This window comes from Panulirus ornatus, chromosome 30 (genome assembly GCF_036320965.1).
Source record: "Panulirus ornatus isolate Po-2019 chromosome 30, ASM3632096v1, whole genome shotgun sequence".
In the NCBI taxonomy this organism is placed as follows: Eukaryota; Metazoa; Arthropoda; class Malacostraca; order Decapoda; family Palinuridae; genus Panulirus; species Panulirus ornatus.
In genome coordinates, this window is record NC_092253.1 from 9,054,098 (window position 1) to 9,110,000 (window position 55,903).

Sequence of the window (55,903 nt, forward strand, 5' to 3'; positions counted from 1 at the left end):
GGGTCGTATACCGTCGTGTTCAAGGGTCGTATACCGTCGTGTTCAAGGGTCGTATACCGTCGTGTTCAAGGGTCGTATACCGTCGTGTTCAAGGGTCGTATACCGTCGTGTTCAAGGGTCGTATACCGTCGTGTTCAAGGGTCGTATACCGTCGTGTTCAAGGGTCGTATACCGTCGTGTTCAAGGGTCGTATACCGTCGTGTTCAAGGGTCGTATACCGTCGTGTTCAAGGGTCGTATACCGTCGTGTTCAAGGGTCGTATACCGTCGTGTTCAAGGGTCGTATACCGTCGTGTTCAAGGGTCGTATACCGTCGTGTTCAAGGGTCGTATACCGTCGTGTTCAAGGGTCGTATACCGTCGTGTTCAAGGGTCGTATACCGTCGTGTTCAAGGGTCGTATACCGTCGTGTTCAAGGGTCGTATACCGTCGTGTTCAAGGGTCGTATACCGTCGTGTTCAAGGGTCGTATACCGTCGTGTTCAAGGGTCGTATACCGTCGTGTTCAAGGGTCGTATACCGTCGTGTTCAAGGGTCGTATACCGTCGTGTTCAAGGGTCGTATACCGTCGTGTTCAAGGGTCGTATACCGTCGTGTTCAAGGGTCGTATACCGTCGTGTTCAAGGGTCGTATACCGTCGTGTTCAAGGGTCGTATACCGTCGTGTTCAAGGGTCGTATACCGTCGTGTTCAAGGGTCGTATACCGTCGTGTTCAAGGGTCGTATACCGTCGTGTTCAAGGGTCGTATACCGTCGTGTTCAAGGGTCGTATACCGTCGTGTTCAAGGGTCGTATACCGTCGTGTTCAAGGGTCGTATACCGTCGTGTTCAAGGGTCGTATACCGTCGTGTTCAAGGGTCGTATACCGTCGTGTTCAAGGGTCGTATACCGTCGTGTTCAAGGGTCGTATACCGTCGTGTTCAAGGGTCGTATACCGTCGTGTTCAAGGGTCGTATACCGTCGTGTTCAAGGGTCGTATACCGTCGTGTTCAAGGGTCGTATACCGTCGTGTTCAAGGGTCGTATACCGTCGTGTTCAAGGGTCGTATACCGTCGTGTTCAAGGGTCGTATACCGTCGTGTTCAAGGGTCGTATACCGTCGTGTTCAAGGGTCGTATACCGTCGTGTTCAAGGGTCGTATACCGTCGTGTTCAAGGGTCGTATACCGTCGTGTTCAAGGGTCGTATACCGTCGTGTTCAAGGGTCGTATACCGTCGTGTTCAAGGGTCGTATACCGTCGTGTTCAAGGGTCGTATACCGTCGTGTTCAAGGGTCGTATACCGTCGTGTTCAAGGGTCGTATACCGTCGTGTTCAAGGGTCGTATACCGTCGTGTTCAAGGGTCGTATACCGTCGTGTTCAAGGGTCGTATACCGTCGTGTTCAAGGGTCGTATACCGTCGTGTTCAAGGGTCGTATACCGTCGTGTTCAAGGGTCGTATACCGTCGTGTTCAAGGGTCGTATACCGTCGTGTTCAAGGGTCGTATACCGTCGTGTTCAAGGGTCGTATACCGTCGTGTTCAAGGGTCGTATACCGTCGTGTTCAAGGGTCGTATACCGTCGTGTTCAAGGGTCGTATACCGTCGTGTTCAAGGGTCGTATACCGTCGTGTTCAAGGGTCGTATACCGTCGTGTTCAAGGGTCGTATACCGTCGTGTTCAAGGGTCGTATACCGTCGTGTTCAAGGGTCGTATACCGTCGTGTTCAAGGGTCGTATACCGTCGTGTTCAAGGGTCGTATACCGTCGTGTTCAAGGGTCGTATACCGTCGTGTTCAAGGGTCGTATACCGTCGTGTTCAAGGGTCGTATACCGTCGTGTTCAAGGGTCGTATACCGTCGTGTTCAAGGGTCGTATACCGTCGTGTTCAAGGGTCGTATACCGTCGTGTTCAAGGGTCGTATACCGTCGTGTTCAAGGGTCGTATACCGTCGTGTTCAAGGGTCGTATACCGTCGTGTTCAAGGGTCGTATACCGTCGTGTTCAAGGGTCGTATACCGTCGTGTTCAAGGGTCGTATACCGTCGTGTTCAAGGGTCGTATACCGTCGTGTTCAAGGGTCGTATACCGTCGTGTTCAAGGGTCGTATACCGTCGTGTTCAAGGGTCGTATACCGTCGTGTTCAAGGGTCGTATACCGTCGTGTTCAAGGGTCGTATACCGTCGTGTTCAAGGGTCGTATACCGTCGTGTTCAAGGGTCGTATACCGTCGTGTTCAAGGGTCGTATACCGTCGTGTTCAAGGGTCGTATACCGTCGTGTTCAAGGGTCGTATACCGTCGTGTTCAAGGGTCGTATACCGTCGTGTTCAAGGGTCGTATACCGTCGTGTTCAAGGGTCGTATACCGTCGTGTTCAAGGGTCGTATACCGTCGTGTTCAAGGGTCGTATACCGTCGTGTTCAAGGGTCGTATACCGTCGTGTTCAAGGGTCGTATACCGTCGTGTTCAAGGGTCGTATACCGTCGTGTTCAAGGGTCGTATACCGTCGTGTTCAAGGGTCGTATACCGTCGTGTTCAAGGGTCGTATACCGTCGTGTTCAAGGGTCGTATACCGTCGTGTTCAAGGGTCGTATACCGTCGTGTTCAAGGGTCGTATACCGTCGTGTTCAAGGGTCGTATACCGTCGTGTTCAAGGGTCGTATACCGTCGTGTTCAAGGGTCGTATACCGTCGTGTTCAAGGGTCGTATACCGTCGTGTTCAAGGGTCGTATACCGTCGTGTTCAAGGGTCGTATACCGTCGTGTTCAAGGGTCGTATACCGTCGTGTTCAAGGGTCGTATACCGTCGTGTTCAAGGGTCGTATACCGTCGTGTTCAAGGGTCGTATACCGTCGTGTTCAAGGGTCGTATACCGTCGTGTTCAAGGGTCGTATACCGTCGTGTTCAAGGGTCGTATACCGTCGTGTTCAAGGGTCGTATACCGTCGTGTTCAAGGGTCGTATACCGTCGTGTTCAAGGGTCGTATACCGTCGTGTTCAAGGGTCGTATACCGTCGTGTTCAAGGGTCGTATACCGTCGTGTTCAAGGGTCGTATACCGTCGTGTTCAAGGGTCGTATACCGTCGTGTTCAAGGGTCGTATACCGTCGTGTTCAAGGGTCGTATACCGTCGTGTTCAAGGGTCGTATACCGTCGTGTTCAAGGGTCGTATACCGTCGTGTTCAAGGGTCGTATACCGTCGTGTTCAAGGGTCGTATACCGTCGTGTTCAAGGGTCGTATACCGTCGTGTTCAAGGGTCGTATACCGTCGTGTTCAAGGGTCGTATACCGTCGTGTTCAAGGGTCGTATACCGTCGTGTTCAAGGGTCGTATACCGTCGTGTTCAAGGGTCGTATACCGTCGTGTTCAAGGGTCGTATACCGTCGTGTTCAAGGGTCGTATACCGTCGTGTTCAAGGGTCGTATACCGTCGTGTTCAAGGGTCGTATACCGTCGTGTTCAAGGGTCGTATACCGTCGTGTTCAAGGGTCGTATACCGTCGTGTTCAAGGGTCGTATACCGTCGTGTTCAAGGGTCGTATACCGTCGTGTTCAAGGGTCGTATACCGTCGTGTTCAAGGGTCGTATACCGTCGTGTTCAAGGGTCGTATACCGTCGTGTTCAAGGGTCGTATACCGTCGTGTTCAAGGGTCGTATACCGTCGTGTTCAAGGGTCGTATACCGTCGTGTTCAAGGGTCGTATACCGTCGTGTTCAAGGGTCGTATACCGTCGTGTTCAAGGGTCGTATACCGTCGTGTTCAAGGGTCGTATACCGTCGTGTTCAAGGGTCGTATACCGTCGTGTTCAAGGGTCGTATACCGTCGTGTTCAAGGGTCGTATACCGTCGTGTTCAAGGGTCGTATACCGTCGTGTTCAAGGGTCGTATACCGTCGTGTTCAAGGGTCGTATACCGTCGTGTTCAAGGGTCGTATACCGTCGTGTTCAAGGGTCGTATACCGTCGTGTTCAAGGGTCGTATACCGTCGTGTTCAAGGGTCGTATACCGTCGTGTTCAAGGGTCGTATACCGTCGTGTTCAAGGGTCGTATACCGTCGTGTTCAAGGGTCGTATACCGTCGTGTTCAAGGGTCGTATACCGTCGTGTTCAAGGGTCGTATACCGTCGTGTTCAAGGGTCGTATACCGTCGTGTTCAAGGGTCGTATACCGTCGTGTTCAAGGGTCGTATACCGTCGTGTTCAAGGGTCGTATACCGTCGTGTTCAAGGGTCGTATACCGTCGTGTTCAAGGGTCGTATACCGTCGTGTTCAAGGGTCGTATACCGTCGTGTTCAAGGGTCGTATACCGTCGTGTTCAAGGGTCGTATACCGTCGTGTTCAAGGGTCGTATACCGTCGTGTTCAAGGGTCGTATACCGTCGTGTTCAAGGGTCGTATACCGTCGTGTTCAAGGGTCGTATACCGTCGTGTTCAAGGGTCGTATACCGTCGTGTTCAAGGGTCGTATACCGTCGTGTTCAAGGGTCGTATACCGTCGTGTTCAAGGGTCGTATACCGTCGTGTTCAAGGGTCGTATACCGTCGTGTTCAAGGGTCGTATACCGTCGTGTTCAAGGGTCGTATACCGTCGTGTTCAAGGGTCGTATACCGTCGTGTTCAAGGGTCGTATACCGTCGTGTTCAAGGGTCGTATACCGTCGTGTTCAAGGGTCGTATACCGTCGTGTTCAAGGGTCGTATACCGTCGTGTTCAAGGGTCGTATACCGTCGTGTTCAAGGGTCGTATACCGTCGTGTTCAAGGGTCGTATACCGTCGTGTTCAAGGGTCGTATACCGTCGTGTTCAAGGGTCGTATACCGTCGTGTTCAAGGGTCGTATACCGTCGTGTTCAAGGGTCGTATACCGTCGTGTTCAAGGGTCGTATACCGTCGTGTTCAAGGGTCGTATACCGTCGTGTTCAAGGGTCGTATACCGTCGTGTTCAAGGGTCGTATACCGTCGTGTTCAAGGGTCGTATACCGTCGTGTTCAAGGGTCGTATACCGTCGTGTTCAAGGGTCGTATACCGTCGTGTTCAAGGGTCGTATACCGTCGTGTTCAAGGGTCGTATACCGTCGTGTTCAAGGGTCGTATACCGTCGTGTTCAAGGGTCGTATACCGTCGTGTTCAAGGGTCGTATACCGTCGTGTTCAAGGGTCGTATACCGTCGTGTTCAAGGGTCGTATACCGTCGTGTTCAAGGGTCGTATACCGTCGTGTTCAAGGGTCGTATACCGTCGTGTTCAAGGGTCGTATACCGTCGTGTTCAAGGGTCGTATACCGTCGTGTTCAAGGGTCGTATACCGTCGTGTTCAAGGGTCGTATACCGTCGTGTTCAAGGGTCGTATACCGTCGTGTTCAAGGGTCGTATACCGTCGTGTTCAAGGGTCGTATACCGTCGTGTTCAAGGGTCGTATACCGTCGTGTTCAAGGGTCGTATACCGTCGTGTTCAAGGGTCGTATACCGTCGTGTTCAAGGGTCGTATACCGTCGTGTTCAAGGGTCGTATACCGTCGTGTTCAAGGGTCGTATACCGTCGTGTTCAAGGGTCGTATACCGTCGTGTTCAAGGGTCGTATACCGTCGTGTTCAAGGGTCGTATACCGTCGTGTTCAAGGGTCGTATACCGTCGTGTTCAAGGGTCGTATACCGTCGTGTTCAAGGGTCGTATACCGTCGTGTTCAAGGGTCGTATACCGTCGTGTTCAAGGGTCGTATACCGTCGTGTTCAAGGGTCGTATACCGTCGTGTTCAAGGGTCGTATACCGTCGTGTTCAAGGGTCGTATACCGTCGTGTTCAAGGGTCGTATACCGTCGTGTTCAAGGGTCGTATACCGTCGTGTTCAAGGGTCGTATACCGTCGTGTTCAAGGGTCGTATACCGTCGTGTTCAAGGGTCGTATACCGTCGTGTTCAAGGGTCGTATACCGTCGTGTTCAAGGGTCGTATACCGTCGTGTTCAAGGGTCGTATACCGTCGTGTTCAAGGGTCGTATACCGTCGTGTTCAAGGGTCGTATACCGTCGTGTTCAAGGGTCGTATACCGTCGTGTTCAAGGGTCGTATACCGTCGTGTTCAAGGGTCGTATACCGTCGTGTTCAAGGGTCGTATACCGTCGTGTTCAAGGGTCGTATACCGTCGTGTTCAAGGGTCGTATACCGTCGTGTTCAAGGGTCGTATACCGTCGTGTTCAAGGGTCGTATACCGTCGTGTTCAAGGGTCGTATACCGTCGTGTTCAAGGGTCGTATACCGTCGTGTTCAAGGGTCGTATACCGTCGTGTTCAAGGGTCGTATACCGTCGTGTTCAAGGGTCGTATACCGTCGTGTTCAAGGGTCGTATACCGTCGTGTTCAAGGGTCGTATACCGTCGTGTTCAAGGGTCGTATACCGTCGTGTTCAAGGGTCGTATACCGTCGTGTTCAAGGGTCGTATACCGTCGTGTTCAAGGGTCGTATACCGTCGTGTTCAAGGGTCGTATACCGTCGTGTTCAAGGGTCGTATACCGTCGTGTTCAAGGGTCGTATACCGTCGTGTTCAAGGGTCGTATACCGTCGTGTTCAAGGGTCGTATACCGTCGTGTTCAAGGGTCGTATACCGTCGTGTTCAAGGGTCGTATACCGTCGTGTTCAAGGGTCGTATACCGTCGTGTTCAAGGGTCGTATACCGTCGTGTTCAAGGGTCGTATACCGTCGTGTTCAAGGGTCGTATACCGTCGTGTTCAAGGGTCGTATACCGTCGTGTTCAAGGGTCGTATACCGTCGTGTTCAAGGGTCGTATACCGTCGTGTTCAAGGGTCGTATACCGTCGTGTTCAAGGGTCGTATACCGTCGTGTTCAAGGGTCGTATACCGTCGTGTTCAAGGGTCGTATACCGTCGTGTTCAAGGGTCGTATACCGTCGTGTTCAAGGGTCGTATACCGTCGTGTTCAAGGGTCGTATACCGTCGTGTTCAAGGGTCGTATACCGTCGTGTTCAAGGGTCGTATACCGTCGTGTTCAAGGGTCGTATACCGTCGTGTTCAAGGGTCGTATACCGTCGTGTTCAAGGGTCGTATACCGTCGTGTTCAAGGGTCGTATACCGTCGTGTTCAAGGGTCGTATACCGTCGTGTTCAAGGGTCGTATACCGTCGTGTTCAAGGGTCGTATACCGTCGTGTTCAAGGGTCGTATACCGTCGTGTTCAAGGGTCGTATACCGTCGTGTTCAAGGGTCGTATACCGTCGTGTTCAAGGGTCGTATACCGTCGTGTTCAAGGGTCGTATACCGTCGTGTTCAAGGGTCGTATACCGTCGTGTTCAAGGGTCGTATACCGTCGTGTTCAAGGGTCGTATACCGTCGTGTTCAAGGGTCGTATACCGTCGTGTTCAAGGGTCGTATACCGTCGTGTTCAAGGGTCGTATACCGTCGTGTTCAAGGGTCGTATACCGTCGTGTTCAAGGGTCGTATACCGTCGTGTTCAAGGGTCGTATACCGTCGTGTTCAAGGGTCGTATACCGTCGTGTTCAAGGGTCGTATACCGTCGTGTTCAAGGGTCGTATACCGTCGTGTTCAAGGGTCGTATACCGTCGTGTTCAAGGGTCGTATACCGTCGTGTTCAAGGGTCGTATACCGTCGTGTTCAAGGGTCGTATACCGTCGTGTTCAAGGGTCGTATACCGTCGTGTTCAAGGGTCGTATACCGTCGTGTTCAAGGGTCGTATACCGTCGTGTTCAAGGGTCGTATACCGTCGTGTTCAAGGGTCGTATACCGTCGTGTTCAAGGGTCGTATACCGTCGTGTTCAAGGGTCGTATACCGTCGTGTTCAAGGGTCGTATACCGTCGTGTTCAAGGGTCGTATACCGTCGTGTTCAAGGGTCGTATACCGTCGTGTTCAAGGGTCGTATACCGTCGTGTTCAAGGGTCGTATACCGTCGTGTTCAAGGGTCGTATACCGTCGTGTTCAAGGGTCGTATACCGTCGTGTTCAAGGGTCGTATACCGTCGTGTTCAAGGGTCGTATACCGTCGTGTTCAAGGGTCGTATACCGTCGTGTTCAAGGGTCGTATACCGTCGTGTTCAAGGGTCGTATACCGTCGTGTTCAAGGGTCGTATACCGTCGTGTTCAAGGGTCGTATACCGTCGTGTTCAAGGGTCGTATACCGTCGTGTTCAAGGGTCGTATACCGTCGTGTTCAAGGGTCGTATACCGTCGTGTTCAAGGGTCGTATACCGTCGTGTTCAAGGGTCGTATACCGTCGTGTTCAAGGGTCGTATACCGTCGTGTTCAAGGGTCGTATACCGTCGTGTTCAAGGGTCGTATACCGTCGTGTTCAAGGGTCGTATACCGTCGTGTTCAAGGGTCGTATACCGTCGTGTTCAAGGGTCGTATACCGTCGTGTTCAAGGGTCGTATACCGTCGTGTTCAAGGGTCGTATACCGTCGTGTTCAAGGGTCGTATACCGTCGTGTTCAAGGGTCGTATACCGTCGTGTTCAAGGGTCGTATACCGTCGTGTTCAAGGGTCGTATACCGTCGTGTTCAAGGGTCGTATACCGTCGTGTTCAAGGGTCGTATACCGTCGTGTTCAAGGGTCGTATACCGTCGTGTTCAAGGGTCGTATACCGTCGTGTTCAAGGGTCGTATACCGTCGTGTTCAAGGGTCGTATACCGTCGTGTTCAAGGGTCGTATACCGTCGTGTTCAAGGGTCGTATACCGTCGTGTTCAAGGGTCGTATACCGTCGTGTTCAAGGGTCGTATACCGTCGTGTTCAAGGGTCGTATACCGTCGTGTTCAAGGGTCGTATACCGTCGTGTTCAAGGGTCGTATACCGTCGTGTTCAAGGGTCGTATACCGTCGTGTTCAAGGGTCGTATACCGTCGTGTTCAAGGGTCGTATACCGTCGTGTTCAAGGGTCGTATACCGTCGTGTTCAAGGGTCGTATACCGTCGTGTTCAAGGGTCGTATACCGTCGTGTTCAAGGGTCGTATACCGTCGTGTTCAAGGGTCGTATACCGTCGTGTTCAAGGGTCGTATACCGTCGTGTTCAAGGGTCGTATACCGTCGTGTTCAAGGGTCGTATACCGTCGTGTTCAAGGGTCGTATACCGTCGTGTTCAAGGGTCGTATACCGTCGTGTTCAAGGGTCGTACACCGTCGTGTTCAAGGGTCGTATACCGTCGTGTTAAAGGGTTTTATGCCGTCGTGTTCAAGGGTCGTATACCGTCGTGTTCAAGGGTCGCATACCGTCGTGTTCAGGGGTCGTATACCGTCGTGCTGAAGGGTCGTATACCGTCGTGTTCAAGGGTCGTATACCGTCGTGTTAAAGGGTTTTATACCGTCGTGTTCAAGGGTCGTATACCGTCGTGTTCAAGGGTCGTATACCGTCGTGTTCAAGGGTCGTATACCGTCGTGTTCAAGGGTTGTACGTATACCGTCGATCTCAAGGGTTTTATACCGTCGTGTTGAAGACACACCTACCGATGCCACTGTAATCGCGGGGGGTCTGATTATTACGAAACAACCGTCGACGTGACAAAAGTACTCCCCCCCTCCCCCCATCCCTCCCTTCCCCACGATGACGAAAGTCAAATTGCCAGAATTTTTCTTTTTTTTTTTTTGGTGACGGTAACAATGGCACCGTCGGTGTCCTTACACGGTGACGTGTATATATATATGTTTGAATGCGTACAGTAACGCATACCTACGCACATATATTGTATATTGAAGATAAATCATTTTTTTTTTTTTTTTTTTTTTATACTTTGTCGCTGTCTCCCGCGTTTGCGAGGTAGCGCAAGGAAACAGACGAAAGAAATGGCTATATATTGGAAGATAACTTGTTTCCATATCTGGTTTCAGCTGGATATATAGCCCCTCGCCAAACATTTCTCTGAAATGATCAGTTAATACGAATATACCTTTATGATTACGTAACTTCTAGAAGACTTAGAATAGTTCTAAGTCTTCTATCGCATTCTTGTATCTCCCCTGACGATGTGATCATTACACGAAAGTGCACTTGGGAACTTATCGTGTTTGTTTTCTTCGTGGCTATCAGCAAGTACATCATGCGCACCACTGTAAACTATTGCATATATATATATATATATATATATATATATATATATATATATATATATATATATATATATATATATGTGTGTGTGTGTGTGTGTGTGTGTGTGTCTTTGCGCTACCTCGCTAACGCTTGAGACAGCGACAAAGCAAAATAAATGAATAAATATATGTATAGTGAACTGGAACGATGTTGTATACTGGGGTTGTGCTGTCAATTGACTGAACCTAAGCATGTGGAACGTCCAGGGTAAACCATGGAATAGGCCTTTAGAGCCTGGATTTGGATACGGAGCTGTGGTTTCGGTGAATTACACATGACAGCTAATGAATGAGTGTGAACGGATGTGGCCTTGCTTTCTTCGTCTGTTTCCCAGTGCTACGCTGCTGACGTAGGGGGGTAGCGATGCTGTTTCCTGTGGGGCGGGATGGCGTCGGGAATGGATGAAGGCTAGCAAGTATATCTATCTATCTATATATATATATATATATATATATATATATATATATATATATATATATAAGCATTTGTACAGACTTGTAAGACGCTGTTGCATACCCTTTATTTATTATTATTATTATTATTATTATTATTATTATTATTATTATTATCATTATTATTGTTGTTGTTGTTTACAAGATGGTAATCTTTATCATGACCATTACAACATTTCTCTCTCGTCAGCGGACGGCGGGATCCGGATGGCTGACGTCGGCTGACATCCGCTTGGATGTGGCCCATCCGCTTCACGCTGACGACCCTTACACCCTCCAGCTGGGTGGATGCGGCGACCCCGGGGCCTACATCCACCTGTCACCCGGCTACGCCACCGGCATGTATAGTGAAGACTTCCGCCACACGTACGGGCCGCCTGGTGAGTGTGGCGGCCGCCCTTAGACGAACCGCTGTGGTCGTGCAAGGGCGTGCGTCGGTGTGTGTCCAGGTGATGAGGGAGGAGGAGGAGGAGTGAGTGTGTGTTAGCGTCAGTCATTGATTCATTTCTTCGCTTATCATAGATCGGGAAGGCGAGTTACACGTTGCAGTTAGGTTAGTAATGCCGGGTCAACTTGTGGTGATCTCTTATTTATTTATTTTTTTTTGATCAATAATAACCTATATTGACTTCAGCTATTGGTATGTCGTCCCTGTGGTTATCTAGTATGTATTATCCCTTCGTCATGACACGACTCCCAATTATAATCAGGGGTCACTGATCACCACAGGCATGTGGTTATAATCCCAGTGTATTGATCTTTTAGTGACCCTACTCCCCTCCTCCTTCCCCTTCGTCTCTACTTGAATGTTGCTATGATGTGAAGTTGTATATATATTGACCTCATGATGAGTGATGGGCATCCTCTACCCTGCCCTGCCGTGACCTTTGATGACCTGTCTCTCGTGTCCCCACGTGATGATGACCTGGGTCTCCTCCTGCACCACAGGGAAGGTCCTGGTGCACGAATGGGCTCACTTCCGATGGGGCGTCTTCGACGAGTATGGCGAGCATGGCACGCACGTCCCGCCCTTCTACATCGGCGAGGACCTGCAGGTGAGTTGCCTCCAGCCGCCAGTGAGGTGAATCCCCCCCCCCCCCCACCTGACCTCGAGGGATACGTCTCCTGACCTCCTGAAGGTTCCTTAATCCCTACGTGACATTAATCCCTCTCTTGTAGCTGCTACTACATCCCACATAGACATCATTACAGTTTTAGAACAGCCTCTCATTTATACTCGCTCGCATTATAATGTCCTGAGTGTGGTACTAACGCGTTGATATATCGCTGGCTTTATATCGCCCCTCCAGCGCGCACGCCACACGCCCCCCCCCCCCCCCCACGTGCGCGCCCCCCACGCCCGCGATAGATATAAACGCGGTGTATAGCGTTTGCATCATCATCATATCGTGGCGACGAGACGCGCCACCTCACTATATCATCTGTCCTTCCTCCCTCCTCACTCTCACTTGGCCTTGTGTCTCCTCCCTCAGCTGCACGTGACGGGCTGCACCGCGGACATCAAGGGTTGGCTGAGGACGGAGGAGGGTGAGCTGTGCCACGCAGACGAGTCTGGGATGCCAGACCGGCACTGCTATTTCTTCCCCTCGGACGACAACAAGGCCAACGGCTCCTTCATGAACCTCTACTTCCTCGACTCCGTGAGTCGGGTGGAACGAGACGTGCAAGGGCATGGTCGAGAGAGAGAGAGAGAGAGAGAGAGAGAGAGAGAGAGAGAGAGAGAGAGAGAGAGAGAGATGTATATATATATATATATATATGACCTCATGTGCTCAACCTCATTATAACTTCATGTGCTTATTATAACCTGTGTGTGTGTGTGTGTGTGTGTGTGTGAGAGAGAGAGAGAGAGAGAGAGAGAGAGAGAGAGAGAGAGAGAGAGAGAGAGAGAGAGAGATGTATATATATATATATGACCTCATGTGCTCAACCTCATTATAACCTCATGTGTGTGTGTTATGACCCCCCTCGTCCTCCCACAGGTGAGGATGTTCTGTGATGACGAGGACGTGCCTCACAACGCCCTTGCGCCCAACGTCCACAACCTGCAGTGCAACGGCCGCTCCGTGTGGCAGGTCATCACCCAGCACAAGGACTTCAAGAACAACACGTACGTAGGGGTCCTCCTGATGGTGTAGTCCGTCCGTCCGTCCGTGTGTGTGTGGGTCCTGATGGTGCATTCCGTCCGTTCGTGTCTACGTGGGGGTCCGTCCGTCTGTGTGGGGGTCCTGATGGTGCATTCCGTCCGTCCGTGTGTGTGTGGGTCCTGATGGTGCATTCCGTCTGTCCATGTCCGTGTGTGTGGGTCCTGATGGTGCATTCCGTCCGTCCGTCCGTGTGTGGGTCCTGATGGTGCATTCCGTCCGTCCGTCCGTGTGTGGGTCCTGATGGTGCATTCCGTCAGTCTGTCCGTCCGTCCGTGTGTGGGTCCTGATGGTGCATTCCGTCCGTCCGTGTGTGTGTGGGTCCCGATGGTGCATTCCGTCCGTCCGTCTGTGTGGGGGTCCTGATGGTGCATTCCGTCCGTCCGTGTGTGTGGGGGTCCTGATGGTGCATTCCGTCCGTCCGTGTGTGTGGGGGTCCTGATGGTGCATTCCGTCCGTCCGTGTGTGTGGGGGTCCTGATGGTGCATTCCGTCAGTCTGTCCGTCCGTCTGTGTGTGGGTCCTGATGGTGCATTCCGTCCGTCCGTCCGTGTGTGGGTCCTGATGGTGCATTCCGTCCGTCCGTCTGTGTGGGGGTCCCGATGGTGCATTCCGTCCGTCCGTCTGTGTGGGGGTCCTGATGGTGCATTCCGTCCGTCCGTCCGTGTGTGTGTCCTGATGGTGCATTCCGTCCGTCCGTCTGTCCGTGTCGGTGCATTCCGTCCGTCCGTCCGTGTTGTGACTGGAGGATCCTCTCTGTACTTTCCCTCTCTGGGGATGTGTGGGGGACGACACCACATCGTGGTGTTAATAAGCTTCCAGTGGGACGGACCCCCTTCGTCAGGGGCCATGTTTCGAAGGCGGGGGGGCGGGGTGATGATTTTGGGAGGTGCCATCTGTGGTGCCTCCCTCTGATGTGACCTTTTGGAGGGGTTTAAAGGTCTTTTTTTTGAAGACTTTCTTAAGGGGTATTTTTGGAGGAAGTTCTCCTCCAGGAGGATAATGTCAAATTATACTTTTTCTCCCTTCAAAGTCATGGTTAAGGCATCTTCCCTTGGAGGAATTTTTTTTATTTTTCTATTTTTTTTTTTTTGAGGTCTGAAAAATAAGGGGGGGGGAGGAGGGGACTTTCCGGGAGTATTTTCTTTGGAGGGTTATACTGAAGTGGAACTCTTCTTAAAGACAAGAGATTTTAGTGATCATTTTTTAATAGAATTCAGATAGAATTCAGAACCTTCAGGTCTTCACGTCCCTCTGGAACACACCTCCACATGCTAATCCCCGCGACGGAAAAGTAACATTTCGTTCTGAAATCCCAATATGTTCGACCATACTGGGAATTTCCGTATCCATGCGCCGGGTTCAATTTGCATCATGTCGTGGCTTTGGTTGTAACCGCTCTACTTGTTTTGTTCGCTAGACTTCATCACGTCTCTTGAAGATAACTTCTCTGTTTTTCCCTTTATTGCTTTGCTCTCTCACAATGTCCACACACACACACACACACACACACACACACACACACACACACACACACACGCACGAATGAAAGGTTTCCTTCTGTCGCTTCTGGAGAGATTCGCAAAACGTATGGCTATGGATGTCTCCCTCCTCCCACCACCGCCCTTGGCGAATACTGAGGTGCTTGAACACCCCCACCTGTCCCTCTCCAACAGGAACCCTCCCCGTCAGAAGCGAGAGACTTCGCTAGACCTGAAACCCAAGTTCCAGGTGATTCAGGAAGCTGCGACCGAAAAGCCACGGTTTGTGCTCCTGCTGGACCTGTCGGGTTCCATGGACCAGTTCATGAAGCAGCTCTACCAAGCCGTCGTCAGGTGGGTCCTTCGGGCAGTATGTCAGTCCTTCGTCAGGCAGGTCTTCTTCTCAGAGAGACATTGTCGGGTCGTCGTCAGATGGGTCCTTTGAGAGGCATATTGTAAGGCCTTCGTCAGGTAAGTCCTTAGCGTGACAGAGTGTCTTCAGCTAGGTCCTAAGGCAGACTTAACAGGTCTTCGTCATGTGGGTTCTTTGAGAGGCTTATTGTAAGCCCTTCGTCAGGAAAGTCCTTAGCGTGACTGAGTGTCAGTGTCTCTCGTCAGTTAGGTCCTAAGACAGACAGACAAGTCTTCGTCAGGTGGGTCCTGAGGGAGACGTGGTCAAGTTCGTCTTGAGGTAAGGTTTTTTTTTTTTAATCATCGTCCCGCTGTCTCCTCCCGCAGGTTCGTGAGGGACCTGGTGCCTACGGGCAGCCTGCTGGCGGTGGTGTCCTTCGCCAACCGGTCACGGCAGGACCTGCCCTTCACTGTCGTCGGTGAAGACAGAGAAGACATCGTGAGGAAGCTCCCAGACACCTACACTGTAGGAGGCTACACGGCCATCGGTGGTGCTCTGGAGTTCATCTTACAGGTGGGTGTTGTAACGTATAGGTGGATGTTGTAGTTTACAGGTGGGTGTTGTAGTTTACAGGTGGGTGTTGTAGTTCACAGGTGGGTGTTGTAGCGTATAGGTGGGTGTTGTAGTTTACAGGTGGGTGTTGTAGTTTACAGGTGGGTGTTGTAGCTTAGAAGCTAGGACTTTCGTGTACAGGTGGGGGGATTCAGCTGGGGACTTCAGTATACAGTGGGGACATCAGTATACAGTGGAGACTTCAGTCTACAGTGGGGACATCAGTATACAGTGGAGACTTCAGTCTACAGTGGGGACATCAGTATACAGTGGAGACTTCAGTCTACAGTGGGGACATCAGTATACAGTGGGGACATCAGTATACAGTGGGAACTTCAGTATACAGTGGGGACATCGGTATATAGTGGGGACTTCAGTCTACAGTGGGAACAAGTCTACAGTGGGGACATCAGTATACAAGGGGGACCAGTCTACAGCGGGGACATCAGTACACATTGGGGACTTCAGTATACAGTGGGGACATCAGTATACAGTGGGGACTTAAGTCTACAGTGGGGACATCAGTATACAGTGGGGATTTCAGTTTACAGTGGGGACTTATGTATGTCATGTGGATGGCTGATCCATCCTGAAAATAGGAGACTTTATCACGAAATCAGTACATTACATAACGTTATATTTAGACTCTAGTTACATGGGTACATATCTGCGGTGAGCGCTACGCGGCAGCTGCACACGCACGTACGTAACCCTCTTGTTGTCTGTCCCTACCCCTGCAGATGGTGGAGAGGACAGGGACAAAGAGCGAGGGACTGATGGTCGTGCTCATTACGGACGGAGAGGAGACCATCCACCCGAAGGTGGAGACCAAGCTGAGCGCCATCAAGGACAAGGGCATCGTCATCAACACCGTCTCCTTCGGCCCCAACGCCACCGACTGCCTGGAACACTGGGTCGGTACCTCCCTGCCTTGCTCGGCCTAGTTCGTATACACCTCCGCTGCTGGTGGGAGGGTATTATCCTTCCCAGTTTGGACATTTCTCCTTTTCTTTTTTCCATTTTCTTTAAGGATCACGTACGTTTATCAGACGTCAGAGTGGAGGAGTAGTAGTAGTAGTTGTAGTTATGGTTGGGCGGGGGGACAGTATTGCAACTGGGCGTTGTTTGCCTGACTAACGCATTTGGTTTTGTTTACATCTCTCCGAGGCGGTTGTCTGACGTCGATTTTCTCGAGGCTGTGAAATCAAAAGGAGTGTTGGGGAAGTGGTTTCAAAGGGTGACTGAAGTAGTAGGTGACTGAGTCGGATTGAAAATGGGTTCAGCCCTTTCCCTGGTCCGCCACTCATTTTATTGTATCCACAGGAACGAAATTATAGGTCTAGTTCACCCATTAATAATTTTACCGTATCCACAGGAACAAAATTATAGATTAGTTCACCCATTAATAATTTTACCGTATCCACAGGAACAAAATTATAGATCTAGTTCACCCATTCATAATTTTCACGATTGAATAATTAAATCAGTATTATTTCTTTTTAAACATATTATCCTTAGATTTTCAAACAATATCATGAAATACTGATGTATAAATAAAAGTTTTAAGGGGTTACAGAAATGGACAAATGAAATGTAAAGAACATTTTCACACGAATAAATAATAGATAAGCACAATGAATACTAAACGATAATAAAATCTAGAAGACTCTTAGATCCTTATAAAGACTAAAAAAAGAAAAGATATTCAGGTCAATTTGTATACTAAATGATGATAAAATCTAGAAGACTCTTAGATCCTCATAAAGACAATAAATAAAAAGATATTCAGGTCAATTTGTATACTAAACGATAATAAAATCTAGAAGACTCTTAGATCCTCATAAAGGCAATAAGTAAAAAGATATTTAGGTCAATTTGATGAGGTTTTTCGAAGATTTTCTCCATTGGCGATGAAGATGACAACAAACTCCTCCGCGTTGCAGGCGGAGGTGACTGGCGGGCGAGCCTACTATCACAGCACGGGGTCCAAAGGCTCGCTCTCCAGCCTCGACGCTTTACTCTTCGACTCCATCAGCAAGGCAGACGGCGAGCAGAGTGACCAGCTACTGCAGGTGAGAGCTGTAGGGGTAAACAAAATATATATAGAGGTAAGAGGATGTCTCACTTAAGGGAAAATGTTAACCATGCCGTGGGTAAGGTGTCGAAAAAACAAAACAAAAAATATAGGTTTGTTATGGTAGGTGAGGGGTGACGTTAACTAACTTTTACAGAAGCAACAGATTTGTATTTTTTTTGCCTAGCAAGCTCGAGCAGTCTGTTGTACTAGGCGGGGAGAAGCTTCCATACTCCATCTGAGGAACCACTTGTTCTTTTACGCTTGTAACTGTTAGCGGGACGCAGATGGTCGTGTTTAGCAAGTGAGAAATGATTTGGGTGAAAAGTCTTAAAAGAATTTATGTTGTTTTTTGTAATTTGCTGCACAGTAGCGTAGAGCTGATTAATGTAAATGCAGAAACACCTAGGGACTAGGTCCAGATAGAGGAAATAGTTGTCTCGTGTGGTAATACCCGAAAGCGCACAGGCCTCTCGTTTTCCCTCATCCTCTCGGTGTTTCTGCATTTACGAAGCCGTGTGTTGTGATTTTCTGTGTGTGTGTGTGTGTGTGTGTGTGTATATATATATATATATATATATATATATATATATATATATATATATATATATATATATACATATATATATATTTCTTTCAAACTATTCTTCATTTCCCGCGTTAGCAAGGTAGCTATAAGAACAGAGGACTGGGCCTTTGAGGGAATATCCTCACCTGGCCCCCTTCTCTTTTCCTTCTTTTGGAAAATTAAATAAAAAAATAATGAGAGGGGAGGATTTCCAGCCCCCCTCAGCTCCCTCCCCTTTTAGTCGCCTTCTACGACACGCAGGGAATACGTGGGAAGTATTCTTTCTCCCCTATCCCCAGGGATAATATATATATATATATATATATATATATATATATATATATATATATATATATATATATATATATATATATTAGTTTCTTGAGTACATAATTATTTTTTCGGCAGGTTTACCGGACGACGCACAAGATCGGTAGGCGCCCAGCTCGGTCCGAGGTCGGTCATGTGGTGCTGGACTCCAGCCTTGGACACGAGACGCGCCTCACCTTCACCGAAGACATCGCCCCCAATAACCCGTGAGTCTTCCCCCTTCCCGTACTGTCTCTTGCTTCCCGTCTCTTCCCCCTTCCCGTATTGTCTCTTGCCTCCCGTCTCTTCCCCCTCCTGTGCTGTCTTTTGCTTCCCGTCCGTCCGTCGTGAGATGAAGTTAAATAAGAGTGAAAAGTGTTAGGTGTTTATGCTACGCTGGATATAGTCAGTGTGTGGTGGTAGTTTCCGTGGCTAAGGTTTCTTAGAAGGCTTAGTAAAGATTAGGTGTTTCAGGTTTAGGATTTTTGGTGGTTTAGTGTAGGTTTAAGGTCCTTCGTGTCGGTAAAGGTGGTTTAATGTAGGTTTAAGGTACTTTGTGTAGGTGAAAATAAAACGTATATCGACGTCCCTTTTTGGGGTTCCATATTTCACGATCCTTCCATCTGTCCGATGTCTGGTTCGAACTTATCCTCGGATAAACGAAGCGAACTTGGTCATTGTTCCCGAACTTTGATGTTATTTTACCGTCAAATGTGGTTGCTTCATTATGCCGGGCATGTTCATGTAATTAGCGAGTGTGCGAAAGGATTATAGAGGCCACAAAGTTATTTTTCAGACTGGAGTGGGTACATATCATATCGAATATTAATTAGTTTGTTACATTAGGTCAGGCTTTTTATGGAGTAATTAGCTTATTTACTTTAGTCGAAAATTAAATTATCCAAAGAATTTCTAGTCTTACCAACAATAAAGGACGTAATATTTATGGCACACATTACCTAGACTTACCTTCTCAAAAGGTGAATTTTCTGTGTGTAAAGCAATGCATTTTCCTATGTGTTTTCTGTCCCCTGTTCACACATTCTACATTTCATATGGTTAATATTTTCGAACAAGGCCTGCCAGAAGAGGTACGCGTACCGTAGCCTAGCGGTATACAAGATGAACTGGTAAAAGTTATGAGTAACGTAACCTAACTTAGTAGGAGGCGTAACGTAGCCTAACTGTCACAGTTTGCGTAACGTAGCCTAACTGTCACAGTCTGCGTAACGTAGCCTAACTGTCACAGTCTGCGTAACGTAGCCTAACTGTCACAGTCTGCGTAACGTAGCCTAACTGTCACAGTCTGCGTAACGTAGCCTAACTCACATCTGCGTAACGTAGCCTAACTGTGACAGTCTGCGTAACGTAGCCTAACTGTCACAGTCTGCGTAACGTAGCCTAACTGTCACAGTCTGCGTAACGTACCCTAATTTCAAAGTATGTAAAACATAGCCTGACTCAGAAGTATGTGTGTGTAATATAGGCTAAATTTCAGAAGTATGCGTCGCGTAGCCTAACTCTCTCAAGTATGCGTAACGTAGCGTGTCAAAATATGCGTAACGTAGCCTAGCAATATTTGAGCGTTATTATTATTTTGCGCCATACCATACGATGCCTTTCTTTGCGTAGGATGATGAATCTTGCTAATTTTCACTTAATTAGATGGATCTTTCCCCCCGATCACCAAGGAGGATTTCATCCAATATCGTAAGACAAAATGTAGCTTCAGGATAAAAGCAACGCGTAAATATTACAAAACAAGACGTTTCTTTGCATTTCCAGGATTTAGATAAGAGCAAAAGTCTCTCATATTTTTTTTTTTTTAGAGGGTAAACAAGACCATGGAGGGGGGGGCAAGGCATTGCATTCATGGCCGGGGCGACCCGACCGTTGGTGTAGTGTGTGTACCCAAGACCAGCGAGCGCTACATCTTAGCGGTATTTGGAGATTTCCAAGTCACCAGAAAACCGTATTTGCCAGCGGTAACTTTTCTCCCTCGAATTTTAAAGACCTCTTTGCATGTGGGACAGTCGGGACTCAGGAATGAGTCCGTGCGTGCGGACTTAGACATAAATATTTGTTGGGTCAACTCACTCTCTCTCTCTCTCTCTCTCTCTCTCTCTCTCTCTCTCTCTCTCTCTGCGAGGCTCATTGCCCGACCATATATATATATATATATATATATATATATATATACCTTGCGTGGACCCCCTCGTCCCATAATTATAGTGATGGAGGAACCTCCAACCTCCTCCAAGGCATTCCTGGGATCCGAATCAACCAAGACTGTGTCAGTGGCTGGATTCGATCCCACAGAACAGGTTAAGAATGAACGAGAAGTCTTTCCTTATACTTCAACCTGTTCTGTTAAATGATTGGACCTCGAACAAAGGAACCATTTATGAACTGGGTGCTTCCCTTGTCCACAGATATCCGAGCTTTTCAAAAGTGTTTGGATTGGCTAGTCTTCTGTACGACACTTGTCAGTCCGAGTGTTTGACACTCCCTCGAGTTAGCACAATTGTGTCTTTAAAGTGTGTCCTCTTAAGGCTTGTAGAATTAACACCCACAGATAATATATATCATTGTTGCATCGTCTCGTCGCCCACCCCTGGTGCCGCGGGTTCCCTTTGTACCAATTACAGCAGCGATGACATTAACGTAGACTGAATGATAGGCGAGTTTAGGCTGGCTGGCCTACCGTCCATCGGGCCATAACAAGTGGCATCCCCCAACTAACGTAGACTCGGATCACACGAAGATCCAACCAAAATTCCTCACTCGGTGAAATTGTATTTTATGTATGTTATTATATAATTTAAATCAATACACGTTTAAAAAAAAAAGGAAAAGATACATATATTTCTTTATTTGAAGTCAGGGTTTATGATGATTGTCATAGTTTTTGATATCAGATAACTCGGTTACAACCCGCCTATGCTCATGCAAAAAATATTTGTTTATTGTTATTGTCCTTCCTGTTAGCTAACATGGACTTTCCTGTGACTCAACATAATAAGATCATAGTGTGCAGTTTCAGGTTCTGTAATTGGCAGGGTCAGTGATAATTGAGGGGGTAATTCTTTAGACTACTCAAGGGTACTTATGAGGGGGTCAGAATGAGTGGTTGGTTAGTATATCCTATCGCGTTCAGTGGCCATGACGTGTTGAATGTACATGTATGTTGCCCTCATGGTCCTCTCGTGGTTGTCAGTGCTGGAATACTATGATAGATAACCACCATATTATACGAAGTAGTTCCAACGGTTCATTTGGTAGTCCTCAGATACATTAGTAACTAGTTTCATGCTGTTTTCTGACTGTAAAGTGTATATATGTGTATTAAAAGAAGAATATGAGTAATGAGCGTCATATTAGTGAGTTATGCAATCAAATTAAGGTGATGGTTCTTGCAGTCTAGCAAAGCAGGGTTTCTCAGGCATCTCCGGTATGAGGGAAATTACGACATAAAGATTTTGCGTTGTCTGGTGATATATTTATCTTCGTAATGGCACCAAACCCATTCGAGGCGTCTGGTCTACATTTTGACTTAGGCCAGCCCAAGACCAGCTCACTGCTGCTGTTTGTGTACATACGTAATCTCTCTTTTATCTGAGGGCAAGCGAGATGAAAATGAATGTCTGAAGCGGTTATATATATATATATATATATATATATATATATATATATATATATATATATATATATGAAAGGATGACAGTTGAGCGCGTGATCAAGTATATTTCTATGAGTCCACGGGGAAATGAAACACGATAAGTACCCAAGTGCACTTTCGTGTAATGATCACATCAGGGGAGATACAAGGAAAGGAATATATATATATATATATATATATATATATATATATATATATATATATATATATATATATATATATATATCACCATGTCTGTTTGATCTGTTCATGGACAGGATGGTGAGACGGTTAAATGTTTTGGTTTTTGTGAGCAAGAGGCGGGTCTGCAGTATGTTGAGGAGGAATGAGGGTGAGGTGAGACGCTTGGGAGATAAAATCAGTTGCTGTTTGCAGACAACGCTGCTGTGGTGGCAGACTCCAGAAAGAAGATGCAGATGCAGGTGTCTGAGTTTGAGAAAGTGTATCAAAAGGGAGAAGGTTGGAAGTTAATGTAAACCAGTAAGAAAATGAGGGACATCAGTGGGTTGAGCTAGGATGCCTTGAATCAAAATGTTGATGGATAGAATCTAGTGAATTTGAAGTGTTTTAGATACCTGGGAGTGGAACATGGCAGGACATGGAACCAAAGGGCAGAATGGAGTCATAGGGTGGGAGAATTGGCCCAGGACCTGGATGCGATAAGGAACTAAAGGTCAGAAATCAGTATGCGTGTATCCCTGCTAGTGGTGGAGTGAAGGCTGAGCCTTTGAACGTAAAGGAAGGAAAGAGAGCGAATGTGTTGGAAGCGACATTTCTGGCCATGATGATATGTGGTTTATGAAGGAATAAAGAAAGAAGAATCGTCTAGGGAATGAAAGGTCAGCTGTAATTGTGGTAGTTACGTTGCAAGTCTTGACTTAGAGGACCGACCAGGATTTACTGAAATAGTTTAGACATATTTGGAGCAGGATGAGTGTAGGAAGACTGATGAAGATGACCAGATTTGGAGGGAGTGAAAGGGGAAGAAGGTGACCGAGACATGATGGAAACAGCGGGATATGGATAGGCCTCCCCCCAACATTCAGGAGGGCTGGAGGCCTGCATTGGATGAAAAACGAATAGGACCAACGTGGTGTATATAGGGGGCGACGGGATGTCATTGGACTAAACCAGGGGAGACAAGTTGGTGAACCTGAGCTGTGGGGTAGTGTGTGTATGTGTGTGTGTGTGTATGTATGTGTGTGTGTGTGTATGTATGTGTGTGTATGTATGTGTGTGTGTGTATGTGTATGTGTGTGTGTGTATGTGTGTGTGTGTGTGTGTGTGTGTGTAAGGTTTGACTGTGGACGGTGAGCTGTAGTTTCAGTACATTTTACATGGCAACTTGAGACTGGATGTGTGTAAGGAAGGCCATTACTCGCGTGTACCTTGACCTACCTCACCAGAGCGCGGAAGGGCAATTTATGTACATATAATCAATGCTCGCCATTTCCTGCGTGTGCGAGGTAGTGTCAAGAACAGGCGACTGAGCCTCGGAGGGAAACTTTCCTCTCTCGGTTCCTTTGTCTGTCCTTGTTTTGGAAAGTAGTACAGGAGTGGGAGGAGGATTTCCAGCCCCCCTCAGCTTCCTCCCCTTTTAGTCGCCTTCTACGACACGCAGGGAATACGTGGGAAGTATTCTTTCTTCCCTATCCCCAGGGATGATGATTATTATCATTATCATTATTATAATTATGATTATTATTATTATTATTATTATTATTATTATTATTATTATTATCATTATCATCATAATTATCGTTGTTATATTATTATTATTATTATTATTATTATTATTATTATTGTTGTTGTTATTGTTATTATTATTAGTATTAGTGTTAGTATTGGTATTAGTATTGTTGTTATTATCATTATTCATCTTCTTATGATTATTATCATTATTATTATTATTATTATTATTATGGATGTTATGGCTATTATTATTATTAATCTACTTTATCTCCAGGTTTTCCATCGGTGTGAGGTTGAGGTCACCAGACGGTCAGGAGTACGGGCCAGAGAGCGGCCCGGGCATATACCACGTAGACGTGGCGGCCCACACCATCACCTTCACCATACTGGAGGCCATGGTAACTCTCTCTCTCTCTCTCTCTCTCTCTCTCTCTCTCTCTCTCTCTCTCTATCTCTCTATCTCTATCTATCTATCTATCTCTCTCTAGGCAGCCGTGAGCGTCCTGCAGGTCGCCGTGTCTAAGGTATTTATTTATTTATTTGTTTGGATGGTTGAACTTGGCTCATGCAGTCTTCCCACCAACATGGTTATGGTGTGTGTGTGTGTGTGTGTGTGTGCCGTCGTGTTCAAGGGTCGTACCTTCGTGTTCAAGGGTCGTACCGTCGTGTTCAAGGGTCGTACCGTCGTGTTCAAGGGTCGTACCGTTGTGTTCAAGGGTCGTACCTTCGTGCTCAAGGGTTGTACCGTCGTGTTCAAGGGTCATACCGTCGTGTTCAAGGGTCGTACCGTCGTGTTCAAGGGTCGCACCGTTGTGTTCAAGGGCCGTACCGTTGTGTTCAAGGATCTTACCGTCGTGTTCAAGGGTCGCACCTTCATGTTCAAGGGTCGTACCGTGGTGCTCAAGGGTCGTACACCGTCGTGTTCAAGGGTCGTGACATATGCTCAAGTGTCGCACACCGTCGTGTTCAAGGGTCGCACCGTCGTGTTCAAGGGTCGTACCGTCGTGCTCAAGTGTCGTCCACCGTCGTGTTCAAGGCTGGTGACATATGCTCCAGGGTCGTGTGTTGTGTTTCATGTCTGTAGACACTTGTACGATGGTCGTACGTCCCCCGGTGTACACGTATTTTCATCCACATTCTGTCGTACGACAGTTACAGGTTAAATGCAAACACCCCCCAGGTATGAATATGAACTAGCTGTTAATGGCAGGGTAAGTATTGCAAATTGCACACCGGTCGTTAGATGTACGTACAGTAATTAAGGGTTAAATATACGATGGTCCCGTTCAACAATGACATGAAATTGGTTTATGTTATTTTTTATGTGTGTTGACGTTTAAGATGTGGTGGACTCGCATTTGATTACAGTTGGCTGTAGACAGTTATTATTGTTATTATTGTTATTATTATCATTATTATTATTATTTTTTATTTTTATTAGGATTTTCGTTTGATTACAGTTTGCTGTAGCGAGTTATTATTGTTATAATTATTATTATTATTATTATTATTATTATTATTATTATTGTTATTATTATCGTTATTATTATTGTTATTACTATTATTATTATTATTATTATTATTATTATTATTATTATTATTATTATTATTATCATCATCATCTTACAGCCATAGAAATTTTTTTTTCTTTTTCTTTTTGCTGTGTTGGTGGTTGTATGTACGAGGCTGCGCCTTACGCAGGAGCAGGGACATGGCGGACCCTCCCTTCTGTAGAGCGAGAGGTACGGCACCTTTCGACTGCCTGAGGTGGATGAACACTTCTAAGGGCCCCGTGTCTGGCAGGTGTCCGGCCCTACAGCGCCCACGGTAAAGGGCAGATGGTGGTGGTGCCCCCCGGAGCAGAGGTGCTTCTGCTTGTACACAAAGACATCATAATATGGAGACGCGTGTTGGAATTGGCCTCGCGTAGAAACACACTGGCTCGTTAGCGCTAGCGTCAGTGGAGAGAGAGAGAGAGAGAGAGAGAGAGAGAGAGAGAGAGAGAGTGTTTTACACTCGTGTTTGCCACGTCCCCTTAAATCTTGTGTGTTTGTACCACGTCTTGACTCTTATGGTCATTGCATTTATGCCTTTTGAGAACACACTGAGAAAATATTGACCTTCATAGTCCTCGGTAACGTGTTACTCCCGCGGGATAATTACTAATTGGTTCTTGTTGTGGGGCGTCTTGGGTAACGTGTTACTCCCGCAGGCTAATTATCAATTGGTCTTGTGGGGCGTCTTGGGTAACGTGTTACTCCCGCGGGTTAATTACCAATTGGTTCTTGTTGTGGGGCGTCTTGGGTAACGTGTTACTCCCGCGGGCTTATTACTAATTGGTTCTTGTTGTAGGGCGTCTTGGGTAACGTGTTACTCCCGCGGGCTTATTACTAATTGGTTCTTGTTGTAGGGCGTCTTGGGTAACGTGTTACTCCCGCGGGCTTATTACTAATTGGTTCTTGTTGTAGGGCGTCTTGGGTAACGTGTTACTCCCGCGGGCTTATTACTAATTGGTTCTTGTTGTAGGGGCGTGTTGGGTAACGTGTTACTCCCGTGGTATAATTACTAATTGGTTATTGTTGTAGGGCGTCTTGGGTAACGTGTTACTCCCGCGGGTTAATTACCAATTGGTTCTTGTTGTGGCGCGGTGCCCTGTTCAACTTGGTTTTTTTTTCTTATACATTCCATGTACGTTATTCTTGCTCATCTAGTGGCCATTGCATGATGTCTTTCTTTGACGTTATGTTCTGTAGATTTTTTTGTGTGTAATAATTGTTCATTTTATCTTCTGCCGAGCCATTTGAGCACGACGGGACGACACTTCGGCGAGAGGGCCTGGCATTTGACCTGACGCGAAGGGGTGGGTGGGTGTCAGGTCAGATGCCAGAGAGCCGTCATGGCCAAGGGTCGAGCCGTCGAGCTCCAAGGGCCACACCAGGAGGGAGGGTCTTAAACTCACCACACGCCCCCTCCTTCTTCCTCCACAGCCAGGTCAATGGACGTACAACATCAGCAACAAGTTCAGCTACTTCCCCGACGAGGTGATGGTCGCTGTCACCTCCCACCCCAGCAGGAAGGCTCGCCAGGCCCCCGTCAGGTAAGTCTCCGACCAGATGGAGAGGTCCCGGGGGGGACTTCCTCATACCGTCGCACCTCACATACCCCAGCAGTAGGAGGACGACCTGAGGGATATTTTTGTCAGGTAGGTCTTCCTTCTTCTGCAGGAGGAGAGAAGGTCTTCTTCTTCTTCTTCTGCAGGAGGAGAGAAAGAGAGGAAGAAGACCACCAGGTCATCGTCAGGTAGGTCTTCTTCTGCAGGAGGAGAGAGGAAGAGGACCACCAGGTCATCGTCAGGTAGGTCTTCTGCAGGAGGAGAGAGAGGAAGAGGACTACCAGGTCATCGTCAGGTAGGTCTTCTTCTACAGGAGGAGAGAGGAAGAGGACTACCAGGTCATCGTCAGGTAGGTCTTCTGCAGGAGGAGAGAGAGGAAGAGGACTACCAGGTCATCGTCAGGCAGGTCTTCTGCAGGAGGAGAGAGAGGAAGAGGACTACCAGGTCATCGTCAGGTAGGTCTTCTACTGCAGGAGGAGAGAGACAGGAAGAAGCCCACCAGGTCATCGTCAGGTAGGTCTTCTTCTGCAGGAGGAGAGAGAGAGAGAGGAAGAAGACCACCAGGTCATCGTCAGGTAGGTCTTCTCCTGTAGGAGACGAGAATGGATGACGAAGGAAGGCCCTCGTCGGGAAGGTCGTCTTCTGTAGGAGGAGGGAGTTAGGGCGTCATAGACCCCCACCACCTCATCCCGCAGCAGTATGATTGAAGCCTAATTTAACAGTCCCACAACATTGCGAACTGCTTGTTACGAGTGTCATGTCTCGTTGTCATCAGTTGAAATTCTGTGGTCAGAGGAATGATTTAGAATCTCCATTGCTTTTAAGGGATGAGCCATGTATCCTTTTCATCAATATATCATTAGAGGTGAAACTAGGCTTTGGACAGCGAGGTAGCATAGGTAACAAATGGCTATAAATGTGATTAATCATGATAATATGACTAATATAGATGCCTCTTTACTATAGATGCCTCATTTGCGTATCCCCTTTGCCAGCAGGGTTCACATGTGACCCTGTGGTGAGAATGGTCACCATGTGTGTTGTGTATGTTATCAGGACTCAAGGGTCACCATTATCAGGACATAGGGTCACCATTATCAGGACATAGGGTCACCATTATCAGGACATAGGGTCACCATTAACAGGACATAGGGTCACCATTAACAGGACATAGGGTCACCATTGTGTGTATACGTACAACAGCCATTCCCAAGGCCATGCCAGGCTAAGGCCCACCAGGTCCTTATTGCCTGTCATCACATTTCCTGGGAGCTTTGCCAGGGCGGTGTAACTAAAGGAGGACCCCACTGCCTCCTTCTCTCCCTGCGCAGGGTGAAGACGTGGATGACGGCGAGCAAGATCACCTTCCCCGACCCCGCGCCCGTCTACGCCTACGTCAGCCAAGGGTACAGCAACGTGCTCGATGCCAACGTCACGGCGGTTGTCGTACCGCCCACCGAAGACGGCCCCATATCATTCCCCCTCCTGGATAATGGTGTGGGTAAGTGGTGATGGTGGCTGTGTTAAGATGGGTGATGGTGTGTGGTTATGGTGATGGTGGCTGTGTCGAGATGGGGGATGGTGTGTGGTTATGGTGATGGAGTAGTGATGGTGGCTGTGTCGAGATGGGGGATGGTGTGTGGTTATGGTGATGGAGTAGTGATGGTGGCTGTGTCGAGATGGGGGATGGTGTGTGGTTACGGTGATGAAGTAGTGATGGTGGCTGGTGGCTGTGTCGAGATGGGGGATGGTGTGTGGTTATGGTGATGGAGTAGTGATGGTGGCTGTGTCGAGATGGTGATGGTGCATCAGATTCGGTGCTCATAAAATGGGATGATGTTAGAGATATGTGTCTGTGGAATGTGACGTCTGACACACACACACACACCCACACACACACACACCTACGCACACACACACACACGCACACACTCCCTTGACATTTCATAACCGTTGGTCAAGTTGTATGTTGTGATGGTCACACACTTTTGTGTTGCAATGTATTCCATGTTGTTGATCCACGCGTGTGTGATCTATAACCTGAGTTTGACTCCACCTCCACATGCCACCCTTCACACCTTCAAAAATCCCTCCTTCACATCTTGAAAATCCCTGCCTCGCACCTCCAAATCCCTCCCTCACTGTAATCACATCCCTTCAGTCCCTTTCTTAACTGGGGCTATACCTCCAAAAATCCCCTTTGGGTCACACCTCCAAATCCCCCTCGAGTGAAACCTCTCCCGCCCTCACCCCTCCAAATAATTTGGCTCGTGTTTCCCTACCCTCCTCCTCCTCCTCCTCCTCCTCCTCCTCTTCCTTCCCCTCCTCCTCTTGCTCCTCCAGCGAGGCATCAACTGAGGGGTCTCCTCCCGCCCCTCCTCTTCTCCTTCCAACCTTCCTCCTCCTCCTCCTCCTCCTCCTCCTCCTCCTCTTCTTCCTTCTCCTCCAGCGAGGCATCTACTGAGGGAGGTCTCCTCCCGCCCCTCCTCTCCTCCTTCCAACCTCCCTCCTCCTCCTCCTCCTCCTCCTCCAGCGAGGCATCTACTGAGGGAGGTCTCCTCCCGCCCCGCAGGTGCAGACATCCTGGCTGGCGACGGCATCTACTCGGGTTACTTCACTCAGTTCTCCGCTAACGGCCGGTACAGCCTCTCAGCGACCGTCTCCACCAGCAACCGCACCACCAAGCTCCAAGGTCAGTACATACCCTTGACCACCCCCCCCCCCCTCTCGTTCCAAGGTCAGTACACACCCTTGACCACCCCCCCTCGTTCCAAGGTCAGTACACACCCTTGACAACCCTCCCCCTCGTTCCAAGGTCAGTACACACCCTTGACAACCCTCCCCCTTTCGTTCCAAGGTCAAGTACCGAGCCTTGACCCCACCCTCTTTCCAAGGTCAAGTACCGAGCCTTGACCCCCTCGTTCCAAGGTCAGTACACACCCTTGACCACCCTCCCCCTTTCGTTCCAAGGTCAAGTACCGAGCCTTGACCCCCACCCTCTTTCCAAGGTCAAGTACCGAGCCTTGACCCCCTCGTTCCAAGGTCAAGATAGAGCCTTGACCCCTCTCATTCCAAGGTCAGTATAAAGCCTTGACCCTTATTTCAAGGTTAATTCAGGGCTTCGTCCCTCAGTCCATGGTCAAGTAACCGAGCCTTGTGCCCCTCAGTCCAAAGGTCAGACATGCTCGGACACCTCCTCCTTCTAACATTGGCTCAGCACCCTCTTCCTCTTCCTCCTCCTGCTCCTCTTCCTCCTCTTCCTGCTCCTCTTCCTCCTCCTCCTGCTCCTCCTCCTCCTCAAGACAGTCCACGCCTGCAGTGGAGACTGGCTTAGAAGGCCCGGCAGGTGCAGGCAATGTGGGCTGACCAGGTCAGCCAAAATTGAGCCAGACAAACAGATGCGTCTGTCTGTCCGGCACCTCAACCCAGGCTAACCTGAACTCATCAGGACTAACCAAAACTAACCAAGACTAACCTAACATAATCTGACCTAACCTAACCTAACCTAACCTAACCTAACCAAGACTAACCAGGACTAACCAAGACTAACCTAACCTAACCTAACCAAGACTAACCAAGACTAACCTAACCTAACCTAACCTAACCTAACCTAACCAAGACTAACCTAACCTAACCTAACCTAACCTAACCTAACCTAACCAAGACTAACCAGGACTAACCAAGACTAACCTAACCTAACCTAACCTAACCTAACCAAGACTAACCTAACCTAACCTAACCTAACCTAACCAAGACTAACCAGGACTAACCAAGACTAACCTAACCTAACCTAACCTAACCTAACCTAACCTAACCCAACCAAGACTAACCAGGACTAAGCAAGACTAACCTAACCTAACCTAACCTAACCTAACCTAACCTAACCTAACCAAGACTAACCAGGACTAACCAAGACTAACCTAACCTAACCTAACCTAACCTAACCAAGACTAACCAGGACTAACCAAGACTAACCTAACCTAACCTAACCAAGGCTAACCAGGACTAACAAACTAAGCAAAGACTAACCAGAACGAACCAAGACTAACCTAACCTAACCTAACCAGACCCAAGTAGTACCCGCCAGAACTACACCTCAACCTCTTACCTCCCCCAGCAGTAAACCCAGGCCCTCAGAAGGGCACCAGGGGACGCGTTCAGCCGGCTGTGTCTGTCGCCCGCCGCAAGACCCTCCCGCTGCCGACGGAGGCGCTGCCGGAGCCGGAGTCCAAGTTCCCTCCTAGCGACCTGAGGCCCCGGGAGACCGGCGGGGGTGAGGAGGGAGGCGGCGGGAAGAGCGGCTGGCCAGACGACCTCCCCAGAGAGAAGATGGAACCCTTCACCAGGTTCACCTCTGGGGGCATCTTCAAGGTAAGGTTTATATATATATATATATATATATATATATATATATATATATATATATATATATATATATATATATATATATGTTTGAAAGGATCACAATTTTGCGCGTGATCAAGATATTCCTATGAGTTCACGGGGAAAATGAAACACGAAAAGTTCCCAAGTGCAGTTTCGTGTAATAATCACATCATCAGGGGAGACACAAGAGAGAAATATAAGTCAGTTGATATACATCGAAGAGACGAAGCTAGGACGCCATTTGGTAAACATGTGATTGTCCAAAACATACCATATCGTATGTTTTGTGTGTGTGTGTTTGTAACGCCTCTGTAGTAACAATATAGTGTCCAAATTCTCTGTAATGTTTGGCTCAATAGAATGATACACAGTTTACGAAAATTGACCCACACCATTCCAGTCTTCAGCCACACTTACCGCCCACCACCACCACCACCACCCACACTTACCGCCCACCACCACCTACACTTACCGCCCACCACCACCATCACCCACACTTACCACCCACACACCCCACCACCCACACTTACCTCCCACACTTACAAACTCACCACCCACACACCCTACACTTACCAACCCACCACCACCCACACTCCCAACCCACCACAACCCACCCTCACACCCCACCAACCACACTTACCAACCCACCACCACCACCTACACTTACCACCCACCACCACCCACACTTACCAACCACCACCACCACCACCCACACTTACCACCCACCACTGTCACGCACCTCGCCACCCCACACGAAATAACTCGTCGAACAGTGATGGACCCGTACTGACTCCCACCTCTCTCTCTCTCTCTCTCTCTCTCTCTCTCTCTCTCTCTCTCTCTCTCTCTCTCTCTCTCTCTCTCTCTCTCTCCCCAGGTCCACAACTTCCAGCCCGGGGACCAGCAGCCACCAGGTCGCGTGACTGACCTGAGCGTGTCGTACGTGGACCTGTACGAGTACTCCGTCTCCCTGACCTGGACCAGCCCTGGTGATGACCTGTACACCGGCACAGGTCAGTAGCAAGGTCGTCTCTGTGATGACCTGGGCTCACTCGATAGACAGCCTGTAACTGACTGACTCACTTGGTACAGACAGCCTGTAACCAGCTGACTCTTCCTGTACAGAAGGGATTTTGTAACCGTTTCAGACGGACTATGTGACAATACAGAGATATCGTGAAGGAACGACACATACGGTCGTACTTCATAGCTTTTGGCATATATATAATGACCCTTGATTACAGTGAGGGCCATAACGGTGTTGCCATCTTAAGATCCACACATTTTTCCCCCGTGCACTTCGAGGTGGTACCATAAGGGCGTAATGCCACAGGGGTTCCCGTGGGAGGAAGGCCTTTATTGCATGCTCTCCTACCATATTCCCTCCAAAAATGTAATTGGCTGTACTTTGTAGTAAGACAGCTGTATTTTGTCGGGTACAGACAGCATTTGGGTCATTCAGGACAAAGTCTGTATGGTTCAAATTGTGTCTGTATCTTCATGGATCATCAGACCTCGGGTCATATTGATGTTATCTTTGTTGTATTGTGCAGCTGTGGGTAATGGTTATCACTTAATGATGGTTCATATGTAGTAATTATATATATATATATATATATATATATATATATGTGTGTGTGTGTGTGTGTGTGTGCGTTGTGCATGTGTGTGTATATGTATGTGTGTGTGTATATATGTGTGTGTGTATGTGTGTATATATATATGTGTATATATGTGTGTGTGTATGTGTGTATATATATGTGTGTATATATGTGTGTGTATATGTGTGTATATATATGTGTGTGTGTGTGTGTGTGTGTGTGTGTGTGTGTGTGTGTGTGTGTGTGTGTGTGTGTATCCTGGTCCCTTTCTCCATTCCAGCCATACCTCTGTCTCATGACCACGTCTTCCACACCTCTCGTTCCATCCCATCGTTCCTCACCTTGACCGCGGCTGCCACTCTCCATCTCTCTCTCTCTCTCTCTCTCTCTCTCTCTCTCTCTCTCTCTCTCTCTCTCTCTCTCTCTCTCTCCTCTCTCACCGTCCGCCTCTCCCTCCCTCCCTCTCTTTCTCACCGTCCACCTCTCCCTCCCTCCCTCCCTCTCTCTCTCTCACCGTCCGCCTCTCCCTCCCTCTCTCTCTCACCGTCCGCCTCTCCCTCCCTTCACACAGCCAGCAGCTTGGAGCTCCGGTACCACGAGAGCCAAAGGATTAACCTCCACTTCCACAAGGGTCATGAGGTCACGGCCAGCCACCTGACCTCTGGTGACCTGACCCCGCGCCCCGCCGGCGAACCGCACAGCATCACACTGAAGGTGAGTCGAGTGGATTACCTACAACCCGGGGAAGGAGGGTGGGGGGAATTGTCGTCCGAAGTGAACACAGTAGCAGAGTAAGTCAGACTCCTTGTTTGGGGCTTTTGCATGTGACCTTCGTCAACAGGAGAGGCTTGTGGGGGGGAGGGGGTTTGGTGGGTTGGGTCTAGGGGGGTTTGGTTGGTGGGTCACTCGTTGGTGGGTTGGGTCTGGGGTGTTGGTGGGTCACTCGTTGGTGGGTTGGGTCTGGGGGGGGGTTTGGTTGGTGGGTCACTCGTTGGTGGGTTGGGTCTGGGGTGTTGGTGGGTCACTCGTTGGTGGGTTGGGTCGAGGGGAGTTTGGTTGGTGGGTCACTCGTTGGTGGGTTGGGTCTGGGGTGTTGGTGGGTCTTTCGTTGGTGGGTTGGGTCTGGGGGGGTTTGGTTGGTGGTTCACTCGTTATCAGTCCTTGCTATTTACCTACGGTCTTAGATGGCGAACCTCGCGGTGTCGACTCACGAGGGACGAACCTCCTCTTCTTCTTCCGTTTGGGATGGTTCATATTCACTGGTGTCGGCAGAAGCGGGAGGAGCTCACCTTGAATGTGTGTGGTGGTGGTGGTGCTTCACGTGCGATGGTTCATATTCACTGGGGTCGGCAGAAGCGGGAGGAGCTCACTTGAATGTGTGTGTTGGTGCTTCACTTCCGGCAGGGAAGTGAACTATGAGGCTGTTGGGTGTGGTGTGAGCGTTGGGCTCTGGTGTGAAAGTTTTAGTGACGTAACTCGATGAATACGGGGGATGAGAGTGAGTCAGTGAGTGAGTGAAATGAACTGCTTCAAACACAAGCTTCAGTCGTCAGTTCGAGAAGTTATGGTTGTCGTGGAGGAAGCAGGTTAGAACCTAGGGTTTGGGTGGATGCTTGTATACATATAGGCAGTGGATGAGTGGATGTGAAGGTTAGATATTTAATGTTAGTACCACTGGTGATGGCGTGACCACTGGATGCCAAAGCCGGGTTTTTTTAAAGTGGGTCGAGTACACACGGAAGCCCCAGTACAGAGGGCGGTAGTGGATCCGAGGTCTTGTGTAGATCGAACTTGTAAAATGAAGCTTCGTTCAGAGGGGTTCGTTGACTGTGAACTTCACCTGATGGGGGAAACTGGAGTTATGAAGCATGAAATGATTCGGTCAGGTGAGGAGGAGGAGGCTGCTTCGTTCAAAACGAATCACTAGACGTAAAAATCGATTATGATAGATACACAGGTAATCGAATTTGTATACCCCATGCCGATGGCAGTGGTGTGAAAGCCCATATGTTTCTTACATCTGTTATAAATTGAATAAAAGCACAAGTGTTGTTGGTGATAAATGAGCTGTAAACGAATCCGAGAATCCGGAGCTTCAGCTGTGTATCTCGCTGGCAGATCCACGGTGTGACGGTGGAGAGCCTGGAGGGCCGACCTGTCTTCTTCGGCCTCAGGGCGCTGGACGAGAAGGGCAACCAAGGGAACCTCTCCAACATCGCCACTGCCTTCTTCCCGCTCAAGAAGTACGCCAGGAACTTAAAGGTACGTCCTCCAGGAGCTTAAAGGTACCTCTTCCAGGAACTTAAAGGTACCTCTTCCAGGAACTTAAAGGTACGTCCTCCAGGAACTTAAAGGTACGTCCTCCAGGAGCTTAAAGGTACCTCTTCCAGGAACTTAAAGGTACGTCCTCCAGGAACTTAAAGGTACGTCCTCCAGGAGCTTAAAGGTACCTCTTCCAGGAACTTAAAGGAACGTCTTCCAGTAGAGTATAGGAACGTCTTCCAGGAGAGTAATGGAACGTCTTCCAGGAGAGTTAAGGAACGTCTTTCATTTTTTTCCGGACAGTTGAAACTCTTGAAAATACGGGTCACAGGTTGAGTGTAATTTATGGTTAATATTGACTTTAAACGTTGATTTAAAGTGATGAATATTGACTTTAAACGTTGATTTAAAGTGATTAATATTGACTTTAGATATTGATTTACTTTTAAAGTGATGAAGATTGACTTTTTAAACGTTGATTCACCTTTAAAGCGATGATTCAAGGATGGTGTATGTGGCAGTGTGGAGGTAAGTGATGATGGTTGATGCTACAGATGAATTAAGTCTTGTGTGGATATAGGAGAAGCGGTGTCCACACGATTTTAACGTTGGAATGTCCTCCAACCCACGAACACTAGGTGCGTGACTCACGAAACACGAAAGTGTAACTTTAATGTTAGAAAAAAGAGAGAGATTCACATAATAAATGAGTGTATATGTATATATATATATATATATATATATATATATATATATATATATATATATATATATATGTATATATATATCTTTCATACTATCCGCCATTTCCCGTGTTAGCGAGGTAGCGTTAAGAACAGAGGACTGGGCCTTTGAGGGAATATCCTCACCTGGCCCCCTTCTCTGTTCCTTCTTTTGGAAAATTAAAAAAAAAAAATAGAGAGGGGACTAAGAAATATAGTGGTGGGCTTCAGGAAGGACTGAAGTGGTGTTGGCTTGGTTCAGGAACTCTGAAGTTTTGATGAAAACTGAAAGGAACTTTGACGAATAATAGTTTTTTTCTCCTACCTTTTTATGACCGGCTGAAATGTCGATGGTTGTATAAAGACGACCTAATTATGTACTGAATGTTGACGTGGTAGAGAAGCCACACCAGCTCTCACCAACCATCCCCCCCCGTGTGTGTGTGTGTGTGTGTGTGTGTTGGGTCGGGAATCCAGAGGAAGTTTGCAGGAGTTATCACACACACACACACACACACAGACATATACATACATACATACAAAGACACACACACACACACACACACACAAGGGCACCGTGGTCTGGTGGTGATGGGGAGGGGGTGGAGGCACACATCATTCTTCCGTAGTTTCTATACTTAATCATTACATGAAAAGTGAACCTCATTTTCTCCCCTGAGTTCCTTACGGTATACGACCCTTGAGCACGACGGTATACGACCCTTGAGCACGACGGTATACGACCCTTGAGCACGACGGTATACGACCCTTGAGCACGACGGTATACGACCCTTGAGCACGACGGTATACGACCCTTGAGCACGACGGTATACGACCCTTGAGCACGACGATATACGACCCTTGAGCACGACGATATACGACCCTTGAGCACGACGATATACGACCCTTGAGCACGACGATATACGACCCTTGAGCACGACGATATACGACCCTTGAGCACGACGGTATACGACCCTTGAGCACGACGATATACGACCCTTGAGCACGACGGTATACGACCCTTGAGCACGACGGTATACGACCCTTGAGCACGACGATATACGACCCTTGAGCACGACGGTATACGACCCTTGAGCACGACGGTATACGACCCTTGAGCACGACGATATACGACCCTTGAGCACGACGATATACGACCCTTGAGCACGACGGTATACGACCCTTGAGCACGACGATATACGACCCTTGAGCACGACGGTATACGACCCTTGAGCACGACGATATACGACCCTTGAGCACGACGGTATACGACCCTTGAGCACGACGGTATACGACCCTTAGTGTGTCATGACCTTTGACCTGACCCATATGGCTTGGGTCAGAGGGCCCGGCCATCGTTCGCGAAGGTCGTCACAACGCGCTTGAAGACATACTTAATCCCGTTTTCTTTGACGGAAGAAAACCTGTGAGTCATGTTGATGGTAGAGGATTCGAAGCTCCGATCTGCCACATTCGAAGCTCCGATCTGCCACACCGAAGCATTGATCTCCATGTAGCAGAAGTTCACATTCATAAGTCATTATCGTATCTTAATTAATTAATTATTAATTATTTTTAGCTTGAAGGTATTCGACCTTAAGAATAATATATATTTCTCACAGTCGATGTCTGTGATGTGGTATTGTATTTGCGTCTTGTTCATGTAAACTTTGGAAATACAACACTTTGAGATTACGTTTAATGTTTCCAGATTATTTTAGTGTTTCGAAATTATCTTAGTTATGCTTTGAGATCATTTTCATAATGTTTCGAGATTATCTTAGTGTTTTGAGATTATTGTCTTAAATGTTTCGGTAAGATAATGTTTCCAGATTATCTTAATGTTTCGAGATTATTTTCTTAATGTATCAGTAAGATAATGTTTCCAGATTATCTTAATGTTTCGAGATTATTTTCTTAATGTATCAGTAAGATAATGTTTCCAGATTATCTTAATGTTTCGAGACCATCATAATGTTTCAGTAAGATAATCTTAATGTTTCGAGACTAACATAATGTTTCAGTAAGATAATGTTTCTAGATTATATTAATGTTTCCAGATTATCTTAGTGTTCCCTGATTATCGTCTTAATGTTTCCAGATTATTATCTTTTGTGTTTCGGAGTAATTTCCAAGATTACTACTAAAGTGTTGAGATTACCTTAGTGTTTCAATATTATCTTAGTCTTTCGATGTTATCTTAACATTCCATATTTTCTTAATGTTTGGAGAGTATCATAATGTTTCGATAACATCATAATGTCTCCATGGTATCTGTTTTTCGAAATTATATTAATGTTTTGATCCTATCTTCGTGGTTTTAGATTATATTAGTGCTTTTTGGATGGTCTCAATGATTTAATTCTACTGCTTCCAAGTATTTCTTAATATATGCCAGATATTTTGATGTTTCCAAATATTATTAAAATGTTTTGAGATTATTGTAGTTATATTTGAGATTATATTAGTGTTTCCAAATTATATTAATGTATCGAAACTTTTTCTTTTTAATTGTTTCGAAATGATTATAGTGTTTTCAAACCTTTTAAGTATGTGCTAATTATCTTAGTGTTTCGAAATTATTATAGTGTTTTCAAACCTTTTAAGTATGTGCCAATTATCTTGTGTTTCGAAATTATATTTGTTTCCCATATTTTTAGAGTATGTCTTAATTTTCTTAATATTTCCAGATTATTTTATTGTTTCGAAACTGTGTGATTATTTCTAATACTTTCTCAGTCTGTCCCAGGTTTTGTTTCTTACCAGATTACCTTAGTTTCGAAATTATATTAGTGTTTCAAATCCTATCTATTTTTGTCTTGATTGTCTTAGTGTTTGAAGATTATATTAGTATTTCCAGTTCCTTTCCAAGTATGTCCTGATTACCTAAGTGTATCCAGATTACTTAATTATTTTTCGAAACTAAATCTAAACTAAATCAGTATTTCCAGTCCTTTCTTAGTATGACCCATTATTTTAGTGTGTCCAAATTATCTTACTTTCTAAATTGTATGTTTCCAGACCTTTCTTAGTATGATCCAGTTATCTTAGTGTCTCCAGATTACCTTAGTTTCGAAATTATACTAGTGTTACCAGTCCTTTCTTTGTATGATCCAATTATCTTAGTGTTTCCAGATTACCATAGTTTCGAAATTCTGTCAGTATTTCAAATCCTTTTTATTAAGTTTGTTTGTGTTTAAAGATTACATTAATATTCTCATTCTTCCTCCCCGATTACCTTAGTGTTTCCAGATTACCTTAGTGTTCCCAGATTACCTTAGTGTTTCCAGATTACCTTAGTGTTCCCAGATTACCTTAGTGATCCCCGATTACCTTAGTGTTCCCAGATTACCTTAGTGTTCCCAGATTACCTTAGTGATCCCCGATTACCTTAGTGTTCCCAGATTACCTTAGTGTTCCCAGATTACCTTAGTGTTCCCAGATTACCTTAGTGTTCCCAGATTACCTTAGTGATCCCCGATTACCTTAGTGTTCCCAGATTACCTTAGTGTTTCCAGATTACATTAGTGTTCCCAGATTACCTTAGTGTTTCCAGATTACATTAGTGTCTCCAGATTACCTTAGTGTTTCCAGATTATATTAGTGTTCCCAGATTACCTTAGTGTTTCCAGATTACCTTAGTGTTCCCAGATTACCTTAGTGTTTCCAGATTACATTAGTGTCTCCAGATTACCTTGGTGTTCCCAGATTACCTTAGTGTTTCCAGATTACCTTAGTGTTCCCAGATTACCTTAGTGTTCCCAGATTACATTAGTGTTCCCAGATTACATTAGTGTTCCCAGATTACATTAGTGTTCCCAGATTACCTTAGTGTTCCCAGATTACCTTAGTGTTCCCAGATTACCTTAGTGTTCCCAGATTACATTAGTGTTCCCAGATTACATTAGTGTTCCCAGATTACATTAGTGTTCCCAGATTACCTTAGTGTTCCCAGATTACATTAGTGTTCCCAGATTACCTTAGTGTTCCCAGATTACATTAGTGTTCCCAGATTACATTAGTGTTCCCAGATTACCTTAGTGTTCCCAGATTACCTTAGTGTTCCCAGATTACCTTAGTGTTTCCAGATTACATTAGTGTCTCCAGATTACCTAATTGTTTCCAGTTTACCTTTGTGATTCCAGATTATCTTAGAGTTTCCAGAGTACCTTAGTGTTTCCAGATTACCTTAGTATTCCCAGATTATATTAGTGTTTCCAGATTACCTTAGTGTTTCGGAATTATATTACCATTTCTTTTGAAAAGCACACTGTTCACGCTCTGGGATGCTCCTCCTCCGGACACCCGCGGAATGTTGGGGGCGTTTTTTTAACCCTGCCTTCGTCTTGGCCTGCTGCAGGAGGAGCAGAAGATGGACGCCATCAGCGGCCTGGTGGTGCTGGTGTTGCTGGCCATCATCATCCTCCTGATCGTCGTCTTCATCGCCTCCGTCAAGTTCCTCCACGTCAGGAGGCACAGGAAGAGCCGGGAACAGCAGCTGGTCGACGGGGGACACAGGCTGTATTTGTAAGGGGCTCTTCCCTCCACCAACCCACCCACCAACCCCTCATATGGGTGGGACGTGGGGCTAGGGCTAGGGACGTGGGGCTAGGGCATGGGCAAGAAGACGTGGGGCTAGGGCATGGGCAAGACCGGGGGCTAGGGCTAGGGACGTGGGGCTAGGGCATGGGTAAGAAGACGTGGGGCTAGGGACTTTGGCCCGCAAGACGTGGGCTAGAAGACGTTTGGAAGGACGTGGGGCTAGGCGACTGTGGGCTAGGGCGTGGGCGAGAAGACGTGGGCTAGGGCATAAATGACATGGGCTAGGCGACAGTGGGCTAGGGCATGGGCAAGCAGACGTGGGCTAGGGCATGGGCAAGAAGACGTGGGCTAGGCGACAGTGGGGGTAGAGCATGGGCTAGAAGGCGTGGGCTAGGGACGTAGGATAGGGTATGGGCTGGAAGACATGGGTTAGTGACGTGGGCTAGGGTATGGGCTAGAAGACATGGGCTAGGGGGTATGGACTAGAACACATGGGCTAGGAGGTATGGGCTAGGGCCGTGTTACCCATGGGTCTGTATAGAGAGAGTACACTCACGACTGAAGGATAGATAAAGTGTAGCTGAGTGAGGTGGGGGATAGGAGGATAGATAAGTGTGTAGCTGAGTGAGGTGGGGGATAGGAGGATAGATAAGTGTGTAGCTGAGTGAGGTGGGGGATAGGAGGATAGATAAAGTGTAGCTGAGTGAGGTGGGGGATAGGAGGATAGATAAAGTGTAGCTGAGTGAGGTGGGGAAGGATAGCAGGAGAGTTTGGTCAAGTCCATTTTCTTTGTGGTGGATGACTTGGATGAGTTCTCCACGAGCAGGTGGGATGAACAGACACAGTGATTCTCTGGATGAACATATGGGTGAGTGGGTCTAGTCAGAGGTGAGAGAGAGAGAGAGGGCGGGGTTCGAACGAGAGACTCTTGTGTTCCAGACGTGTGGACAGAACCCGCTGGATTGTGTTGTGTATAGAAAACGGGGATCCTGGGAGGGGAGACTTAGCTGCTGAGATGATGTTTTTTAATTTAGAATAAAACTTTTGTGATGCTATTAGTGTTTGCGTCGTCCCACACCTTCGCAGTGGTGAAGAAGGGATAGTCTGGGAGTGTAAGGCTAGTGCTGGAGAAGATGTAGGTAATAGAAACCGGTGGTGAATAGGGAGAGTGAATGTGTATTACCAGCAAATACAGCTGATGATGTATATAGTTGTGTGTATCAAGCTTACAATACAGTGGATACATGAGGTATTTTACGACAGAAGTGAATGGAATTAGTCGCTTGTGAATGGCCTGATTACAGTCAGTACAACAGAATACATTCATTCATACATGGACTTCCAGATATAGACTTGAAAATACAGTCATTGTTAAGTGGACTTGAGAATACAGTCAGTGTTCAGTGAACGAGAGGATACAGTCATGATACAGTGTGTTCAGTGTGGACTTGAGGACACAGTCAAGTCTTCAGTGGACCTCATGATACAGTCAGAGTTCAAAGGAACTCCAGAATACAGTCAGTGATATACAGTATACAGTTAGATGTAATGACGTACCATGTACAGTCAGTGGCATACAGTTAGATGTAATGACGTACCATGTACAGTCAGTGGCATACAGTTAGATGTAATGACGTACCATGTACAGTCAGTGGCATACAGGTAGATGTAATGACGTGCCATGTACAGTCAGTGATATACAGTTAAATGTAATGACGTACCATGTACAGTCAGTGATATAAGAGCTTCAGTGTACAGTCAGGTATGTACTAAACTGGTTGATAAAACTGTGTTAAGTCTGTAGTGCTACACCAAGTAAGATATGGGAATAAAGATTTCTTTTTCTTAATTAATGTTCCATCTTTCTTTTTGTGACGATTTAACTTTCCTGTGGTGATGTGTGGCATATTATGTTTCCTGGCCTGGATTAGCATGGTATTAGATCAGGATTCATATATATATATATATATATATATATATATATATATATATATATATATATATATATATATATATATATATATATATATATATAGTGTGTGTGTTTGTGTGTGTTAGTGTGTATGTATATTAGTGTGTGTGTGTTAGTGTGTATGTATGTTAGTGTGTGTGTGTGTGTGTGTGTATGTGTATGTTTTCAGCCATGGCAATTGCCTTAATCACATATGAGATATGTAAATAGAGCCATTTGTAATCAACGTATGTTTACAAGACTTTGTAAAGGTATGTGAAGGGAGTTATGGTTGTGTCCGGGGTTCCAGTACTGAGTGGGGTCAGGTAGGAAGACACCACTGTATTCTACCACTGTGGACCAAGGTGGGTGTTGTCCTGGTCTGTTTATCTACTTATCTATTTATCGTCTGATTTACCTTAATGTAATACATTACAGTTATCTTTGAAGTATAGATATACGTGTGTGTGTGATTAGTATTGTCTTATGAAGGGGGAGTTGTTACACATGTGTTGATATGTTTCTTTAACCCTGTATATGTATATATATATATATATATATATATATATATATATATATATATATATATATATATATATGTATATATTGGAAAGGATCACGATTTTGCGCGTGATCAAGATATTCCTATGAGTCCACGGGGAAAAGGAAACACGAAAAGTTCCCAGGTGCACTTTCGTGTAATAATCACATCATCAGGGGAGACACAAGAGAGAAATATAACAGTCAGTTGATATACATCGAAGAGACGAAGCTAGGACTCCATTTGGTAAACATGTGATTGTCCAAAACATACAACGAGTGTTTTGGACGATCACATGTTTACCAAATAGCGTCCTAGCTTCGTCTCTTCGATGTATATCAACTGACTGTTATATTTCTCTCTTGTGTCTCTCCTGATGATGTGATTATTACACGAAAGTGCACTTGGGAACTTTTCGTGTTTCCTTTTCCCCGTGGACTCATAGGAATATCTTGATCACGCGCAAAATTGTGATCCTTTCCAATATATATATATATATATATATATATATATATATATATATATATATATATATATATATGTTATTATTATTAATCGTATGTATAGACACATATACATAGAATTTTCCATTAATCATTGTCAATTTGTTTTATTTTTGTGTTGAACTAAACCACAATTTTAGGGGTTGTTTACGATGGTTTTTGGAGTTGTTTGGGTATGTCTGTTGCAGCGCTCGAGCACGACTGTACGCCCCTTGAATACGACGATACGACCCTTGAATACGACGGTACGACCCTTGAGCACGATGGTACGACCCTTGAATACGACGGTACGACGACCCATGAGCCCGACAGTACGACCCTTGAGCACGACGGTACGACCCTTGAGCACGACGGCACGACTCTTGAGGCCGACGATACGACCCTTGAGCACGACGGTACGACCCTTGGGTATGATGGCTTGTGCCTCCTTTGTGTGTCAGGTCAAAAGGCGCAAGCCATCGTACCCAAGAGTCGTACCGTCGTGCTCAAAGGTCGTATTGAAGTGTCGTACCATCGTGACCAAGGGTCGTACCGTCGTATTGAAGTGTCGTACCATCGTGACCAACGGTCGTACCGTCGTACTCTAAGGGTCGTACCTTCGTATTGAAGTGTCGTATGGTCGTACTCAAGGGTAGTACCGTCGTATTGCAGTGTCGTACCGTCGTACTCTAAGTGTCGTACTGAAGTGTCGTATCGTCGTACTCTAAGGGTCGTACTGGTGTCGTACCTTCGTACTCAAGGGTCGTACCGTCGTACTGAAGTGTCGTACCGTCGTACTCAAGGGTCGTACCATCGTATTGCAAGATAATGTGAACTGTTTGTGTTCGTCTCATTATATATACACACATATATACACTGACATACGAGAGTAAATATACATTATGAGGATAGGATAAATCATACACGTTTGCTGACCACAAAATTTACCATAGATTTATTAATACATCATACATCCAGCTTCATGACATAGCTATCCAGCCTCTCTTGGTAATGTATGATACTGTAGTGTATAGATTTCAGGGTAGTGTCTAACTGTATCTTACTGTAACGTGTTGCTTAGTCGTTTTCTGAAGTTAATATACATAAAAGAATACATGAATGATCGTAGAATTAAGTGTAGCGTAATGGTATATGTATAAATGTATGCTTGATGTATATACCTGTCTCTTGTATATGTATAAATGTATACTTGATGTATATAGCTGTCTCTCGTAACTGAATACAAAATACAGAATGGATACATAACCTTGTGAGTGATAGGGAAGTTGAAATGATTACAGTTTCACATAATTTAATAAGCGACTCAGGGCCATAATAATGGTTATAGCTGGAATAAATAAACTGGCGCTTGTGATATATATTAAACTGCTCCTTTAGACTCCAGCCATAATTTAAGTCTTCGAATTATCATTTCCTTAATTGATGGTAGAACAAGATTGCCATCCTAGGCGAACGACTTCGCGGAATCGATAATTTTTTTATGATAATTGGTCAGGTCTCGTTAACTGAATTCATTTATGATATCGTGTGTTTTATCCCATCAGTTTCGCGAGCCACTTCCTTTATTGGTTAGGGGAAAATTTAATCCAGTGGTATTTATCAACATGTGTGATAAATGGGTAATTACTTCATTAATGTGATAAATGTGGAATTACATTTAAACCCTGATACATGTGGGATTATGCCAACAGACTTAATAACGTGAGATGCAGACGATAATGAAGGCAAAGTTGAATCGTAAATACGATAAATGAGCCAGATAAATTGGCGGTACGATCCTCGACCAGACCGTGGCTCCGACCAGACCATGGCTCCGACCAGACCATGGCTCCGACCAACCCATTGAACCGACCAGTCCATGGTTCCGACTTACCCATTTAACCGACCAGTTCATGTTTCCCACCAGTTGATGGTTCCGACCAGTTCATGGCTCCGACTTACCCATTGAACCGACCAGTCCATGGCTCCGACCAGCCCATTGAACCAACCAGTCCATGGTTCCGACCAACCCATTGAACCAACCAGTCCATGGTTCCGACCAACCCATTGAACCGACCAGTCCATGGTTCCGACCTACCCATTGAACCGACCAGTTCATGGCTCCGACTTACCCATTGAACCGACCAGTCCATGGCTCCGACCAGCCCATGTTTCCGACCAGTTCATGGTTCTGACCAATCCATTGAACCAACCAGTCCATGGTTCCGACCAACCCATTGAACTGACCAGTTCATGGTTCCGACCAACCCATTGAACCGACCAGTCCATGGCTCCGACCAGTTCATGGTTCCGACCAACCCATGGCACCGATCAGTCCATGGCTCCGACCAGCCCATTGAACCTACCAGTTCATGGCTCCGACCAGCCTGATGGTTCCGACCAGTTCATGGCTCCGACCAGTTGATGGTTCCGACCAGTTCATGGCACCGACCAGTTCATGGCTCCGACCAGCCCATTGAACCGACCAGTCCATGGTTCCGACCAACCCATTGAACTGACCAGTTCATGGTTCCGACCAACCCATTGAACCGACCAGTCCATGGCTCCGACCAGCCCATTGAACCGACCAGTCCATGGTTCCGACCAACCCATTGAACTGACCAGTTCATGGTTCCGACCAACCCATTGAACCGACCAGTCCATGGCTCCGACCAGTTCATGGTTCCGACCAACCCATGGAACCGACCAGTCCATGGTTCCGACTTACCCATTGAACCGACCAGTTCATGGTTCCGACCAACCCATTGAACCGACCAGTTCATGTTTCCGACCAGTTGATGGTTCCGACCAGTTCATGGCACCGACCAGTTCATGGCTCCGACCAACTCATTGAACCGACCAGCCCATGGCTCCGACCAACCCATAACACCGACCAGTTCATGGCTCCGACCAACTCATTGAACCGACCAGTCCATGGCTCCGACGAACCCATAACACCGACCAGCCCACAACACTAATGACACCCATGGGTCATCTTACCACCCTGGGACAATAGGTTTGTGACCTTAACGACGCCCTTTAGGTGGACCATGTCTGAACTACGGGTGGTATGGTGGGAGGGAGGGAAGGGATGGGGGCGGGAGGGTGTGTGGTGGGGGATCGAACCCGGATCACCGTGTCACCAGAGAGAGAGAGAGGGAGCGAGACGCGCGTGGCCGACCCGGGCGCTGTGGGAGGGAGGGAGAAGAGGGAGTGATGGAGAGAGTCGGTCAGAAAGGCTGCTTGTCGAACACCCGTCATATCTGTGACAACCATCTCTTTAATATCAAGGAAAAAGAAATAGATAGAGGGAGGAGGGATAGAAGAAAATGGGTGGAGGGAAGGAGGGAGAGTAAGACAAGTGAAGGAAGAAGAAGAAACAGGAGGGTGAAGGACATAAGGAGGGAGGGAGAGTAAGACAAGTGAAGGAAGAAGAAGAAGCAGGAGGGTGAAGGACATAAGGAGGGAGGGAGAGTAAGACAAGTGAAGGAAGAAGAAGAAGCAGGAGGGTGAAGGAAGGACATAAGGAGGGAGGGAGAGAGATGGATGAATTATAATCGTACGCATGTCGATGGTCATTACCCATGGGGAAGAGGTAGGTCCAGGTACGGAAATACAAGACAAAGATAAGGAGGAGACTATAGATAAGACGTAAGAAGGAGACGACAATAGATAAAACGTAAGAAGGAGACGACGATAGATAAGACGTAAGAAGGACGTGGAAGATAAGACGTAAGAAGGACGTGGAAGATACAGGGAGGGAGAGGGATCAGGGAGCGGGAGGGAGGGCGCGTCGTCGAAGTGATGACGTGTATGTGTGTGTGTGTGTGTGGGAGTGAGGAGGGAGGAGGTGTGTGGTGTGAGGGAGGACTGTACTACTCATTGTTCCAGCCGTAGTACCTCCCACACGACACACACACATCAGACGACAATGGTAAGAATGCCAATACATGTCAAGGGTTCTTCCTCCCTCCCACGCCCTTGTATTAATGTGTGGTCCCGGGTCCCCGCCCAGCCGCGGTGGCCTGGGACATACCCCGGGACATGTTCCTCTCTCAACCCGGGACCTGAACGTACAGCGAGAGCGACTGTCATGGGCGCCAATTACATTTTCTTCTTCACTTGGAAAAAGGTAAGGTTTTCTTTACTCGTATGTGCGTCCGGTGGGTCTGTGAGCCTCGGCAGGAGGAGAACCTATACCAAACTGAAGATTATGTTCGAAATTGATGGTTATATAATTTTATGAATTATCTTTTGTTTGAAATAGATCTTATATATATATATATATATATATATATATATATATATATATATATATATATATATATATATATATATATATATATATATATATATATATATATATATTTACTTTGTTCCTGTGATTAGAATATATATATATATATATATATATATATATATATATATATATATATATATATATATATATATATATATATATATATATATATATTTCTTGTCCATCGGAGAGACGCCTTACGAATGTTTATACATTGGATCCTTAATCAAGTCTTATTCATTACGATAATTATTGTAATTTATCATTATTTAGAATTCCTGGTATGTTAAAACATGACCAGATGTTAACACCAAATCTTTGACTTCGACCCAGGAGCAGTGATGTGAAGCTGTACCAAGCAAAGAGACCAAATTAGATAGAAAAGCTCGACTGAAACATAGGAATAATGAGAATGTGGCATATTATTATATTGTGTGTTTGTGTTGTTCTATCTTTATTAGGTCGCAAATGCCATGGCTTCGTTCACTATAAACCTCCATGACTTTGTCGATCCTAGACTAAAAATATCTTAGGTATGTCACACTGGATAATATGTATTTTTTTTTTTTCATATATGGAAAGAATTAAATACGAGATTCTGTAATGAGTCTAGTTCATGTTCGTGGGCGAGGAAGCGATGATCCCTTTTCCTAACGATGTTTTGCAAGTTAGTGACTCGTCGTTCTTCAAACTCTTGACGTTGAAGTTCCCTTGAGATGTCGCCAGAACCCGACGCAAGCCGCTTCAGAGAACCGTCCGGAGTAGACGGGGAGCTCTGCAGTTGGAGTAGATATACGATGGAAGTTTACATACGTCGAGAGATCTGGTGGTAGGTGGGGGGCGACGGAGGAGGAGGAGGAGCCGTCGCCGCTGAACGGAGACAAAGAAGACTCGTGGCGTTGGCGTGGCGTCCTACTTGAGGTAGTTGAAGGCCGGGATGTTGGAGGACGACCGCTGGCGGGAGCGGTGGCCCAGGATAGCCAACTGTGAGAAGGAGGGAGGGAGAGACGAGGTTAGTTAAGCACCCTGGAGTGATGACAGTGTTAGTAGACGTAGATATATATTTTCGTCTCATATATATATATATATATATATATATATATATATATATATATATATATATATATATATATATATATATATATATATAGTGAGTGGATATAGAAGAGATAGAAAGCTGGTTTCTGTGTCAGCCAACACTCGTGTTTAGTAGGAAAATAACAAAATCATGTTTGACAACATTGAGTGACATGTATGACAACATTGAGTGACGTGTTTGACAACATTGAGTGACGTGTATGACAACATTGAGTGACGTGTATGACAACATTGAGTGACGTGTATGACAACATTGAGTGACATGTTTGACAACATTGAGTGACGTGTATGACAACATTGAGTGACGTGTATGACAACATTGAGTGACGTGTATGACAACATTGAGTGACATGTATGACAACATTGAGTGACGTGTTTGACAACATTGAGTGACGTGTATGACAACATTGAGTGACGTGTATGACAACATTGAGTGACGTGTATGACAACATTGAGTGACACGTATGACAACATTGAGTGACATGTATGACAACATTGAGTGACGTGTTTGACAACATTGAGTGACGTGTATGACAACATTGAGTGACACGTATGACAACATTGAGTGACGTGTTTGACAACATTGAGTGACGTGTATGACAACATTGAGTGACATGTATGACAACATTGAGTGACATGTATGACAACATTGAGTGACATGTATGACAACATTGAGTGGCATTTTGTATCAATCATAAGATGGTCGACTTTTTTCCATCGAGGTTGTGGAGGATGAGCCAATGGTCGACCACTTCATTGGACTGTTCAGTTATTAAATATGTACAAACATTGAAGTTTTTATGAAGTGTTCCAATATTTTTATCCAAGCTGGTCTTAATTGAACCATATATAAAGCAGTTGACAGTTCGAGAGAGGCACCCTATCTATACTTCCTTACTCTCACCTTTTTTCTATCCTAGCCAGAGGAAGCTTTAACTAACCATGTTTGGTTTTTCAGGCAGTGTATCCACCAGCCAAATTTGGGTAGAAAGTAAACAACCATTTGATATATTCACCTCCTGCTAAGTAAGTCAGATCACTGTGGGTTGTCAACGAGTGTTAAAGATAATTAAAATGATCTTTCTTTACTACATCATATTACCCAAATATAACCTGTTATTTAATATGCGAGTATAACTTAGGTCTAACCAAACCTATTATGGAACGTAAAATTTGACTCATGAAATCGTAGCCTAGCAAAGAGTTAACACTGCTGTGAAACGCGTAACATAATTTACATCTTAGCCTAGTCAATGTTGTATATATATATATATATATATATATATATATATATATATATATATATATATATATATATATATATATATTAAAGATCGTCTATAGTCTTAGAATCATCTTGAATATCTAAAATTATTCAGAAATGATCAGAACTCCACCTATTTCCCCAACATAGTTTCTATATATATATATAGTTCGTCCTGTGGACCGACCAGCCTGGTCTAATCTAATCCTGGCTGTCCCTTAGCCCTGACGTACGCTGTCAACCAGTATGGTCGACCAGTTCATCCAGGATAATTTGATATTAGTGGGACAACCAAGCTATTAACAGCTAGTGTTGCTCGCTGATCAAGTATGCAAGCCTAGTTACAGGTGCTATCTGAAGTAGATTAACTATCTAAAGTAGCTTAATTATTTAGGTAGATTACTATCTAATGATGCTTAACTGTCTAAAGTAGATTGGCTATCTAGAGTAGCTTAACCATCCAAAATAGATTAAGTATCTAAAGTAGATTAACTATATAAAGTAGATCAACTATCTAAAGTAGCTTAACTATCTAAAGTAGATGAACTACTTAAAGTAGCTTAACTATCTAAAGTAGATTAACTATCTACGGTAACTTAACTATCTAAAGTAGATTAATTATCTACGATAACTTAACTATCTAAAGTAGATTAACTATCTAAAGTAGATGAACTACCTAAAGTAGCTTAAGTATCTAAAGTAGATTAACTATCTACGGCAGCTTAACTATCTGAAGTAGCTTAAGTATCTAAAGTAGATTAACTATCTACGGTAGATTAACTATCTAAAGTAGATTAACTCTCTAAAGTAGCTGTATATAGTAGATAGATATCTGGGAGACGTCAAACTGTTTCTAATTCTCTCCACATATAAATATGTCTCATTGTGAAACACTAAAATACATTTGTACATACTAAATGAAATGGCTGGATTCTTTTCGAAATATTATTTGTGTTTTTGAGAGAATCGAAGATGGATCGGCCATTGCCATGTTAACGACAATTATCAGTAACTACCCTCTAACAAGCACGATCAAGCCTAGTTATGAATAATTAAGAATTCTTATATATATATTCTTATGATCAGGTGACGGTAAACGCTCCATGCAGACCATAGATTTTAATTAAAGAAAAAAAAAATACGTAAATTTTATATAGATCGTCCATCATTTAAAATAATCGAATTTTTCTTAAGAGGAATTATCATGTTAATAAACCAATTTTTTTTAAGGAGGAATTATCGTGTTACGAAACCAAAATAGGGAATAAAATTCATATATAAAAAAATCTTTTTTTTTTAAACACAGGATCCCTCGAAGACGCCATATTGTCAACAGAGTCTCATTCAGACGTGGACCTGCGAAGTAATTTTGTCCTTATCGTCCAACTGTTAGTTTTTATTTTTTCTTGTGATCTTTGTCCGTTATCAGTGTATCGTTACGCTCTAGAGGACTGCGAAAGTTTGTAAAGGATTCGTTATAAGCGGAGTGTTGAACTTATGGTGCATTATGAAGTGAAGAGAACGAGGACCATGACGAGAGGCCGGCCATGTGGTAAGTACTATGTAGGTTGATGACGTGATGGAATTGGGTTGATTGCGTGATGGCATTGGGCTGATTGCGTGATTGGGTTGACTACGTGATGGAATTGGGTTGATGACGTGATGGGATTGGGCTGATGACGTGATGGGATTAGGTTGATTGCGTGACGGTATTGGGTTGATGAGGTGGTGGAATGGGGTTGATTTCGTAATGATTGGGTTGATTGCATGATGGAATTGGGTTGATGGCGTGATGGAATGGAGTTGATTACGTGTTAGAATTGGGTTGATTGCGTGATGGAATATGGTGGATTACATGATGGAATTAGGTTGACTATATGATGGAATTGGATTGATTACGTAATGATTGGGTTGATTACGTGATGGAATTGTGTTGACTACGTGATGGAGTTGATGACGTGATGGAATTGGGTTGATGACGTGATGGAATGGATTTGATGACGTGATGGAATTGGTTGATTGCGTGATGGAATTGAGTTGATGACGTGTTAGAATTAGGTTGATAACGTGATGGGATTGGGTTGATTACTTGATGGAATTGAGTTGATTACATGATGGAATTGAGTTGATTACATGATGGAATTGGGTTGATTACGTGATGGAATTGAGTTTAAATGCTCTGGACAAATGCACACGCAATTGACTGATGTACGTGTTGTATAGGTAATCAGTTACTGGAAATTGAAGGTTTTCAAATACTAAAAAAAAAAAAATCTTACGATAATGAAATTATTAGTATGAATATGTTTACGATAATTTAGTTATTAGTGTAAATGTTTAATTTGATCACTGCTCTTTGCTTTCGAGGTAAATTATATATAATAACATTTGAACCCATAATAAATGTATCAGTTTTAAGGTAACGAGGATTTTTATTATTATTTCGGATATAAAGCGAATTTTGTGATCACAAAGGAATGTGATGTGTGGGCGTGAGTGTACATTACTTGATTTATTTCTTAGATAAGTGTACATTACTTGATTTATTTCTTAGATAAGTGTACATTACTTGATTTATTTCTTAGATAAGTGTACATTACTTGATTCATTTTTTAGATAAGTGTACATTACTTGATTCATTTTTTAGATAAGTGTACATTACTTGATTCATTTTTTAGATAAGTGTACATTACTTGATTCATTTCTTAGGTAAGTGTACTTTAATTGATTTATTTCTTAGATAAGTGTACATTACTTGATATATTTCTGAGATAAGTGTACTTTAATTGATTTATTTCTTAGATAAGTGTACATTACTTGATACATTTCTGAGATAAGTGTACTTTAATTGATTTATTTCTTAGATAAGTGTACATTACTTGATTCATTTCTTAGATAAGTGTACTTTAATTGATTTATTTCTTAGATAAGTGTACATTACTTGATATATTTCTGAGATAAGTGTACATTACTTGATAAATTTCTTAGATGAGTGTACATTACTTGATTTATTTCTTAGATGAGTGTACATTACTTGATATATTTCTTAGATAAGTGTACATTACTTGATAAATTTCTTAGATGAGTGTACATAACTTATTTCTCAGATAAGTGTACATTACTTGATATATTTCTTAGATAAGTGTACATTACTTGATATATTTCATAGATAAGTGTACATTACTTGATTACTTGATTTTATGTCTTGGATATGTGACGGGATATGGCACTTCTGTATCACACTAGGTCGAATAGAATTAGAAGTATAGGGTTGACACTTTCGCAAAAGGGCTTAAAGTAACTTACTGGGTGATAAATCACGTATAATATTACAAGAGCGTTCAACTTTTTTTTTTTTTTATTGGGGTTACACACGTCACTTTCGATGAACATTTTCATACATTTCCGTACAGCTTGGTTAGTGAACTTGCCACTGAAGAAGTGTGGTCGTAATTTAATCTGGCTTTTAAACTTGCCAGTGAAGAAGTATGGTCGTAATTTAATCTCGCTTTAAAGTTGCCACTGAAGAAGTGTTGTAATTTAATCTGGCTTTTAAACTTGCCACTGAGGAAGTGTGGTCGTAATTTAATCCATCTTTTAAACTTGCCACTGAGGAAGTGTGGTCGTAATTTAATCTGGCTTTTAAACTTGCCAGTGAAGAAGTGTGGTCGTAATTTAATATGGCTTTTAAACTTGCCACTGAGGAAGTGTGGTCGTAATTTAATCTGGCTTTTAAACTTGCCAGTGAAGAAGTGTGGTCGTAATTTAATCTGGCTTTTAAACTTGCCACTGTAGAAGTGTGGTCATAATTTAATCTTGCTTTATAAAGCTAGTATGTCACTATCTTTTATGTGGTAATGTGCAGCACATTGACCCGACATTACATATGCAGTAATACCTGTTTACATTTTAAGTAATTGTACTTTTATGCAGTAGCTTGTAGCTATAACAGACTGGCAATGGACATACAGTAGCTGACTGGCAATGGACATACAGTAGCTGACTGGCAATAGACATACAGTAGCTGTATCTTACACCAAAGCTAAAATGGCCACTTCCCGGGTGGCCTTTTCCCCGATAACTGGACAGCATTCACGCTCAGTTCACGCAAGTTCTTCGCCATTCGTGACTCGAAAGTGTGCCGTAAGACAAGCAGGGAAACTTGACACTACTAAAATACCCAGTGTCTGCCATTCATCGCACCCAATGTGGAATTTATGTCAGGACGTCCCACTGTGGGAATTGGCGGGGTCCAGGACCTGGGGGAGCACTTTTTAAAAGCTGCAGGGGTTTAAGCCCAGTGGTGTGGTTGCCACTGTATTGGCAAAGGTCACAACCCATAGCAGTTAGCATTGACTCGTGGTTCAATGTAGTTCGTGCTTTGTTTAATCGCCATTAATGTCTTGCTGTTAAAAGTAGTTTTGCCGCGTTTTCGTAATACGTAAATGGGCAGAGGGTTACATCCGAATATACGTAACTGGTAGTGGCGTTAAATGTATTATCGAAAAAGAAAAGAGCATGAATGGAAATGAAATAGTTCTTAGGGTAAACGAATATGATCGTGATTAGGGGGAATACAAAGTGGTCATAAGTTGTGGAGAGCAAACCTATATTGAATATAATTACCATCATTATCAGAACAGGTATTATGGAGTTGCTTTTTAAGTTTACTCTTTAACGCCCGTTCACCAGCCAACCCCTTTTCACATCTCTTGAACTAGCACTTGGTCTTTGAGATAGTATATCCTTAACTGGTATGGTATAGGACACCTCCGCCGCGTGTGTTTTGAGAGGAAGACGTTCATCTTGAACGTTCTTCATGTAATTCGTTCGAACTCGGAAGGGAACCAATAATGTCGGCAATTTACTGTGTGAATTTAGAGGGGAAAAATCGTCTTATGAATTTAGCTATCAAGTTCGTCGCTACTTTATTGCGACGTGGGTTATCTAGCCATCAAGTTCGTCGCTACTTTATTACGACATGGGTTATCTAGCTATCAAGTTTGTCGCTACTTTATTACGACGTGGGTTATCTAGCTATCCAGTTTGTCGCTACTTTATTACGACGTGGGTTATCTAGCTATCCAGTTTGTCGCTACTTTATAGCGACGTGGGTTATCTAGCTATCCAATTACCTGGGACGGGTGATAGGCGCAGAGAACTCACCAGGTGTCGGATGACGGCGCCATCGTCAAAGGGGACGCGTTGTTGCTGCTCCTCCTCCTGCCTTGGGTCCAGCTCGGGCACCTGGTTGGCCACGGGGTACGGGCCGCCGGCAGCAGCCGCAGCCATCAGGTTGTCGTACTGGCCGCCACTCCTCTTGCCGTGCGCGCCGAAGCAGGAGTGTCCGAACTGGGAGCAGCTGCCTGTGTGGGAGAGGATGTGAGGGTGAGGGGTTGGAATTTAGTCCTGTTGGTATTTCCTGTGTGTGGGTGTGGCGGGCGGGGGTGGTGGCGACGGGAATGGATGAAGACAGCAAGTATGTATATATATATATATATATATATATATATATATATATATATATATATATATATATGGATGTCTGTGTATGTTATTTATTTTATTGATGTTACTTTGTCGCTGTCTCCCGCGTTAGCGAGGTAGCGCAAGGAAACAGACGAAAGAATGGCCCAACCCACCCACATACACATGTATGTACATACACGTCCACACTCGCAAATATACATACCTATACATCTCAACGTATACATATATATATATATATATATATATATATATATATATATATATATATATATATATATATATACACACACAGGCATATACATATATACACATGTTGGAAAGGATCTCAATTTTGCGCGTGATCAAGATATTCCTATGAGTCCACGGGAAAATGAAACACGATTTTTCCCAAGTGCACTTTCGTGTAATAATCACATCATCAGGGCAGATACAAGTAAGAAATAGAAGTCAGCTGATATACAACGAAGAGACGTAGCTAGGAAGCCATTTGGTAAACAAGTGACATATGCATATGTTATTTGAGGCAGCAGTTGTGTTCAGATATGTTCATTGAGTCTGATCATTGGGTCTGTTCGAAAGTGATTGGGGTTAATCCTTTTACTTCGTATCGAATCACCTTTGAATCTGGGCTATCAAATCTCCACCTTTGTCTCTAAATTTGTGGGTTTTGTTATCTTACGCCAATACGCACATGGGCGTTACATCCGAATATTTTAAAATGTCAAAATTG

General features: G+C 45.3%; 2 protein-coding genes across 2 annotated transcripts in view; one reads left to right on the plus strand and one right to left on the minus strand.

The window, feature by feature from the left end:
• Positions 1-10,230: 10,230 nt before the first annotated feature.
• Positions 10,231-41,900, plus strand: LOC139758254 (calcium-activated chloride channel regulator 1-like). Its single transcript, XM_071679464.1, has 19 exons — positions 10,231-10,302; positions 10,682-10,871; positions 11,440-11,546; positions 11,985-12,152; positions 12,495-12,622; positions 14,332-14,490; positions 14,875-15,061; positions 15,841-16,014; positions 17,044-17,172; positions 18,151-18,278; positions 23,697-23,820; positions 26,410-26,519; positions 27,866-28,035; positions 29,107-29,226; positions 30,652-30,905; positions 31,798-31,933; positions 33,093-33,235; positions 34,640-34,783; positions 39,866-41,900. Exons 1-19 carry the CDS (start codon positions 10,231-10,233, stop codon positions 40,034-40,036), a joined length of 2,814 nt encoding a protein of 937 aa, XP_071535565.1. The 3' UTR covers positions 40,037-41,900.
• A 5,540-nt stretch (positions 41,901-47,440) lies between these two features.
• Positions 47,441-55,903, minus strand: part of LOC139758396 (uncharacterized) — a 91,208-nt gene continuing 82,745 nt past the window's right edge. Inside the window, exons 2-3 of the mRNA XM_071679750.1 lie at positions 54,850-55,049; positions 47,441-48,305 (exon numbers count right to left, since the gene is read on the minus strand). Of these exons, the coding sequence (XP_071535851.1) occupies positions 48,234-48,305; positions 54,850-55,049 (272 nt within the window). The 3' untranslated portion in view covers positions 47,441-48,233. The remainder of the gene's footprint in view (positions 48,306-54,849; positions 55,050-55,903) is intronic.

Coding starts and splice junctions, on each gene's coding strand:
- LOC139758254 (XM_071679464.1), top strand. CDS start 10,231: ATGTGGAACGTCCAGGGTAAACCATGGAATAGGCCTTTAGAGCCTGGA. Junction 15,062..15,840: donor CTCTGGAGTTCATCTTACAG/GTGGGTGTTGTA, acceptor CTACCCCTGCAG/ATGGTGGAGAGGACAGGGAC. Junction 26,520..27,865: donor GCTCGCCAGGCCCCCGTCAG/GTAAGTCTCCGA, acceptor CTCCCTGCGCAG/GGTGAAGACGTGGATGACGG.